The sequence below is a fragment of the Ranitomeya variabilis genome, chromosome 2 (assembly GCF_051348905.1).
Source record: "Ranitomeya variabilis isolate aRanVar5 chromosome 2, aRanVar5.hap1, whole genome shotgun sequence".
Taxonomy (NCBI): Eukaryota; Metazoa; Chordata; class Amphibia; order Anura; family Dendrobatidae; genus Ranitomeya; species Ranitomeya variabilis.
The window spans coordinates 343941810-344013898 of NC_135233.1; the positions used below are offsets into that span (position 1 = coordinate 343941810).

Here is a 72089-nt window from a genome sequence, read left to right on the forward strand (position 1 = left end):
GAAGGGCCTTCGATGACGTCGCGGCATCTGATTGGTCGCGTGCCGCTCATGTGACCGCTCACGCGACCAATCACAGTCCGCGACGTCATCGAAGGTCTTAAACTGCTCATTCTTAGGAACGGAGGCTGACGGTTACAATCGGTAAGGTCCAGGGGCCCCCGGACGGGTGAGTATATCCATATTTTTTATTTTAATTCTTTATTTTTTACATGAATATGGATCCCAGGGCCTGAAGGAGAGTTTCCTCTCCTTCAAACCCTGGGAACCATCCAGGATACCTTCCGATACTTGAGTCCCATTGACTTGTATTGGTATCGGGTATCGGTATCGGCGATATCCGATATTTTTCGGGTATCGGCCGATACTATCCGATACCGATACTTTCAAGTATCGGAAGGTATCGCTCAACACTATTCATCAGCTAACATAATCATCATCACCCTTCCCAAAAATGACATGATGAGAAATGCCAGATAGGTAAATGTCGAAAAAGATAGCCCTGCAAAGGGTGCTGTATTGTGATGGTGTGTAAAGATGTAATATTTGACTAGTAAAACAAGTATACAAAAAATTTTTTCATCACGCACACTTTGTGAGAAAGCAAATTGCAGTCAAATGACTTGAATTTTTGAGAATATTACTTTGTATTTAAAAAAAAAACAGTTATTCCCCATTCACAAAAAGGATTGCACAACAATTGAAGAAACTCAGTGCAGTGCAGTCATTGGTGACAAGCAAGCATACTGTCTCTGACACTGATTTCAGATTTTTTTAATGCAAAAACTATTGCACTGTCTTGCTTCTGCTTTTTAGTGCATTAAGTATTGTGTTCATGTCAGCCTTGTATGGGTGATGCAGTCTTCTGCAGATTTTATTTTGGTGATTAGCTGAAATCAAATTGCAAATAGTAAGAAATCAGGAGGTAAGGTTCTGGATATCAGGAAAAAGTGCACCAATAAAAATAGATTACTGAAATGGTTTTATTTTGACTGGACTTTGGGGCTAGGATTTAGGAGCGGATTTTAGGAGCCTGTGTGTGAAAGGTCACTCACATACTCCAGTCCAGGTCTTACAAGCCAATTAACAGGCAGTTGGGTTACCTCAGTAGATGGTGAGTGGTGATGACAACATAATCAGCGTAACCATCCCACTTCTGTGTCTACTCACATGCTCACAATTAAAGAGTAAGCTTTGCATGTGGACCAGGTGGAAGTGGAGGAAGAAAGTACACAGGGTGCTACTACCCAGCCTCATCTCATCTTCTCAGTGTGGATTACGTGATACGAGTAGGAGGATTACACCAGCTTCATCCTGTCTTTTCATCGTGGATGGGCTAAAAAGAATGAGGAGGAGGAGAGGGAGGAGGAAATGGAGTGTCATCCTCCTGGAGGGGACAGGGAAGTCATGCCTGTTCGGCGTTTGGCACACATGGCTGACTTTATGTCCCGCTGCCTTTCCTGTGACCCTAGCATTATGTGCATTTTGGCCAATACTGATTTCTGGATGTTCACCCTTCTCAACCGACACTACAAGAAGAACTTTACATCTCTCCTTTTTGTGGTGGAGAGAGCTAGTAAAATGGTGCTATAACAGAAGGCCCTATTGCCATATAACAGCGCTGGCGGCAGAGGTCATAGATCCTTGGACAACTAAGGAGCAGAGACGAGTGAGACACTCACCAGGTTCAACAGAGGCAGGGGAACACTATCAATGGTTGGGACAGTTTCATTAGACTCTCCCAGCGCCCAGGCCCTGATACGTGGGGTAGCCTGTCAAGGAGGGAAACGTTTTGAAAGATGGTGAAGGAGTACCTAGCCAACCATATCAGCATCTTCTGTGATTTCTCTGTGTCATACAACTATTGGGTATTCAAGCTGGACGCGTGGCATGAACCTTGGAGGTGCTGGCCTGCCCTGGCTCTAGAGTTTTGTCAGAGTGGGTTTCTGATGCTGCCGGGGACATAATAACTGATAGGTGCCTCCAACCATCAACTGAAAATGCTGACAGGCTTATCAAAATGAACAAGGCCGGGATTTGCCCAGACTTCTCCACTCCACCGGATAACAGCAGCAGAACATAAAGCTAATTCAAATGTTTGGGTTTTTTTCTGGTGTATTCTCATTAGTGATGAGCGAATATACTCGTTACTCAAGATTTCTCGAGCATGCTCGGGGGTCCTCCGAGTATTTTTTTAGTGCTTGGAGTTTTAGTTTTTCTTGCCACAGCTGAATGATTTACATTTGTTAGCCAGCTTAAGTACAGGTGGGGATTCCTTAGCAACCAGGCAACCCCCACATGTACTTATGCTGGCTATCAGATGTAAATCATTCAGCTGCAGCAAGAAAAACTAAAACTCTGAGCACTAATAAATACTCGGAGGACCCCTGAGCATGCTCGAGAAATCTCTAGTAACGAGTATATTCGCTCATCACTAATTCTCATGCACCCCATTACACCCAAAAAAGGTTATACAGTTCATTGTTTCTTCTTTTTCTTGGCTTCCATCACCTCCACTGTATTATCATACGGCCCTTGCTCAAAATTTTTATAGGGTCGTCATGCAGCCCTCGCTCAAAATGTTTACAGGGTCATCAGGTGTGACTCATTTATAATTTATAGAGGGTCATCAGTTGACACTTCATAATCTTTAAAGTGGTGTCACACAACACTCCCACCTAATTTTTCCAGGGTGTGTTAAGTTCTCGCCACTGCACAGGGGGAATCTTGAACCATGTGTGCTGTGGTCTCCCATTCTCCTCCAGCCGCAGTGGAACCTGCTCAGCAGAGACATCGATCCCAGCGTCTGGCTCAGCCTGATATTGCGCAAATGGTTAGTACTGCCATTCCAGGCTCTGCCTTTGTAGGCAGCACTGGTCAGCGGCGAGCAGGCTTTTCTGGGACTAAGTCCTGCTTTTCACGCACTGAGCATGCCCACAGGAGGACCTCTCATTGGAGGTCAGGGGTCACACGCTCAGGCCCTGTAGCAGCTCCTATTGGTCCACCAGGAAGGTCCTGAAGAGCTGCAACTATAAAAGGTTTGAATGGCCACACGGCCATGCGCTAGTATCAAATGTGTTTGGCTTATGCCGGTGGATACTATACCACTCTATACATATGTGGTGTGAGGCTGTAGCTTTGGGACGGTACACTCAGGCAGGCAGCTAGCGCCAGTGGGGGCTATTAGCCTTGGCTTAGCATCTGGTTCCTTCATGTGTGCGGTTAGCACAGAAGAGTTCCAGAGCAAGCACAACCCTAGTTAGGGTAATAGTTTTGTGTACAGTGCGAGTCTGTGAGGCAACAGAGATCGCTTCCAGTTCACACGGGGTGAAGCTTAACCCACGTGTGAGCTCAGAGTTTGTCCGCCGTTACTTTGTAGCAGATATCTCTGCACGGTGGACCCCGGGCTGCGAACGCACCTTGTACCTATCTATACTCGGTGCGTTCCGCTAGGCCTAACAGGGTGTATATGATGCCCTCCTTCAAAATTTTTACAGGATGAGTATGAGGCCCACTTCTTCAATTCTTATATACTATATATATATATATATATATATATATATATATATATATATATATATATATGTATATATATATATATATATATATATATATATATATATACTACCTAGGTGTAAATGTTTTTCATCTTACACCCTCCTCTACATGTCTTCCAGGGTATATTGCAGTCCTTCCTATGAATTTTTGGAAACCCTTGCACTTAATACATAGGCTTTATGAGTCTAGTAGTCCCAGTACCTAACAGTTTGAACAGAATGTGTATGAGGCACTTCTTTATGTCTAATACAGGGTGTATCGGAGTCCCTCTTCCTAATTTTTGGCAGTTCTTGCATGGTCCACATCGGCTTTGTGCATTTCAGAGTCCATCCTTCATAAATTAAACAGGATGTGTCTGACTATGTCACACACACCCCATGCCGAGATGAGTTAGAAAAAATGGTAAAATTACATTTACCTTTGACTGGCGGTGGGTGTAGTTTTGCTTCCCCCTCTATTATGTCATCTACTGTAGTCACAGGCGACAGGGAAATACGGTGAGAGATGGTCCGGCTATGAGTAATGATATACAGTGAAATACAGAGCAGTCATCAATTTCCTTTACTTGAAAGGCCGCACAGGAGACGTTAGATGAGATGAAAGAGTTTTATGGTGATGATTCCCCATCATATGATGTAGTCAATAACTGGCATCATCAATTCAAATGTGGTGGGACTTCGGTGTAAACAACTCAAATTCCAGGGCTACCCCACTCTCATTTTGGAAAAACGCTGGATAACCACTCGCCACCTATCCCAAAATGTAAAGATTAGTGTGAAGTCCATGGAAAAAATCATCCAAGACCATCTTCACATGCAAAGGTATCGGCTCGCTGGCTTCCCCGGCTGCTCACACCTTTCCAGAAGCAGGAACGAGTTGAATGTTCTCAGGCTCTATTGACGATGTGCCATGGAAACCAGGAGGACTTTTTCAACAGACTGATCACACAGGATGAAAGCTGGGTCCATCACTATGATCCTGAGACTAAAGTCCAGTAGATGCAATGGAAACATCATGACTCACTGCCTCCAAAAAAGGCACGTGCCCAACCCTTGGCACGAAAAGTCACACTCACAGTATTTTAGGACGCGCACGGAGTAGTATTGATGGATTTCCTCGCAAAGGGTACCATGATCACCGGGCATACTATGCTTCCCTGCTGCGGAAATTGCGGGAGGCCATCAAAACCAAGAGACGTGACATGCTCACCAAAGGTGTCCGCCTTCTGCGAGACAATGCACCAGTTCTCAACTCACATGTTGCTCAAATGGAAACATGCTCCTGTGGCTTTGGAATTCTACCACATCACCCTTATTCACCCCACCTCGCACCATCGGACTCCCCCCTCTTTCCAACAATGAAGTTATTTTTGAAGGGCAAGCATTTTCCAGATGATGAGACTCTGATTCTCAAAGTCACAATGTGGCTTTTGGAGCAACCTGTTGACTTCTCCAAGTGAGGTGTTTACAGCAGTTGCTTAAAGAGATGGGAGAAGTGTGTGTCCCTAGGTGGCACCTATGTAGAGAAGGACTAATAACTGTACCAAGTTTCATTGCTCGGATAAAACCCTATTGCTCTTATTGTTATTCTATCTTCTTTACATCACAAAGTCTAATTAGACATTCTTTCTGGTACATGATGTAAATATATGCATTGCCATAAAAATGCTCTTTGTCATTTTACACAAGGTAGAAGTTGGCATGAGCCAGAGAAGGCACAAATAATCTCAGGTGTGGAAGCACAGGCTTCCCCTAATGCAGCTATCACATCACCTATATAGCACAGCCAGACAAGAAGGACTATCATAGCCTGTATAAAAGCAGAGGCATGGAATGCAGCAGCCACTTAGAAATTAATCTGAGTACTGAGACACACCACACAGGTTAGTCATAGTGATAAGGTTATAGTGCTTTAAACACTAAACAAACATTCCAGAAAGTGTATGAAACAAGATAGCAGTTATAGGGAACCTGACAGTGGATACATCCTGCCCAATTTGTGGGCAGCATATATCAGGCACTGGCTGTATTATCTCAGCCAGGTATCTTTGACTTTTAAACACTGTGGTGTTTCAAAGAAAAGCATATTTTAAAAGTGCTGGAGATTAGACAGGCGGCTCACCTCTTTTAAAAAAATGCTCTAATGTTCTGCATGAAAAATGCCATAACATATAGACAAAAAAGCTTTCAATGACAGTTATAAATGCACGTAAGTAACATTCAGCATTCAGAATTACACAATTTGCTACCCAATTTTACATTGGAAGTCTTTTTAAATGGTTATATTTTTTATACCCTTTTTACAACTACATGACTATACGTGTGTTGGCTCAAAAAAAAGCTCCTAAAGTTGCAGGACATTACACATTTTTAATTTTCATTGGAAGAATCTATTTCAATTGTGTAAGCCATAAACTTGCAACCAGTACAGCAAGAAATCGCCCAACAATCGGTTCTGTCTACCTAAGAAAATGGATGAGCTTATTATATTCAAACAAGAACATTTAGTATACTTTATATCGACAAAGGTGAATTCATGGTATCCACTTTTATTAGGCCTTTCAAGCAGATCTGTCACCAGATTTCACAATGCAAACTGCTTACATAATTAGGAATATTAAATGATCTCTTAGACTGGGTGACTGGTGTGATTACCATGAAAGTTCATATCAGAATGGTTGTGTAATCCTAGTATTAACATGAGCTAAAGCTAGACTTATATTAGATATGTGAACTTAAAATAAAAAATATTATAGATCCACTTTGATACGGATTTTCAACGTATGTACACCAACCCCTTAAACCACCCACCCCAATCCCTCAAATTAAAGAATCTATTTAATAATGGTGACCATTTAGTAAATCTATGTGAGGTGCATGTTAAAGCAGGTCAACTGCAGTATCAGTATACCAACTAATCAAAAGGGATGCTGGGTGTCCGACCCCCACTAATCTAATGTATGTATGTCTAATGAGAGCCAGAAATCTTGCAAGTTTTTAGGTGACCAAATACTTATTTTCCACCATAATTTGCAAAATAAATCTTGCCTGATTTTCTGGATTTGTTTTCTCATTTTACTCTCATAGTTGTGGTCTACCTATGATGTCAATTACAGGCCTCTTTCATCTTTTTAAAGGGGGAGAACTTGCACAATTGGTGGCTGACTAAATACTTATATATACTGTAGGAATAGTATTCAACTGGGTGCGACGGGAGGAAAATAGGATAAACCCAGAAGCAAAAAAACAGAAAATAAACAGCCTTTAAATCAGGCAAAAGAAAGTACAGATGTCCATAGCAGGGCTCTGCTCCACCAGGCCTGTGAGCACACAGGCTGGAGTAATGTCCAGTACTCAGGCTTGGTCTGGAGTCACAAACACAGGAGACCTTCTTCCTCCCAACACACAGTCCATGTGCCAAACAACAGCCTCCATTATATAGGCTGTAACCACACCCAGAGGTGAGGTATATGGGTAGCCAGACCCACCCATCTCTCATAGCTACCTGCAACACGGGCCCAGGTGCAACAAACAAACCTCTTAGTGCTTTCATGCACTAGAGAAAATTCTCCGGGTTACATTACAGAGACAAGCCATCTCTGTGAAGCATACCTCCCATCGACTATGCGACCATTAGACACACTGCATACCTCCCCCTCTGCCTAAAGCTGTGGGGCTTGGCACTTTCCCCTACCAGACAAGAGATTCTCGAGAGGGCATTAGCATTGAAAAGAAAAGAAAAAAAGCCAGCTCACCGGTTCTCAGAAGCACGGAACTCCGTCTTGAAGAGTAATGAATCCATAGGAAAAAAGCAAATGTTCCAGCTTCATACGAATAAAATACAAATTTTAATAGAAAAAGTTTTTAAAAAGTGCATACTCCACGGATCTCACAATAGCCCTGGGAGGAAAGCTACACATTTCGACTGCTGCCGCAGTCTTTATCCAAGCTAATTAGCTTGGATAAAGACTGCGGCAGCAGTCGAAATGCGTAGCTTTCCTCCCGGGGCTATTGTGAGATCCTTGGAGTATGCACTTTTAAAAAAAATAAATAAATTTCTATTAAAATTTGTATTTTATTCGTATGAAGCTGGAACATTTGCTTTTTTCCTAGGGCATTAGCATTACCATGTAGCTTCCCTGCTCTATGCTCTACATGGAAGTTGAAATGTTGTAGGGCTAAAAACCAACAGGTGACCCTAGCATTTTTCCCCTTTGTTTCCCTCAACCATCTGAGTGGGGCATGGTCAGATACCAACCTAAACTTACGTCCTACCAGATAGTACCGTAATGTGTCCACCGCCCACTTTATCGCCAAACACTCCTCTATGACCAAGTAATTCTTCTCACATGAGGATAGCTTCCTACTCAGGTAGAGAACAGGGTGCTCCTTCCCATGTATCCCCTGGGAAAGGACTGCTCCTACCCCAACATCTGAGGCATCTGCTTGAAGAATAAACTCTTTGTTAAAGTCAGGGGCCACCATAACTGTTTGCTTACACAGAGCCCCTTTCATTCCTTTAAAGGTCATCTCTGCCTCTTCAGACTATTTGACCATTACTGATTTTGTCCCCTTAAGGAGGTCAGTCAGGGGTGTGGCCATCATGGCGAAGTTCAGGATGAACCTCCTGTAGTATCCCACGATCCCCAGGAAGGCTCTAATTTGCTTCTTGGATAACAGTCTCGGCCATGTTTGATTGGCCTTCACTTTTACTGATCTGCGTTTTTTATCTCGCCTCGACCCACTACATACCCCAGGTACTTGGCTTCCTCTTTCCCCTAGGCACACTTTTTCAGGTTTATTGAAAGCCCTGCCTTCCTTAGGGCATCAAACACCGCTTGGATCATTTCCAGATGACTCTCCCAATTTGGGCTAAAGATAACGATATCATCCAGGTATGCAGCGGTGTATTGCTTATAGGATGCCAGGATTTTATCCATAGCTCTCTGGAAGGTCGCTGGGGCCCCCTGCAGTTCAAATGGCATCCGGACATACTGGAAGCATCCGTTCGGGGTAGAAAATGCAGTCTTCTCCTTGGCTCCTGGTGCCATGGGAATCTGCCAAAAACCCTTTGTCAAATCCAAGGTAGTTATGTACCTTGCTGGCCCAAGTCTCTCGATAAGCTCATCGATGCATGGCATGGGATATGCACCGAACTTGAATACCTCATTTAGCTTTCAATAGTCATTGCAGAACCTCCGATGGCTTCGAGACCAGGACAATCGGGCTCGACCAACTGCTCTTGGACTCCTCAATGAACCCTGGGTTTTAACATACACTCCACCTCCTTAGAGATCACTTTTCAATAGGCCTCCGGAATCCAATAAGGCTATAAGTTAATGCGCACATGTGACTCCATCAGAACCCTGTGTTCTACGACCTTCGTGCACCCTGGCAATTCTGAGAACAGGTCTCAGTTCCTCTGGAGCAATTACTGGCACTGCTGTTTCTGGGCCTTCGACAGCGTCTCTGCTATGGCGACACCTCCAACCTCGCCGTCTGTCTTGCCCAGCAAGCAAAGAGTTTCAGTCGGCTCTCTGTCTTGCCATAGCTTGATGAGGTTGACAAGGTAGATCTGATATGGTTTCCGTCTTCCCGGCTGGGGAGTCTTATAGTTTACCTGACCAAGCTTCTCTACCACTTCATATGACCCTTGCCATTTGGCCAAGAACTTGCTCTCCACAGTAGGGATTAGCACAAGAACTCGGTCTCCTGAATGGAACTGCCTCACTCTGGCTGACCGGTTGTAGACCCTGGCCTGAGCTTCTTGTGTCTGTAGATATCCTTTTACGATGGGCATCACCTTTGCAATCCTCTGCTGCATCAGTGCCACGTGCTCAATGATGCTTCTGTGGGGCGTGACTTTGGCTTCCCAGGTTTCAAAAGTTCGAAGGGCGAGAACCCTGTAGACGTCTGGAGAACCTCACGGATGGAGAACAGCAGATAAGGTAAGAGACAGTTCCAGTCTCTACTGTCTTTCTCTATGGCTTTCCTCAGCGTGCTCTTCAGTGTTCAGTGACACTGATGTCCTCAACTGGGAGATTTGCAGGAACCTGCATAACTCCCTCATCACCTTACTCATAAAAGGTATTCCCTGGTCGGTAAGGATCTCTTTTGGTAAACCTGTCCAGAAAAATACCTGAACAAATTCATGGGCTATACTCTTCATGGAGGAGTTTCTCAGGGGAATTGCCTCAGGATAGCGGGTGGCATATAGACCAGGATGACCAATATATACTGATGCCCATGGGCTGATTTAACCAGGGGACCGACCAAGTCCATTGCAATTCTCTCGAACGGCACTTCAATAATGGGCAATGCATGAGGGGACTCCGAAAGTGAGAGGTGGGGGCAGTTAACTGACATTTGGGGCAGGACTTGCAATAGTTTAATATTTATTGGTGACACCCAGGCAAATAGAACCCCTGCACAATCCGTTCCTGCATTTTTTCCACTCCCAGATATCTCCCCAAGATGTGTGAATTGGCCATGTCCAACTCCTTCCGTCTATAGGGGCCCGGCACTATTATCTACTCCTCACTTATTTTCGTGACCTGGTACAACAATTGCCCACTCAGCATAAAATAGGGAAACCTTGTGTCAGCCCCTGGCTCCTGTGCAACCCCATTAATGACAGTGACATTGTTAAAGGCTTCTTTCAGAGTTGGGTCCCTATGTTGGGCAGTCCACAAATTCTCACTGATAACCCCTAGCTCGGAAATGTCAGACACAAGGGACACTTCTTCCTCATCCCCAAAAGGACACAAAAAGGAAACCTGTCAGCCTTTGGGTGTGGTGATACCTTATTAGGGATCACTGGCTCCCTATTCGTGCCAGTGAAGTCCCGGCCTATAATTATAGGGTGCAACAAGCCCCGAACTACGCTGACCTAATGGGACTCAGTACCTTGGGCCATTTCAATGTCCACTCTGGCCATAGGATAGTCCTGAGCATCACCATGAATGCACCGCATGCTGACCTTTTTCCCTAGAATCAGTTGAAGCAGAAGGGTGGCCCTCACAAGGGTCACTAGACTCCCGGAGTCTAGCAGTGCCATTACCTCCCAGACATTCACCTTCACGGGACACACTTGAGGCCCCTCGCTGGGTGGACAGTTCACACTGCAGGCCGGATATGCGTAATATGAACATCGGCGTTCTATGCTGCAGTCTATCTGCTCAGAGGTCAGGGGACAATGGATGGCTATATGGCCTGGGCCGGGGCACCTCCAGCAAACAATAGCACCCATAGGGACTTTGAGCACCACCTACCCCACCCCTTTGGACCTTGGGTGCCCCCCTCTTTTGGGCCTCTACCTCCTATTGGATGTAGGATATCTGCGGAGACACCATCACGTGTTTCTCAACGCAAGCAGTGAATAGCCAGGCCTTTCCCCGGGAAGGAACAACCATGGGAAGGGCAGCATCCAATAAAGGAAAACATCCAATATAGGAAAACCACCTATGCCAAGCATGGTATCCATCCACAGACAGCTGTTTCGGGGTGTTTGCCCCTCATCAGTGTGGAGTAGGAATCTGGCTATTAGGAGCAGTGCGTTTGTCTCCGCGGTGTTGGATGTTTTGGTCTCCCCGAGGCCAATCATCTGTGCCTTTATACCCTTTTGCTAGGCACTGCTCCTAATAGCCAGATTCCTACTCCACACTGATGAGGGGCAAACACCCCGAAACAGCTGTCTGTGGATGGATACCATGCTTGGCATAGGTGGTTTTCCTATATTGGATGCTTTCCTTTATTGGATGCTGCCCTTCCCGTGGTTGTTCCTTCCCGGGGAAAGGCCTGGCTATTCACTGCTTGCGTTGAGAAACACGTGATGGTGTCTCCGCAGATATCCTACATGCATTTGCATATTTCCCATAAGGGATGGGGGCAGTGTTCTGGATCACTGCATTTGAGAAACACGTGATGGTGTCTCCGCGGTGTTGGATGTTTTGGTCTCCCCGAGGCCAATCATCTGTGCCTTTTTTCTTCCTCCTATTGGGACCCCCAGTATGGAGTGGGCTGCTTTCCGAAGGAACCTTCCATCCCATGGTATCTCTCGACCAGTCCGACCAGTTTTGTCGGAATTCCGGGGATCACCCTGGGCAACACAAGTCTGTACAGGCCTCAGCAGAGAGTGCACGAACCGGCCCATCATCACCCGCTCTACCATCTGCGCAGGCATAGAGGACCCTGACTGCAGGCACTTCTGAACCAGGTGCAACAGCTCAAACATTTGAGAGTGTGGTGGTTTGTCCTGGTGATACGCCCAATGGTGAACCAGCTCTGCCTTGAGAGTCATTGTCACCTCTAAGCTTTGCAAGAATCTCCGTTTTTAGCTTGCCATACTCTTTGGCATTCTGCAAAGCTAAATCATAGTATGCTTTCTGAGGTTCCCCATTAAGTATGGTACCAGTACCTCTGCCCACTGCTCTGGCGGGAGTTTCTCCCTCTCGGCGACCCTTTCAAACACTGTCAGGAAGGCCTCAACATCATCCCCGGGAGTAATTTTCTGCTAAGCTCATCTTACCATCTTCCAGATGAGGGCGTTATCATCAGCTGGACCTGGGGCGCTTGTCCTGCGCAGGATGGCGGTTGCCAGAAGCTGCTGTTGTTGCTCCTGCTGACTCTGCTAGATCTGCTTTAACAACAGCCTGTTGGTCTCTTGCTGCTGCTTCGACTGGACCAGGTATTTTAACAGGCCCTCCATCTTGTCTGCCGATGCTTGCTGGCTTGCGACAGCCTTAACCCAGGACATGTAATCCTTCCTGTAGCCATCTCACGTCTCTGATGGGAATGCTGCCCGCAAGTCTAGCACCAATTGTATGGGTTGTACTCACTTGGGTGTGACGGAAGGAAAATAGGGGGCTTGTTCCTTTAAAAGTTCATGGGGGTTTATTGCTTCATAAACCCAGAAGCAAAAACAGAAGCCTTTAGATCAGGCAAAACAAAGTACAAATGTCCATAGCAGGGCTCTGCTCCACCAGGCCTGTGGGCACACAGGCTGGGGTAATGCCCAGCACTCAGGCTCGGTCTGGAGCCTACACAGAGGAGGCCTTCTCCCTCCCAACACACATTCCATGTGCCAAACAACAGCCTCCATTATATAGGCTGTAACCACACCCTGAGGTGAGGTTTGTGGGTAGCCAGACCTGCCCATCTCTCTTAGCTACCCGCAACACAGACCCAGGTGCAACAAACGAACCTCTTAGTGCTCTCATGCACTAGAGAAAATACTCCGGGAAACATCACAGAGACAAGCCATCTCTGTGACACATACCTCCCATTGACTATGCGACCATTAGCCACACTACAATACATATATATATATATATATATATATATATATATATTAGACTGAAATATTACCTCTCACAGGCCACAAGTGGCCATTTTTTGGTCTTATTTTATTCCAGGAGCTTCCCTGACTCTATTTTTTTTTAAACCGGAACAATAATTTCAGAGATGTGGCCTGTTTAATTAGTGGATCCAATATGCTATTTTTTACGATATTTCCAAGGAGAAGTATCTCACAGGGTAAGGATGCAGTGAGTTCTATTGTATAGACATGCCCCTGAGGTTCTGTGTACCACACCCTCTTCTGAAAGTTTATAAAACTACTAAAATGTGTTTCCGAAATCTAAATGCCAATATTCCTGGAGCCGTATGGCGGATTTAACAAGAAAATGATTGGAATACTCAGCAAGAATAGAGTAAGGTCAAAAACTGGCTACTTTTGATCTGGTGATAGGTACTCTGTAAGTCCCCCCCATACACATTAGATAGATGTTGACGCCCCTATACACAGGAACGAACAGCTCACCCAAATACTCCTGTGTTCTCTATGAGAATATCACTATTGCAAATCCAAAAGGCCAGATCCTTCTCTCCGTGGGGGATGAGTCAGGAGTCCCCCATACACGTTAAACTGACTTCAATCAATAAGGGGGGCTATATGATAACTAACTCGGAGCAAAAAAAAAAGAGAATAAAAGAAACAGAAAATAAAATATGCAAGTTTTTCAATTTATGAATTTTCTCATAAAAAAGTAAAAAGAAAGTCAAATAGTGTAGCAGGATGTGCTCATCAGGTGGGTAAGTGATTCATAAAGGCACTAAGGTCATTTTAAACTTTCGGTATCTGAAGGAGCATTTCCTTTTAGGCATAAGTAAAAAAATATATATATATAGCACATTGCAAAGGAATTTATTTTAGAATTAGTAGGTCCACAAGTAAAGTAAACAAAATTGCAAATAGGATAGTGGGTTTTTTAAATATAATAAGTTATTACATGAAAAGAATTGAAACAAAATGCTTAAAACTAATGGCATAAATGGGAATATTTGTAGGAAACAATTTTATTTCTGCAGAATAACAATAATAATAATAATAGTAGTAGTAATAATGCATTGTTGGTGTACTTTATTTATTCCTTGATTATTAATAGTATTATTATGTTGGATCTTGTTGAGTTACAGATACTGAAATGTGTTTTTTTCCACACCATTTTAAAATTCCTACATTGATTGCTGCACCTTACAGTTGCTTGTGTCATAAATCCCAAAAAAGAGGATTAAAACAAAGTAAAAAAAAAAAAAAGAAGAGGCAGATTTTCTAACTCTGTGCAGCTTTTAAACTATTTTTTTTTCAAATGCACCACATTTATAGAAGTAGCTCATGTTGTTACAGTGTACAGCCTCAGTTTCCACCACAAATTTTTGTCTTATTTTGAGCTAAATTTTAGCTAATATCATCACAGTTTAGACTTCACCTATTTTCTGACAACCCATCCTCCGTTAGGTTACCTCCTATTGAAAAGCGAGCCTCGATGTAGAGACAAGTAAATGTTTTGGAATTCAAACTCTCCAGCTTGTCTGCGTTTTTCCAAAATTTTAGATTTTTTTGCAAATTGACTTGCCACAAATTGAAAATACAGCAAAGGCTCTAATTTCTCTGAAAACACGTGTGCAATACCCTGAAGTGTCCTAGGACTGTATTAAACCCCTTTCAAGTTCTTTAATGCCCACACATCCTTACTACTTGTCACAGTGAGCTCAGCGCACTGTATATGGCTATGGGTAAACATATGGTAGTACTTTTTCACTACTGTCCTGTCACTATTTGTAATGTTCATTCAGTATTTTATGGCTTTCTGTTCCTATTTGTATTGCTAGGCTGTGAGATATGATGTCCTCTCACTATCCAGAGTAATCACGAATTGGAGGCTGCATTCCTTGCCTCAGCTTTTATACAGTCAGCCCTCATTATTTACTGTTCAATATCATGTGATGAGATGTGATAGCTGCAAGGTATTATGGGAAAGCCACATTTGTGGGTAATTTGCTTGAATTAGAAATTGTTAGAATTCTCTGGGTCCAGTGAACATTCGATTCAAATTGATTTTATTATCTCTACTCAGTAGAGAGCCAGTCATATAAGACAGTTCTTTGGTAGAAATGAAGCCTAGTAAATGTATTGTAATATCTGGATATGTGGCCACAGCAGCCATAGTGATAACACCAGTACTCTTAAAGGGAATGTATAATTAGAAAATGACCTACTGAGTTTTTATGCAATTTTTTTTAATATTTCATAATTGCCATAAAAAATTACATCTATATAAATAAAAAACTAAAATCTTGCAATTTTCATACTGCCAATTAGACCTTATACTAGACTGACACTTCCTGTTCTGTAAAAAAGACTTTTCAGCAGTCTCATTGTCATCACAGACATGATTAGTGTGAGATGCAACACCTCTATATACAGTAGATAACACAGGATCCATTCTTCACAGCTCACTTCCTTAGGCCACATTCAGACGTTGCATTTTTGCATATGAGCACTCGTATCCATGACTGTACGACCACTCATGGACCAAGCGGTCTTGGAAAATATAGGAGACATGTCTGATTTTGATCCGAGAGTCAGATAAAAAATCGTATAGCACTCGGATGACATACAAATGTTGTCTGATTTTCATGGACAGTCAGAATGGTGAAGGTTGGGAAATTTTTTTTTAATTTCTCCACGTACGAGAAAATTGGATGTCACTAAGACCACACTGTGAAGTCACTTAGACCACACTCTGATCAACCTTTGGTCAAACTCTGATCAAACTCTGGTCAAACTGACCAAACTCTGGTAAAACTCTGGCCAAACTCTGGCTAAACTCTGGTCAAACTCTGGTCAAACTCTGGCCAAACTCTGGCTAAACTCTGGCTAAACTCTGGTCAAACTCTGGTCAATCTCTGGTCAAACTTTGACCAAACTCTGGTCAAACTCTGATCAAACTATGGTCAAACTCTGATCAAACTCTGATCAGAATAAAAGGTCTGTTTTTTCTTGTACGTGAAATAAATGGACGTCTGAATGAGGCCTTACCTTCCTTTCTCAAAGATCCTTGCCCAGATTAGAGCATGCCTAGTTTAGTTTTATGCTACATTGAAATAAAAAATAAAAAGTAGATTAAAAATAAAACCTTTATTTAAATAGAAGATCATTTTCTGATGGCCCATTCCCTTTAGCCAGTTATTGGCTACTGGGATCACATGTCCAGACAACACTCTATTGCTACACTGACAGATTCATTTTCATATCTGAGGTGTTACAAGATCAATCCAAAATCTATAACAAGCCCCCAACAACCAAGTGGCCCAAATGTATCTGTTACCTCTGAAACCACTACGTCTGAGGATGGGATGGAAAACTCATTAACATTTTACTTTTAGGTATAAATGACAGTAAACTACTTGTTATATTACGTCTCTAACAGTTAAAATAAAAATGCTAAACAAAAAAAATGAAAAATGTGACATACTAAATGAGTAAATAAGGAACTAGACTTTAATTTGGGAAAATTCAGTAAGCGCCAATAAACCATGCATGACATCCTTGCCACTGTAATAATTCAATGTTAACATATACTATATATATATTATATATAATTTTATTCTCTCACAAAAGCAGAGAACAGAACATATATATGAGCTCTCCCCAGGAAACAAGATAAAAATGTTATAATATATTCCAAAATATTTATTTTCTACAAAAATGAACCACATCTTGTTACGGGTTGGTTGAGCTTACGTTATAACATTGCCTTCCCAGTAATTTTGTCATTTTTTTATTTATTTAATGTATATGGTATCTGTATCGCTTCTCCTTCATGCTTAACAAAATGATTACTTGGGTACCAGGCATGCAACCAAGACCTACTTTAACAAGGTCCAGTTATTCAATAAAGCATACACTGATTCTCATAAATAATTTTAATGCTAATATTTCATGTTTATAAAAAAAGATCAAAAATATATATTTTCTTAGACATTTTACATACATCTTTTCTTCTTACGAATTATTTGTTATATTGGAATCATTGAATGACCTTCGTGTGACTTTCTGTGGAAAGCCCCATGTATCTGATTTTTGCAGGTAGAGTAAATGCTCTTCCTTAAAGCTTACAAACATTGAGGCAAAAAAAAAGTTTTGTCACCTATCATGACAAAGCAGCCTTCCGGTCTAATCCTTTTATATGACCTCTGTATAGTATGCATGTTACAGACACAAGTTTTGGTCCACCCTGCAGTTTTACTGCATCAAAATTAAAGGAGTTTTCCACTGTTTTTGAAAGTTTTAAATGAACCAGATTTTCACCATATAAAGTACGGCCACTACCTTTATGCCCTCTTTTATAGCATTTAATATGCTGTATGTATGTCTCCAATCCCTTCTACATATTACAAAAACGACTTTTTATTATACCCACAGACGGCGCAGTCCGGTCCGATGAGAGTCTCTGGTCTTGATCCAGCGCCTCTTTTCTTCCTTCTTTCCTGCTTCATGTGGATGATGTGTCCTACGTCATCAGTGCAGTGTCCCTTCATCACGCTTCTGTGCAAGAGTATTTCTCTTGGACTTACCAAGAGCAGAGCACAGTACTGTAGCGCCCAAGAAAAGGCCAAAGAGCGCCAATGAACCATAGGTAAGGCCGACTCAGTGCTTTGCTCTGCCATCAGGGCAAGGAGAAGTACGCCTGCACAGGAGCACGATGGGGACACTATGTGGATGATGTTGGGCACGCCATCCCCATGAAAGAGGACAATGATCGTAAGAAGAGAGGAGAAGCTGAATCAAGACCAGAGACGCCCATATGACCAGACTGCACCATCTGTGAGTATAATAAAGTCTTTTTTGTTGCTTGAAGAAGGTTTGGGAACATATATACACCATACTAGAATGCTGTAACAGAGGGCTTAAAGGTGGTGCCAATACTTTATTTTCGGGAAAACCTGGTGAAAGGTTTCCTTTTAAAGAAGCCATCCTTACAAAAACAAAGCAATACTTATCACCAGGATCTGTTCCCCACTCCAAGACAGGAAGTAATGATGTCTCAACCGCCACTCATGTGACTCTCCAGCCAATCAGTGGCCTTAGCTTTCAGGTCACTTGTAGTCATGGGGTCATCACTTCCAATCCAGAGGAGATCGACAGCACAGGTACGAATAGCTGTATCTGGTGGGACTTTTTTTGTTTAACACTTTATAAGGAAGGTTTCATTCCATTAACTGAAATAATAGAGTGGAAAACCCCTTTAAATTACCAAGATATCCCATGGTGATCTATGTTTATTTCAATAGACTGCAGGTGGATCAAGAGAAAATCAATAATATCTATGATACCAATAATATCGATAATATCACGGATGCCTCCATTGTGTGTAGCAGCAGGTAAGATGAACTATGGGAAATAAGAGAAGTAGCAATCCATACTGGCCAAACAGATATCAACGTTAACCGATGTAGTATGGTCGGAGTAATGCTAACTTATCTGTTTGTTACTATGATTTTTTTTTTACTGGTACCATTTAACTGTATATTTCATAGAATCAGCCTGTTTGACCTTAGGGAGATGAGCACCATTAAAGTAGAAAACTAAATCTGAACCAAAACTGTACTCTTCAGCCGTTAATGGACGAACGCCAATGGGCTTGTGTAGGGTTATTTCATTTTCATTTTTCAGTGGGTGTGAGCTTATGAATTCCAATCCACTCAAGGCTGCTTGGGCAAAAAAAGAAGGTCTTCATGAGAATGATGAGATCATAATTGCGCTCCTTGAGACTATTTTCTAAAAGTCAGATGTATAGAAAAGATCTTCCAAAATGTAGGTGTCGTCGTTATACTTATGAATTTATTGGCTACCTAGCTCCTGACTCCCTGATTTTCCAATAGATATATATTTATATATTTCATTTAAACCTTGGTCACTTTGAGAAATTTGCATGTAACACTCCAAAATACATGGAACAATCAGTAGATATAAGCACCTTTATATGTATATATACTTTTTGTGTTTTTTTTTGCGGAATTTTTGCAAAAGTGCAATATACAGTGAATGAGGCTTCAGCATGAACAAGTTGGTATTCTGGTAATTAGTATGTCATTTGTACCTTTTAAAAGGGACCAGTATATCATTATTATTTTTTTAATTCCCAACTCTGTGGAAAGTGATGCAATATAATATCAATTTCCATCTAAAGTTGTCAAATGCAAATAAATCCACTGCTGAAGAAGACCTGCAAAACACTGCCAGTAAGGTTTCTATGCAATGGAGATTTCGATCTTAGCTTTAAATGCCACCTGAGAAGAAATGGCAACACATATGAACAACTATATCAATATAAGGAGTGGTGAAGAAACATAACCAATCCATGCAAAATATATCTCTTTGGTTTACATCATATTATCATATATGATAAAATGCATTTTGCCTAGTTGTTATGTTTGCTAAAAGCTTCCTTCTTGAATTGGTAAAAAAAAGCAAAAGAAAGCAAACAAAATAAAACAAAATGGAATTGTAGCTCTCTAGTTTGGATGGTAGGTGTTCTAAGTGTGGTTTATAACCAGGCATTAATTCTACTTCAACCAGATATCTTCTGAAGATTCATTTTGTTTTCCCTGTTTGTTTCATGTTGACAATTTATCCCTAATGTCTATACTGTTCTACAAATTACATTTCTTCTTGCAATTGCTATGTCTGCTATAATAAAGTGCACACATTTTCATGTTTATCACAGGCTTTCAAAGTCAACCTTGAGTTCCTAGTTGAGTTATTCGGCACTGCCAACAAGATCAAAGAACATATCACCATAGGCCCAATTAGTTCACTAAGCTGTCGATACTTTAGTCTGTTTGTAACAGTTTGTAAGTAGCAAATCTTCAATTCCCGCCAGGACAACCATGTTATATCTTATTATCTGATGAGGTGGCAGAGGTATCTCCAAAACTAGTTAATAGCATTTTAAGTTTTTTAGTTGCACAGTTCTTGTTCTTCTTTTTTTCTCTTTTAGGATTACATTCAGTTAAAACGTTTTTACATTCCTCGATTGCAAGTGGGGTCTCGGTAAGGCTTTCACTGACTCTGACACTAAGTGTTTCAGAGAAGAAGATCGCAGAAAGGATTCAGGGAAATAGTGTAGAAGGATTCATTCCACAATTATCCTCTTCAGGTCATACCGGTTTATCGAAAGGCCTTGGAAATGGTGTGCCACTAGATGAGGATATTTTTCTGCAGACAGTGTTGGTGTGATTTTCACAACGACAGCCTGGTCTTTTTACTTTATCATAGCCCTTCTGGCAGAGGGTCAGGCAGCCTTTCATAGGAGGATAGCAGCATAGACAGGGCATGAAGAAAGAAAGGAAGCTCATGACTGCCCAACGAGCACAACAGGAGCCTTGGTTGCAAGAACAGGGACTATCAGCACAATTGTCCTCTTCATCCTCATCGTTAGAGGAACAGTGGTAGAAGAGGCCTTTGATACAACAAAGGCACGTTCCATAATCTAATACATTTTCAGCAGAGCACAAGCAGCGCTGGTCACAAATCCAACAAGAGGGAAGTTTTCGAACTTGCGTACACTCGTCACATATGCAGCGCCCACATTCTTCACAGATAAAGAGGTGGCCCATATATCTGTCGGACTTTTCCATTAATCCTTTGATAAATTGATCTTGCTTTAAGTCTCCATCCTTGAGTTGTGTCCTCATAAGGGAATGCCTTGATTGAGATGGAGTTATCCCAGTTAGTAGTCTTTGATCTGAAGCTGTGGTGCTTCGAGACACTGAGCTTATTGTACTGGAATGGCTTAAATCATGGGTAAGATGTTGTGGTTGGTGTTGATGACTTTGGCTACGATGAAGATCTTGGTGGTTGTAAGATACCAGGTGATCATTAGGCCACTCTTGCTTTGCAGCATGTTGGGAAAGTGAAGGATTTGACCAGGTTTGCATGAATGAGACAGTAGGTCGCTCCACATAATCGTTGTTGGCCCTGATGGAACGGATTTGGTCTATGGAAAGGACCTGCTGGATGTCCCCTGTAGAACTCTCCATGATCTTTAAAAAAATCTCTTGTAGCTACGTATCAGAAGACCCTCTTTGGATGTTAATGGTTTTATGTTGTATTGCCCATCAAGGTACATCTGAAGATCCTGAAAAACAAGAAAATAAATACACTTATTTTTTTGCCTGGATTCATTCTAATTCAAACTACAGCTAAATAATGCAGTACACTATTACATATTCACCTTTGCAAACTCATAATTGCCTTAAAAAAACAAACAAATAAAATAATTAGTTATACTAATGTATGGCTTCTTGATACGTTAGAGGAGTTTTCCCATTCACAGGTTTAGCCATAAATGTACGTAGGTGGAGTCTAACTCCCAGGACCCTCATCTATTGGAAAAACACAAGTCCCTTGACCATTGGCTACCAGTTTCTGTAACTATCATTGAGATGGCTTGTTTTGCACTGTATTCAGTCTCAGGCAGGATTTGAATAAGCCTAGTTGATTGGCCACTAGTGTTGAGCATTCCGATACCGCAAGTATCGGGTATCGGCCGATATTTGCTGTATCGGAATTCCGATACCGAGTTCCGATATTTTTGTGATATCGGAAATCGGAATCGGAAGTTCCCAGTGTATGGTTCCCAGGAACTGGAGGAGAGGAGACTCTCCTTCAGGCCCTGGGATCCATATTCATGTAAAAAATAAAGAATAAAAATAAAAAATATGGATATACTCACCCCTTTGGCGGACCCTGGACCTTAGCGGTGTAACCGGGAGCCTCTGTTCCTAAGAATGCAGTGAGTGTAGGACCTGCGATGACGTCGCGGCTTGTGATTGGTCGCGTGAGTCAAAAATACAAGCCAAGGTCAGACAACAGGATACACAAAATCAGAAGTGAAAAAAAGGTTGCTTCCAGTTCCTGATAAAATACTTGTCTTTATTAGGAAATGTAAAATCTTACAAATGGATTCCAAAAATATCGCCATGTATAGCAGCTACGCATTTCGGACACACTCCAGCATCATTTATCGAAGCTCATATAAAGGACGCTGGCGTGCATCTGAAACGGGTAGCTACTATACGTGGCGATATATTTGAAACTAAGATTTAAAATTTCCTAATAAAGATAAGTATTTTATCGAGAGCTGGAAGCAATTCTTTTTTTTCACTTAGACATCCACGCTTTGGTTGGAACAGATTTCAATGCTCCTGGACTATGAGAACTGTATCGAGTGAGCTGGCTGCACATTTTTTTTCCTTTTACACAAAATCACATGGGAGCAAGATGTCAGAAACCAAGTCTAAATGAAACTAACTGATAACTGGCAACTAGAGACTGTCTTCTGGGGTCTATATAGAAGGAAGCTCTGCCTGTGGCTCCCAGCAGAGAGCTAATTACCTACCAGCTCACTGCAGAAAAACAGGTGTATACTATAGGAAAGGGAGAACTAGTCTCAGAAATCTAAAAGCTAAACACCCACAAGCTTCAGACGTCCAGCAGTAACAGTAGTGTTAGTGCAGCGCCTCTTATCTGCCAAAGCAGGGGTTGTAGCAGTGCTTAGTATAGATCTTAGGCCACACACACAAAAAGATCTCTTTCATTAGTTACTCCATTTTTATTGTGTGGTTTAAACACTTTCGGTCCAACAAGGAAGCGTGGCTTCACGAAAATGAGTTTTGTTTTTTTAAAAAGTGGTGAACAGCAATTCTGCAACTTTATGAAGTTTGCTTTTATTGTTATTATTGTGTTAACAGTGTACTATGAATGACATTTTAACTTTTTCTGTGGGTCAGTATGATTTGTATCTGTTTTCTGGTTGTTGTATTTTATTTATTTTTTTTACTATATACAGTTTACACAAACACCTTTAAAAGAAATATTGTTTTTGTGCTCCCAAGAACTTTTTCATTTAGCGGCTGATGGAGCTATGTGTGAATTTGTTATCTTTCTCAAGGTTCACTGTGTGAATAAATAATAATGTAGCAATGTTATAGCTTGGTTGATTATGGCTGTGGCACTATCAATTGTGTGGAGTTTTTTTAAAGATAAAAGCAGTTTTTCATAAGGAAAACATTTTTTTTCTCAATATGGAAATATTATCTTCGACTTTTTTTGCTTTTTTTTTAGTCCCACTATAGAATGTGAACTTTTTTGATTAATCATAAAATACACTACAATATTTCTGCATTGTAGTGTATGATGCCACTAAGTGAGACCGTTTTGCATCTGTATCATTTGGTCTGTGTTAGACCTCATTCACACATCAGTATTTGGTCAGTATTTTCCACCAGTGTTTGTATGTCAAAAACAGGTGTGGAACTTACAGAGAAAAACTTTATTTGAAATAGTGACACCCGTTCTGTGTTTTGGAGACATTCCTGGTTGTGGCATACAAATACCGAAGAAATACTGATTATAGTAATATTGATGTGTGGATGAGGCCTTCTGGTCAGAATTCCTGGCTCAACCAGGGTTCTCCTAGCCTGAACTAATAGCCTGACAAGCATCTATGATGATGTTAGATCAGGTGAGACCTGATGGGTCATGAAATTCGTTCATAATACAAACCATAAAATAAGGTCTCCATACAGTCATGTAAATAAACCCTTGTCTCCTCTCCAAATCACACCTTACAGTGTATGCACTTGACCCCATCCCACCTCCTTCCCAATCTCACCACCACACTTATCCCATTCCAAACCCATCTCTTCAACTTATCACTGACTCCTGGCACCTTCCCTTCTGCTTTAAAACATGCCACAATCATACTTATCCTCAAAAAGCCATCCATTGGCCCAACCGCTGCCCCCATTCACTTCCAAAATGACTTATTTACAGCCAAAGCTAACAGACAATTCGCTATACTCCTGTTTCTTGACCTGTCCTCTGCGTTCGACACAGTAGACCACTGATCCTTTATTCCTTTGGCGTCAAAGACCTTGCCCTATCCTGGATCTCATTATACCTTACCAACTGTGCATTTAGCATCTCCTACTCCAATTCTACCTCCTCATCCTGCCCTCCCTCAACGTTCTGTACTATGACCCCTACTCTTCTTGATCTTGGCCTGGGAAAACTCATAAAGTCCTATAGCTATCTGTACACTGATGACACTCAGATCTACCACTCTGTCCCAGACGTCACCTCTCTGCTGTTCAGAATCCCGGAGTGTCTGTTAGCCATATCCTCCTTCTTTTCGTTTTGCTTCCTCAAGCTCAATGTAGACAAATCTGAACCCATCTTTCCTTCATCTCACATATCTTCCCTACCTGATCTATCCATCATGACAGATGACATTACACTTTCCCCTGCACCAGAAATCCGCTGCTTTAGAGTAACCTTTGAATCTGCCCTGTCTTTTAAGCAGCACATCCAAGCTCTCGCCACCTCCTGTCGCCTCCAGCTCAAAAATATTTCCAGAATCTATCCTTTTCTCAACCCTCAATCTACTAAAATGCTTGTGCATGCTCTCACCATCTCCCACATTGACTACTGCAACATCCTCCTCTGTGGCCTACCTTCAAACACTCTTGCACCTCTCCAGTCCGTCTTTAAGTTTGCTGCCTGAGTAATTCATCTCTCTCCTCGCTACTCCCCTGCTTCTCCCCTTTTCAAATCCCTTCATTCGCTCCAAATTCCCAAGTGTATCCAGTTCAAACTACTAACAGTGATCTACAAACCGTCCATAACCTTTCTCCTCCATACATCTCGGAACTAATCTCCCAATATCTTCCCTCACATAATCTCCGGTTATCCCAAGACCACATTCTCTCCTCCACAATTATTCATTCCCCATCCAATCACATCCAAGACTCTCAAATATCCCCCATCCTCTGCAATTCTGTACCCCAACATGTCTGATTAGCCACCACATTTGATCCTTCAGATGAAACCTGAAAACCCATCTCTTCAATGAAGCTTAGAACATGCAATGACCACGATGCCACCTCAACAACACTGGAACCACTACAACCTACTGTCCTACTTCCCCATCATCCTGAATTCCACAAAGGAAGGGTCCTCTTCCCTCTGTACCAGCCTATCATTGAAACTGATATTTGTATTTTGTATGTAACCCCTTCTCATTTACAGAACCATGGACTCAATGGTGCTATATAAATAAATAATAATAATAATGATAGCTAGTATCCTAGACCTCTGGTAGGTGCACTGAGATGGCAGACCTAGGGGCCAATGTGAAGCTGACAGCTGCAATAGCAACCTATTGGCAGAGTTTGTATGTTCTCCCCGCGTTTGCGTGGGTTTCTTCTGGGCACCCCAGTTTCCTCCTACACTCCAAAGACATATTGATAGGGAATGTAGATTGGGAGCCCCACTGGAGACAGCGATGATAATGTATGTAAAGCATAGCGGAATATGATAGCGCTATATAAGAAAAGCATAATAAATAATACTGTGATTGTGACATGAGTGGTGGGTGATGTTTGATAGAGGGAAGGGACTCCCTCTGTAACCCATCATAAATAGCTGGAAACATTGGTTGGGAACCAGATAAAGAGAACCTATCAATAGTTTGTGACTAACAGATACATTTAAGAAAACAATGAGCAGCCACAAACTGGTTATTTTACTAAATACCAAATATTACCAAAAATGCTGCCAAAAGTAGTAAAGGCCCCTTGAAGGACAAGGATTTCTCCAAACTTCCAGGTTTTGGTAAATCGGCATGCAGAGTGGGATCCCACAACCCTCCAAGACTCCCCCCCTCCGTACTGTTATTGTGAGATCTCGCGATTTGAACTAAACCAACACTGCTATTTCCTTTACGACACATTCACCGATCACTAACCGTTCTATTGATGCTACCGATCGCTAATTGTTCAGTAAAGGATTCGGCAGCGTTGAGTTAGTTCAAGGCGCGAGATCTCATAATAATAATACAGAAGATCTTGTGCTTTCACCATGAAAGGTGACGCAGAATCCCGACATGCAGAGCAAAATTCAACAACCTGGATGTTCGGACTCAACTTTTGCTTGAAAGTCCCTTAGAGACACCAGGCCACATTTTTAGTAATAGGTGCTATTTAGTAAAATCATCAGTCTGTGGCTGTCCATTGTTTTCTTAAATAAAAAGGGCAATCACAGAATGGTGATAGGTCTCTTTTAAAGTGATTTTTCCTTAAAAAGTATTACAGACTTCATTTACATTGGTGGTCTGTGAACTTTGCCCTGAATGCAAAACTCTTAAGGGCATAAAATTGGAAAAGAGAAAAAAAGGAAAATAATAATGTCATCATTATTTGTACTGAAGATCCTTTTGGCAGTGCACATGCACTGGATATCAAGATGAGTACCTTGGATCTCTGGGAGAGAGCCACTTTGAACAGTGTCAGCAACAATATGGCACCAATATAGTTGGATACTGTCGTAGAGCAGAGAGCCTGTGGCCTAGAAGACAACAGCGTTCTAGCTCAGGGGACACATTGCTGCATTGCATCTGGACGCCCTGTGTGCAGGGAAAAAAAGGAATCAGTGACTTAGATTTGTTTGTTTTTTGGCTTTTTTGTGAAGGGTGATACAGAGGTGGCATTATTACTTTCGGAGGAAGCACAAGAGTAAAGATGAGTGGATAAATGCGCTGCACATTGACTGTAAGTCAAATTTTCTCAAATTTGCAGGTTTCCGCAAATTTAAACACTTTGCAATTCAATTCACAAGAAACAGACTGTTGACGCCAGGCGCACCAATGTGGTATTTCCCATAATTCCCTGCCGCTATTCCATGACATGATTTAGTTCAACCGATCAAGCAGGACTATCACAACCACTATAAATGATGAAAACAGTGACATTTTAGGATTTTATAGCCTAAGATAGGAAGTCAGAGCTCAGTCCACATTGGAATAGAAAAGGGCTTAAATCTGATTGATGTGTACTACTACAACATTTAAGTATAATGAAAATGGAAGTGGTAGTCCCAGTCCGTGAATAATAATTCATAGACTGAAGTAATATAGGGAGGTATTGGACCTGCAGAGTCAGTGTGACTGTGAATTGATTGATCTGTGATATACTGCAGTAGCAGCACCTTAACAACATTTGCTTCACTCTCCATGCACTGGAAACAAGAAGGGCATTTTGGCACCCCTCACTCTGACTTTTACTACTAAAGAAAAATCTTGAAGCCAAGGCTTGTATGCCACAGAAAGTGTTCTTCCTGGATTGTAAGTTAGGCAAGCCATCATCTTTTTTTAACACAAAAGAAAATGTTTCTTATCAACATCAATGTTATCAGAATTATTTAGTTCACAATGTGTGCTTGTTATAAAAATAAAAATAATGTATACTAAAACCATATTGTACATGCCACCCGAATACTGCTGTTCGTTGCCACCATTTTTCCCTTAGCCAGACAGGTTGAGGTCACTTGGATATTAATAAGGCTGTGTTTGTATTGAAGAGCTCATAATACAGTACAGTACGTGGAGACCTTTGTGTGTTATATGCTTTTCCAGGCAATTAGAGGCTTTTCCGGATTGAGATTTGCAGAAAACTTATTTGCGCGAATCAAATTTTTTGGGAAAAATTCAGCAAAGCTGCTTAATTCAAATTTAAAACAATCTGCTCATCTCTACTTAAGAGGTATTAAGTAGGCACTCAAGGGTCATTATTTTATAGGGACATTGTTTGATTTAAGGAAGCACTAAAGGGACGTTATTACCGGAACAAAACTTGCCTTTCCCCGGGTGCTTGCAACCTACACCACCGTGCTAAGCAGTGGTCCATATACCAATAGGATGACAAGTGCACAGAGTTTGTTAAAGAGTTATATTTCACTCATTTACACCAAAAAAATTAAAAATTATTCAAATTTAAAAAAAATTAATTTTGAAATCAAACTAGTAAGATATTTTGGATATCAAAGAATTAAAAATTATCTTTTACAGGCCGTTCATGGCGGCTGGTAAATATCAATAATATTTTCTTAATACAAACCCTGATTATAATGTGTATTAAAAATCACTCAGTGAAAGTTTTAACTTAAGTCCGATCACAGGGGAAATATATGACCTTATCTATACTGCAGTCTGCTTGGAGAAAACCACTTTATTCCTTATTACTGTGGCTCTAATTGCTTTTCCAGGCATTACTCCCCGGAGAGGCTTCCAGGAGACACAAGTGGAGTAAGTGATGTGTTGTACTGTACTGTATGCCATTTACACCACATCATCTAATGCATAAGTCAAATATTCTTGTCTTTCATTATAGAATATTTTAATGGCCGGTATATATTTCTCCACATTTTGAAAAGAAACCTTATATGGCACAAATGCACAATCAAGCAATTATTGATCACCTAAAATCACTATGGACAGATTTTTATGATACAACACTAGTATTCCTCAAATGAAGGCATATTTTTAAAGATGAAAAAAAAATATTATGGTTTGACTGTAAAAAATGTTTATATTGTTTGTACCGATTTACTACAATATTTATGTATTAAAGATGCTGTTTCATTCTAACAACCCCTTTATTGAAGCTGACCCACAAATCAACAGGTTCAGAACCCCCTTAGGTTATAAATGGGGGAATTTACAAAAGGCCATTAAAATATATAGCTAAATGGCCAAGAAAGAGCAAGGACTGCCAGATGGAGGACACTCTTTGTTAGCAACTCTTTGCTTAAGGCACTACAGATGATCCAATCTTTTAAAATTGAAATTCGGTGGCTTCTGCGAATGTTTCCCAAAAAATTGATTTACTTTGAATAAATTTGCTGCGAATCGCAGGCACTCCAGTTGCTTTGAAAAGTTGTGTGTCTGAGATCTCTTAGGACTGTATTGAACACCTATCAAGCTCTTTAACACAAATACATACTTAAAAATATCAAAATGACCAACAAACATATTGTTAGGGCTAGCGGAACGCACCAAATGAATATATAGATTTTATTATGATAGATGCGTTCGCAGCCCGGGGTCCACCGTGCAGGAGAACCTGCTGCTAGAAAAAAGCGGAACTAAATGGCGGTGTTAGCTAACTCTGTTACTTCACAGAGCAGCCGTGAACTCAAAGCACTGCGTCCTGTTAGACTCCACAGAGGCACAGGCTAACTGCCTAAACAAGAGCAGTCAGTGGTCATGCATGCATACGAAACTCCTCGCCGGAGGTGCCAGCTTTCTAGGGGCTTATTTCAGCCAGGTCCCTGAATACCCAAGCATACAAACTCCTCACCGGAGGTGCCAGCATTCTAGGGGCTTATTTCAGCCGGTCCCTGAACACACTCATACAAGACCACACTGGCGCAAAGTACATAAATAAAGAGCAATACTAGCGCATGGCCGTGCGGCCATGCGAGCCTTAAATAGTTGCAGCACGTACAGGACCTTCCAGGAAGGACCAATGAGAGGCTGCCACAGAGCGTGAGCACCTACAAGACCTTAGCTGCAGTGTCTGATCATGTGACCCTCGATCTCCACTGAGAGATCTTACTCTGGGCATGCTCAGAACGAGAAAAGCAGGACTTAGTCCCAGAAGCATCTGCTCGCCACTGCCCAGCACTGACTTCAATGGCTGAAGCAGGAAAAGCAGCAGTAACTCTCTGTACAGAGTCAGACTGAGCGAGATGCTGGGACTGACGTCTCCACTGAGCAGACTCCACTGCGGCAGGAGAAGAATGGGAGACTGCAGCGGAGATGGCCCGAGATTCCCCCTGTGCAGAGACGGGAACTCGAACCCTAACACATATAGCTATGGGTAAAGGGATGGTAACTGTTCTTCAAAGCTGTGCTGTCACACGTAGCATTGTATGTTTTTGTGTATTGCTAAGCTGTGAGCTGTGACTTCCTCAGAGTACACCTATTCACCCCAGAATGGTTGCTACTCTGCATTCCCTGCCTCGGCTTTTATACAGGCTATGATAAGCTGTGCTATGTAATGGGCTATACTATATGGTAGCTGCAAAGCATTTTAGGGAAGACTGCCCAGTCGAACCCAAGGTCATGTAAATTTCTCTGGCTGTATCAATTTTCTGACTTTTTGGCCATTTGCACAAATCAAATTGCTTTATTGTTCAAATTTGTGGATCCAGCAAATTTGCTAAAATTTTACTTTAAATTCGATTTGGATTGAATCAATTCGCTCATGTCTAGTAGTAGGCATCCCTCCTGATGCTGATTAACATCACAATGTCATCCTCATTACATGAGGATCTGGGACTTGTTGACTTTCCTATCCATTCCCTTCAGAACAAAATGGACCAGAGGCGCTAGGTCTGCTTTTCTTACCCTTATCTGCTAATGTGGAGAGGGAGTCCTGCGCAGGTTCACACTAATCATGGTAAAAATAGTACAACATGTTTTGAACTCCTTTCCTCCATGGACATTAAATCAATCTGTAAGGTAGGTATGCCATTGCTTACATACCTTACCACACAAGTCAAGTCTCTATGCCCAACAATATGGCTTTTTTTGTCCAATTTTAAGAACTAAAGCTATTTTCCATGTGGTAGGTAAAGGGTATATTTAAATAAATTCTAAGTCTTCCTCTTCTGCTGTCAATGTTGTCATATTCTGTCATTTTCACTATCCTCTCAGCAACCCCAAGGATATGAATGGAGCGCAGGTTGAGCATGCGCACTGCTGATCCATTGTAACAGGGAGAAAAGTGTCCTGCTCAATGTGGGTTCTAGCGATTGGACCACCATCGATCAACCAGTTATCACCTATCCTGTGGATAGATGATAACTTGTTTTCTCCGGACAACCCCTTTAAGTTGTGATTTATGGATAGAAAGGATAAGTTTGCTTGGCAGCGCTAATGTCATAAAATTCTCAACCTCAGTCTGCTGTACTCACAAGGTTTTTAAATTAATTGTAATGAGACCGCTGATGAAATCACGCAAGGATTGAGATATATGTGTAAATTTATTGCTCACACACATTGAATTTCTAGGGCCCCCCATTTCACCCCATATCTGGTTTCAGATGTCATATTATTGGCTCATGTTTTCTACACATTTTGGGCACTTGACAAATTGAACTTCATGGTCTCTCAAAGTATTTGGGTTTGTTTCCCTTGTTTTTGCATTTAGTGCTGTATTATTGACTGTTTATATGTCAGATCCTGTTGTGTTTTATTGGCTCTTTGACTCATACATAATGTTTTGTACTATTGTGTCCATCTGTTTTGTACCTTTTATATCTATACACAATTTATATTGACCCTTATTTTGAGCTTGGGTTGGGTTGTCCTTTCTATCCACCACCTTGTCTATGGACTCCTCATTAGACACGTTTTTGTGTTTTAGGTGTTCATAATTTGTGTTGTCTTACTTTCTTGTTAATATGTTTACAATACTATTTTTGTTTCATTTATTTGGATGTGCAACTCTGTGTTTATGTATATAATCTTTAGGTCATGTACTTTTATTTTTGTACATACTAGATTTGCAATCTAACACTTTATTAGGCTGTACCCACCCTTTACACAAAAAGAGAATGTCATAAAATACCCAACCTCTGCTGATTTTAGATTTTTAATTAGATTTTTAATTGAAATGAAAAACAACATTAAAGACTATCTTAACTTGTGTTTGTTTTTGTTTTTTTTGGTTTTTTTATAACAATTATGTCCTGCGTGGAAAGTTATGACACTTTGTAAATCACTTTGTTAGGGAATTTGCTTTCATTCCTAAAAAAATGCATGTAAGTAACTTCCAAACCCCCTTCTTTTCCCCATGATCATGAGTAAGACTTCATAGTTGAAACGCGTTGATCCTCCTCACTGGTGTGCCAGGTGTTTGCTATGTAAAGATTTTTCTTTTTGAAGAACGATTTATCGCTTTAGTTGTCTAATAAATCTCACAAAGTCTGAACCGCCTCCACCTCCAGCTGGATCATTTCTCTTTTTGTCCTAATGTTAAAGATAGGTACGCAGGCCGCATGTGGACATAGGCGGAGCTGAGTGGTGGAGGTGTGGCCGTGGGTGGGGCTTCACTGAGGAAGTCCGCAGCCCTCCGCAGCTCAGCAAAACGCTAGTGTGAAACTAGCCTAAGCCATGACAAGCAGAGAAATAAATCTTTCTCTTGCTCGCTAATTACATAGGAAGGACTCAAGCTGGAAAAAAAATCCTTTGTGTTCAGTTAGCAAGAAGATTTATTTATTTTCACGTCACAGCCCTTCTCCTTGGTTCTTGGAGATATGTGTGTTTACAATACTACTCTCGGGAGTTGTGTCTCTTCAGACTGCAACCTGTCTCGACATTTGACTAGGTTGAGCTGCAGTTTGAGTTATGTGATGGGGGCCATTTTATCATATTCTTGGAGAACCCTATTAAGAAAGAGTATAAAATTGTGGCATATAACAAAATATATTCATTGAAAAGATTTCATCTATCACAATTTTAGGCAGAGTTAAACCTGGATTATGTAGGCATATTAAAGGAAATAATACTGAAAGCTCATGCTCCAGAACCTGTGCATGTCCACTTTTAATTTTATCATAATGTTTGTTTTTGACAGTTGATCCTATTGATCGGCTCCAAAGTCAGTTCCAAATGGTTGTCTGCAATTGGACATTCGTGGGCCTTGTGTCAGAGCTTGAGCATCAGAACCCTAATACTCTGGTGTCCCAGTCTGATCCTGGTGTGATAACCTTGTAATTAACTACACCCACAGACTGTATCAGTCAATAAAAGGATTGGCCCTTTTAGGAAAACCAGAAAGCTCATTCTGCATCCTCCATTGAGCCAATTTCCTGAATGCAGTGTGGAGGATGAAGATTGACAATTCTGGTCACATGGTCATCCACCTACATCTATGATAGAGTATGGCCATCACAGCAAGGGGGCATTCTCCTAAAAACACCATCCCCTTTAATGTGTACATGTGCAAAATATTACTTAAATGTTACATAACAAAACAGGTCATGAACTAAATGCAGAATTTACCTATATATTTATTTTCATGGTGGTTTAAGATCCTATGAGTTTGCGCAATTTTGCAGATTGGCTTAATAGGATAAATACACTATTAGGCCTGTCCCACACGTCCAGATAATTCCGGTACCGGAAAAATCGGTACCGGAGTTATCCGTGTCCGTGTGTCCGTGTACTCTCGTGGCACATCAGTGTGGCACACGTGCAGCAGCCGTGTGCCGCCTGTGTGCCGACTGGGTACCACACGGACTGTGCAGGAGACAGTGCTAGAGATAAGCGCTGTCCCCTGCATCTGGTGCTGAAGCCGGAATTCATTCCTTCTTCCCAGCAGCGTTCGCTGGAGAGAAGGAATGAAAAATCATTGTTTTTTTTATTTTTTTTTGTGTTTAAAATAAAGATCCTTGTCTCCTCCCCCCTCCCACCTTATTTCCAGCGGGCATGCGCACAGGGGGTGGGAGGGGGTGGTGACAAGGATCTTTATTTTAAACACAAAAAAAATAAAAAAACAATGATTTTTCATTCCTTCTCTCCAGCGAACGCTGCTGGAGAGAAGAAATGAATGGCGGCTTCAGCACCACGCTGGGGGGACAGCGCTTACTGTAGCGCTGTCTCCTGCACGGCACACGGACTGCACACAGACAGCATCCGTGTGCGGTACGTGTTTTACACGGACCCATTGACTTTAATGGGTCCGTGTGATCCGTGCGCTCCCACGAACACTGACATGTCTCCGTGTTTTTTAAACGGACACACGGTCCGTGAAAACACGCTGACATGTGCAGAGACACATTGATTTTAATGTGTCTACGTGTGTCAGTGTCTCCGGTACGTGAGAAAACTGACACCACACATACCGGAGCCACTGACATGTTAAACCGGCCTTAGGGCTTGTTGCAAAAAATGCAGCTTTTTGCAGCATCAGCACAGTGAATGAGATTTCTGAAATCGCGTGCACACACTGCTTATTTTTTCCTTACAGATTTTAAACTTTAAAGCATTTATTCAAATCTGCAGCAGGTCCATTCTTTCAGTGTTTTTTCAGCGTTTTTCAGCCATTCAAATGAAAGGAAAAAAACGCATTTAAAACACATTAAAAGGCGTGCAAAAAAAGCTTAAAAAACCATGACTTTCCTGCTAACACTGTTTTTTTTTGCTGCAGAAAAATCTGCTGCAAATGCTCAACATGCACACTGAAAATTTTAATGCAGCAAAAAACTGTTGACTTTTGGCAGGAAAAACACTGTGTAAATTCTGTACGTTTTTTATGCGTTTCTACATGGGCATTTTTCTCATTCAATTGAATGAGTTAAAAATGGCACAAAGAAAAATCGACATGCTGTTGAAAAAAAACAAAAAACACTTTCATGGCTAAAATCTGCAAAGAAACAATAAACAGCACGTGCATAAGAGTTCAGAAATCTTCTTCACTTTGCTGCTACTGTAAAACACTGAGTTTTTTTTCTCGGCAAAAAATGCACGTAGAAATACACCAAAAACGCAGCAGGGGAACGTTAAGAAGGTCACAGATACTCATCTCCCTTCTATTGTTACTTCCTATTTCAACAGATTTGTCCAGATTTGAAGATGATATGTTGAGCCAAGAGCAAAGGTAGGGAAGTACACAAGTACATTGGATTGGATTCATTGAGATATAAGGGTATTTTTATTTTCCAATGACTGCTCTACGAGTTTCCTTTTGCCTAATTATTAATTAATCCAAAAACTCATCTGATCTTTCACCATTAAATCCAGCATCTCATGCACGAAGAGTAGCTTGAAGTGTTGAGTAATTGTGTGTTTGTGTATGCAGAATCCATTGCCTCACACAATTACAATGGCTTGCCCACACGATGGCTGGAAGGTTTGCATGACGTCACTGACCACGAGACAACTGGGTTTCACCATTGCACCATACATCTCGCGGGTCTATGCAATGCTGCATCTGGGAAGGCTTGACCTTCTTAGGAATACCTGATAAAAATGTCTCCATTCTGGGCATCCCGAATGCCTACTCTGTCTCTACTATAATGGTGATATCTTGCTGTTGCTGCCTCTAGAGGAAACATTCATCCGGTTCTAAGGAACCTCTTGAGGCTCCACAAAAATCCAAGTTCAGGTAGAATGGTCTAGCCAAGTAACATTAAAACATTAATGCTCTTGAACCCAAATTATGGCATTAAAGAGTTGTATGACATCATGAAAGACCCTTCATAAGCACAGCCTACATTGGGTACATTGTTTTGCAACAAAAAGAGATAAAGTTTCTCCTTGTGGGGAGTGGTGGCATACGGAGACTTAAGGTACCTTCACACTAAACGACTCTGCAACGATAACGATTGCGATCCGTGACGTTGCAGCGTCCTGGATAGCGATATCGTTGTGTTTGACACGCAGCAGCGATCTGGATCCCGCTGTGATATCACTGGTCATTGCTGAAAGTCCAGAACTTTATTTGGTCGTCAGATTGGTGTGTATCGTCGTGTTTGACAGCAAAAGCAACGATGCCAGCAATGTTTTACAATGGTAAGCAGGGTAAATATCGGGTTACTAAGCGCAGGGCCGCGCTTAGTAACCCGATATTTACCCTGGTTACCATTGTAAATGTAAAAAAACAAACCAGTACATACTCACCTTCTGATGTCCGTCAGGTCCCTGGCCGTCTGCTTCCCGCACTGACTGTGAGCGCCGGCCGGCCGTAAAGCAGAGCACAGCGGTGACGTCACCGCTGTGCTCTGCTTTTACTTTACGGCCGGCCAGAGCTCACAGTCAGTGCGGGAAGCAGACGGCCAGGGACCTGACGGACATCAGAAGGTGAGAATGTACTGGGGTTTTTTTACACTTACAATGGTAACCAGGGTAAACATCGGGTTACTAAGCGCGGCCCTGCGCTTAGTAACCCGATGTTTACCCTGGTTACCCGGGGACTTCGGCATCGTTGGTCGCTGGAGAGCTGTCTGTGTGACAGCTCTCCAGCGACCACACAGCGACGCTGCAGCGATCGGCATCGTTGTCGATATCGCTGTAGCGTCGCTTAATGTGACGGTACCTTTAGAAGCCATGAAATGCTCTTCTGATTTGCACTGATGGGGGACAAACCCTTTGAAACACGTCTGCAAATTAAATTTCTGATTTGGCCTCTTGTCCCTAAGTCACATGGCAAGGCCCTTAGATGCCAGTCTTAAGCCTCTCACCTAGCCAAATCAGATCTTATACTTTGCCCTGATGAGGGGCAATACCCCAAAACACTGTGTCTGCAAATTGAGATTCTGGTTTGGCTTTTATCCTGTGTCATATGACAAGGCCCTTAGATCCCAGTCTTAAGCGTCTCACCTAGCCAAATCAGATCTTATACTTTGCACTGACGAGGGGCAATAGTCTGAAACACTGTCTGCAAATTAAGATTCTGGTTTGGCTTTTATGCTACGTCATATGGCAAGGCTCTTAAAGGGGTCAATATTGACTTTTAGGGATGCTACCTCCAATAGGTGGCATTAGAGATCCTGTCCTCCTCATCTTTGAAGAGGTTTTTTTGCATATTTTAGTAAGACAGCACACTTTTGACACCACAATCATATCAGTGTAAAGTAGTTTCCATAATGTAATATGGCAACTAGTACTACAGACTTGCTAAAATGTCCCTGAATGAAGATATTCATTGGTTCAGTGTGTTGGAGAAACTTCAAGTTTGATATCCTCCTCCTCAATAAAGAAACAGATCAACACCAAGCACTCTATGACAATTATAGAAGACAGCAATGGTTGCACCATAATTAGGTATAGACCTTACCATGGAACAGTAGATATTCCATTAATATGCAATATCCCCAGTCCGGAAAACCAGCAATAGACTGGATTCCATCATCATGTGGAGAGTGTTGCCCTCCAGGAAAGGACAAGGGCTAAAGATTGATAACAAGCATTCATGGTCATGGGATAACACCGGATTAAATAGCCTATTCATGAAGAATATAATAGACCTATTGCTTTATATTCACATATTTATTTTGTAAGGATTGGAAGGTTACCATCTGCAATATTGGACTTTCGACATAGGATGTTATCTGCATTGTGACTTGATGATGATTAGTGACTTGGATATGATGTTATGATATGGATCTGTATCATAGAAAAATTCTAATAGACAGTGGTATTTACCCCATTGTGGGAAGGGCAACTCAATGATTTAGTCCATCGTTACTTCAAGAGTGGATATCCTAAATCCAGAACTAAAAATTGTCAACCTCCAATATCTATCGATAGCAATCCATTCTCCATCCAACTTTCCAATGGCATGTAACATCCTAATTCTGAAGGTATCGGAAGGTGAATATAGGGCTATCTGCAATGGTGGGCATGGATTTGTCAGCAAAAATTAATACAAAAATTAATAATGATTGGGCTCCAAATAAAAACAAATGACCACGTAAAAGAAAATCCAAATCCGATTATGTCTTGTCTGTCCCAGTACAATGATTAAAACTCAAAATATTTTGTAATTCATTCTCTAGAAAGAACACGACACAAGATATGTGGGGTAATTGTTAATTCCAGGCTCTACTCATATATTAGAAATGAATAGGAAGAAACAAGCTTGTGCTAACTCTAAGTTTTAAAATCGTAATAATCAATTTGTCTGTAGAGATGTAGACACAGAAACCTTGTATTAGTGATAGACTGCAAATGCTACATTTTATTATCTCTTCTAGGAGCAAATAATATGATGCCTTTGATTACCCCTCCCAAGGGTAGGTTCACCATCATAGGCCTAAGGCTTGTTCATAGGCTCTTAGACTCGAGACAGGTTCATGGGCCCAAGCCATCTGCATAGACATATTCAGGACACCTTCACGTAATGAAGCCAAGGTGTCGTCATAAGCCTTAAACCATTCGATTGTGAGTCTGTGACCCTTTTCTGAGATATATAAAAATATCTCTAAGAAACAAAAAATATTTTAAGAAATATAACATCAGAGACGATCGTCCTTGAGAAGATCTCTATGACCAACACCCAGCTACTGGCTAGATTATATTCCTAAAGATCAGAGCAAGGTCCACACTTTTCCATAAGAGGCACCGATTATTCAACATAAACAGGACATTTTATATTGTGAGTGACGTAAATGGTGAGAAACATGACTGTTTGCCATGATATATCTTTAGCCAAGGTTACTAGAACCTGGACATTTCTATAGAAGCACTTTCTTCTACTGCACTCCAGAATCTACTATTTTCACCTGACAACTCCCTTCTTATTCATTAGAGGTTTGAGGCTGGATCTAAATTAAAAAGATCTACCGTATTTTTAAAATTTAAAAATATTAATATTTATTAGAATACTCCCTCATCTGTAATCTTAGCGTTGTTAATTCTTCCATTCCATTGATTGTAATATACATTTTCTATTTGTATTTTACCTATGAATGTTATAGTGATCTGCAAGATGGCATTCTATATACATCGACATAACCCATCCTTTATGTTGCTTTTCATAGAATTGCAAAATGCCTCCATTCGGAAAACACACTGACTATCGGACCCTATACTATGTAGTTATATGGCAAATTAATATCTAATCTATAGATTAGATAAAAAAATTAGATAAAAAAATATCATTAATTATTTTTTATTGTATACTTACCTTATTTTTATTTATTTTCTTATTTATTTTCCTCTTTCGCCTGTTTTATCTGCTATGAAGATGATGATTGGGCATTTTTTTTCTCCCCTTCCCCCTCCCACATTAGAATGTAGACAGCGGCCAAGTAAAATGTTATCGAGTCTAAACAATTTGGAGAAAAATACTCTAAGTAGAACTGTTACATGTCTTCTCTTTTTATTTAACTTCAGTCCTAAAATCAATGAACAAAAATTCACCAACCTTCCTAACATTCACAATTTTTATTTTTTTGACATAAAGAAATAACAAATCTATACAATGCAGCATTTTTTCACCTATGCTCTTCACAATACTCAGACTGAATAATGTGTTTTTAAGACGTCCTTCTTCAGGAAAAAATTAATGTCTACTGCATTTCCTTAAATCAATATTTTTTTTTATTTCCTGAGATGGAGAATTCCACAATACAATTTTTTTTAATTAAATTTTTAAAAATGTATCCAATATTGAAAAGAAATAAATAGTATGTATTCTATCGTCAACTTACCTATGTGAGACTTTAGGTCCATGATGGTTTGAGTATATATAGTCCCCACCCAGATCCAGGTAGTTACTGATTCTCCGTCTTTCCCTTTGTATGCATCCTAGTTATTGGAAAAGTCTGAATGAATACTCCTCCTTGATCCTGGTCTATCGAAACGAAGGTGTGTCTCCAAAACGCAGCGCCAGCATTCGCACCGACATGCACATTTTATGCGGATGGCAACAGAAATGCTAGAGGCAAATGTTGGCAAAGCCTAGCAGTGCACACTTCAAGGATTGGAGCTGCATCAACGAGTCTTTCGCTTAAATCCTCAGCTATGGCTTTGGTTTGTAGGGTGTCTTCTGCAAACATCTGCACGTCAATACATATATAGGGTTTTTTACACGAGACAGCACTAGAGACGTCTTCTTGGCTCCCTCCTGGTGGACATCTCTGCTCAGCACTGGATGATTATATGAGGTGGTGCTGATCTGTGACACTCTGTTTTGTGAATGCGGATATTCTCAGTTATCTTGTGAATGAGTTAAGGGGGTGGAGAGAGGTGGAGTCTGCAGGGCTTTGTCAGTCTGCATTCTGGATGTGTGGAGTCTCTGTTTCTCCCTCTCATTGTACAATCCTATCTCCTTGTAGGAAATGTCCTGTTCTCTGCATCTGTCTTATAGAAAAATTAATGGCCAATTTCTCAACCAGCGTCTCTGGCTTTTCTCCCTCACCCACCCAAAAAAACAACACATAAAATCTTATGCAACCCATCTCCAAAAGATGGGATTATTGAATCTAACGGAAAAGATCACAGGATTATTATTCCTTCACCTCCTTCTGCTGGCTGTGTCAGGTTCTGTCTCACACGTTCTCTCCTCTCTCTCTACATTCCCTCTCTCTCTCTCCTTCCCTGTGCTGTAGTCCTAATGCTTAAGTGGCGTCATCCTTTGGAAATTGAATCGGTCCATTAGATCTCCCCATAGGCTTCTCTGTATCCGGTCCCATGGCTCTGACTGCAACAGAATTAAACAAGGAAAAATAATGCAAAAATTATTTTAAAGCAGCATTTCATCTGGCTGAAGCTCAAAATAGATTTTTCATATTCGAGTATTTCTGGATTTGTAATTTGTTTTGATACTAAACATATATATACTGTATATGTATGTATATATATATATATATATATATATATATATATATATATATATATATACAGTACAGACCAAAAGTTTGGACACACCTTCTCATTTAAAGATTTTTCTGTATTTTCATGACTATGAAAATTGTACATTCACACTGAAGGCATCAAAACTATGAATTAACACATGTGGAATTATATACTTAACAAGAAAGGGTGAAACGACTGAAATTATGTCTTATATTCTAGGTTCTTCAAAGTAGCTTTGCTTTGATGACTGTTTTGCAAACTCTTTGCATTCTCTTGACGAGCTTCAAGAGGTAGTCACTGGGAATAGTTTTCAATTCACAGGTATGCCCTGTCAGGTTTAATGAGTGGGATTTCTTGCCTTATAAATGGGGTAGGGACCATCAGTTGTGTTGTGCAGAAGTCTGGTGGATACGCAGCTGATAGTCCTACTGAATAGACTATTAGAAATTGTATTATGGCAAGAAAAAAGCAGCTAAGTAAAGAAAAATGAGTGGCCATCATTACTTTAAGAAATGAAGGTCAGTCAGTCCGAAAAATTGGGAAAACTTTGAAAGTGTCCTCAAGTGCAGTGACAAAAACCATCAAGCACTACAAAGAAACTGGCTCACATGAGGACCTCCCCAGGAAAGGAAGACCAAGAGTCACCTCTGCTTCTGAGGATAAGTTTATCCGAGTCACCAGCTTCAGAAATCGCAGGTTAACAGCTGCTCAGATTAGAGACCAGGTCAATGCCACACAGGGTTCTAGCAGCAGACACATCTCTACAACAACTGTTAAGTGGAGACTATGTGCAGCAGGCCTTCATGGTAAAATAGCTGCTAGGAAACCACTGCTAAGGACAGGCAACAAGCAGAAGAGACTTGTTTGGGCTAAAGAACACAAAGAATGGACATTAGGCCAGTGGAAATCTGTGCTTTGGTCTGATGAGTCTAAATTTGAGATCTTTGGTTCCAACCACCGTGTCTTTCTGTGACGCAGAAAAGGTGAACGGATGGACTCTACATGCCTGGTTCCCATCGTGAAGCATGGAGGAGGAGGTGTGATGGTGTGGGGGTGCTTTGCTGGTGACACTGTTGGGGATTTATTCAAAATTGAAGGCATACTGAACCAGCATGGCTACCACAACATCTTGAAGCGGCATGCTATTCAATCCGGTTTGCGTTTAGTTGGACCATCATTTATTTTTCAACAGGATAATGACCCCAAACACACCTCCAGGCTGTGTAAGGGCTATTTGACCAGGAAGGAGAGTGATGAGGTGTTACGCCAGATGACCTGACCTCCACAGTCACCAGATCTGAACCCAATCGAGATGGTTTGGGGTGAGCTGGACAGCAGAGTGAAGGCAAAAGGGCCAACAAGTGCTAAGCATCTCTGGGAACTCCTTCAAGATTGTTGGAAGACCATTCCCGGTGACTACCTCTTGAAGCTCATCAAGAGAATGCCAAGAGTGTGCAAAGAAGTCATCAAAGCAAAAGGTGGCTACTTTGAAGAACCTAGAATATAAGACATAATTTCAGTTGTTTCACACTTTTTTGTTAAGTATTTAATTTCACATGTGTTAATTCATAGTTTTGATGCCTTCAGTGTGAATGTACAATTTTCATAGTCATGAAAATACAGAAAAATCTTTAAATGAGAAGGTGTGTCCAAACTTTTGGTCTGTACTGTATATATATACAGTATATTTTTAAACAGAGGCAACAGACACTTACTGTGTTTTTTTACATTCAGACCAACCTTTACTGAGATGTTTCACATTATGACAGATTTTTACGTTAGATTAGGCCTATCCTGGGATTTTTCTCATTAGGACAGACCTTTTCTGGGATTTTTCACATTAGGACAGACCTTTATTGGGATTTTTTCACATTAGGACAGAACTTTGCTGGGATTTTTGACATTAGATAGACCTTTACTTGGGATTTTTAACATTAAGATAGATCTTTACTTTGTGCACATGATTACATACCATTTCATCACGATAAAACTTTACCCACAAAGAACAACCTTGTACGCCCTCAGAGTCCTCCTAGGTGGAGAAAGAAAAATGTGGTGAAGAAGAAACGGAGAGTTGTTGTCATGGGGGATTCCCTGTTGCGAGGAACAGAGGCTGCTATCTGCAGACCGGATATAACCTCAAGAAAAATGTGCTGTCTTCCAGGTGCAAAAATTAAAGATGTGTCTAACAGGATATCAGGACCTTTCAGACCTACAGACGACGACCCATTCCTGCTAATACATATGGGGACATATGACACTGCAAGAAACGACCTGGAAACCATCTGCAGTGACTTTGAAAACTTAGGTAAGAAAGTGAAAGAACTGGGAGCACAGGTGGCCTTCTCTTCCATCCTCCCAGTGGATGGCCATGGAACAAGGAGGTGGAATAAAATTCTGCCGGTGAGCAACTGGCTACGTTGATGGTGCCATCAGCAAGGATTTGGATTTCTGGATCATGGAATGAATTACCTATAAAATGGACTGCTTGCTAGAGATGGGGTGCACCTTACAAAGACTGTAAAACATGTATTTGGAAGTCGCCTTGCTACACTCATCAGGAGAGCTTTAAACTAGAACAATGTGGGAAGGGAAGCAAAAGGCCAGAAAAAGCCATACACATGACAAATACTATTGAGAACTCTGCTATTAGAAGTGGAAGGGAAAAACAAAGACAAAAAAATCTAAATAATAAAAATGTTGGAGAAAGAGAAACCAATCACAAACTAAAATGTTTCTACACGAATGCACAAAGCATAGGCATCAAACAAGGAGAATTGGAACTACTAACAGAGGAGAAGAAATATGATGTCATTGGAATCACTGAAACTTGGTGGGACGATACACATGATTGGAATACAAGGCTAGAAGGCTACAACTTATTTGCAAGAAACAGTCTTGATAAATGAGGAGGAGGTGTCGCATTGTATGTTAGAAAAGCATATATCTGCACAGAGATTGAAGCTTCAGAGACGGGGAGTTCTGTGGAAACTGTTTGGGTAAGAATGCAAGGAGAGAACAACGGAAAGGACACTATTGTAGGCATTTACTACAGGCCGCCTGTGCAAGCTGAAGATATGGATGAACTCTTTATGCATCAAATGGCCAAGTTCTCCAAAAAATATGACATAGTGGTCATGGGCTATCCAGACATTTGTTGGGAATCTCTCTCAGGCAAAACTAACAGGTCAAGCAAATTCTTATCCTCTCTTGCTGACAACTTTATCTTCCAAAAGGTAGGGGAGAAAACAAGGGGATCTGCCACCTTGGATCTAATCCTTATAAACAGGGAGGAAATGGTTGAGGAGGTCAGAGTGGCTGGGACCCTAGGAGGTAGCGACTATGCTATTTTAGAATTTTGGATAACTAGAGGAGGAGGACCTGTGAAGACTCAGACTTCAAGGTTAGATTTCAGAAAAGGTACCTTCACACGAAGCGACGCTGCAGCGATAGCGACAACGATGTCGATCGCTGCAGCGTCGCTGTTTGGTCGCTGGAGAGCTGTCACACAGACCGCTCTCCAGCGATCAACTATGCCGAGGTCCCCTGGTAACCAGGGTAAACATCGGGTAACTAAGCGCAGGGCCGCGCTTAGTAACCCAATGTTTACCCTGGTTACCAGCGTAAAATCTAAAAAAAACAAACAGCACATACTTACATTCACGTCCCCCTGCGTCCACTTCCTGACTGACTGAGCGCCGTACAGTGAGAGCAGAGCGGTGACGTCACCGCTGTGCTGCTTTCACTTTCACTTTGCGGCGCTGAGTCAGAGGAGGAAGCAGACTGCAGGGGACGCAATGTGAGTATGTGCTGTTTGTTTTTTTTACATTTTACGCTAGTAACCAGGGTAAACATCGGGTAACTAAGCGCGGCCCTGCGCTTAGTAACCCGATGTTTACCCTGGTTACCAGTGTAAAATATCGCTGGTATCGTTGCTTTTGCTTTCAAACACAACGATACACAGCGATCGGACGACCAAATAAAGTTCTGGACTTTATTCAGCGACCACCGACATCACAGCAGGATCCTGATCGCTGCTGCGTGTCAAACGAAACGATATCGCTAGCGAGGACGCTGCAACGTCACGGATTGCTAGCGATATCGTTATAATGTCGTTTCGTGTGAAGGTACCTTAAGGCAGATTTTAAGGGACTCAGAAAGAGAATTGGAGGGATCCAATGGCTGGATATCCTCAAGGACAAAAATGTCCAGGAAGGTTTGGAAATCTTGAAAAATTAGATTCTCAAAGCACAATCGTTAACAATTCCAAAAAGATGTAAGAATTCAAACCATTTAAGGAAACCAGGATGGATGAACACAGAACTTAAACACATGTTAAAAAGAAAGAAAGAAATGTTTATCAAATGAAAAGAGGAAGGCATATCTAAAGAAGAATATAATGCTGTCTGCAGAACCTGCAGGGCACTAATCAGATTAACTAAAGCTGACAATAAATTAAGGCTTGCAAAAGATGTTAAAAGCAATAAAAAAGGATTTTGGGGATATGTAAAAAGTAAAAGAAAAGTCAAAGATGCTATAGGATTTTTACAACATGAAAATGATGAAATGGTAAGAAAGGATGTTGAGAAGGCTGAACTTTTAAATTCCTATTTTGCATCTGTTTTCTCTCAGACAGGAAATCTAACATCAACTGATCTTCTCTGTCCTATTAAAGGAATAGAAGAATCCAGGATATCTATAAACAGAAAGATAGTGAGGAAACACTTAGCTAACATAAATGAATTCAAGTCTCCAAGTCCAGATGAACTACACCCCAGAGTACTGAAGGAGATAGCTGAAGAAATTTTTTAACCACTCTCTATAATCTTTGAAAATTCTTGGAGAACAGGAGAAGTCCCAGAAGACTGGAGAAAACCAAATGTTGTTCCTATCTTCAAAAAGGGGAAGAAGGTGGACCCAGGGAACTATAGGCCGGTGAGCCTTACTTCCATACCAGGAAAGATCTTTGAACAAATTATTAAACAACATTTATGTAAGTACCTGGATAAGAATGAAGTGATTAACCAGAGTCAGCATGCATTTGTAACTAATAAGTCATGTCAGACTAACTTAATTTCCTTCTATGACAGAATCACTGACTGGGTGGATCAGGGAAATGCTGTAGATATAGTATATCTTGACTTCAGCAAAGCATTTGACAAAGTATCTCACACAATCCTTACTGAAAAAATGACTAAATATGGAATGGACAAGGCAACTGTTAGGTGGATTCATAACTGGCTTAGTAATCGAACCCAAAGAGTGGTCGTAAATGGCTGCACATCCAGTTGGAAGAATGTCTCAAGAGGGGTACGACAGGGTTCTGTCCTGGGCCCTGCATTGTTCAACATCTTTTTCAATTATTTAGATGAAGGAATTGAGGGTACACTGATTAAATTTGCTGATGACACAAAGCTAAGAGGGATAGCTAATACTAGAGAAGAGAGAGAGAGGATTCAAAAAGATATAAATAAACTAGAGCAGTGGGCAGCAACTAACAGAATGGTTTTTAACAAGGAAAAATGCAAAGTAATACAGTACATCTTGGCAATAAAAATGAAAAAGCATATACAGAATGGGAGGAGTAGGGCTAAGCAACAGCACATGTGAAAAAGACTTACATATACTAATAGATCATAAACTGAACAACAGTGTGATGCCGCAGCAAAAAAGGCAAATGCAATTCTGGGATGTATTAACAGAAGCATACAGTCTAGATCTCGCAAAGTCATTATTGCCCTCTACTCTTTGGTCAGACCTCATCTGGAATACTGTGTCCAGTTTTGGGCACCACATTTTAAAAAAGACACCAACAACCTGGAGCAACTTCAGAGAAGAGCGTCCAGAATGGTGACCGGTCTGCAAACCATGTCCTATGAGGAACAGTTACAGGATTTGGTAATGTTTAGCTTGCAAAAAAGAAGACTGAGAGGAGGCTTAATAGCTGTCTACAAATATCTCAAGGGCTGTCACATTGTAGAAGGATCATCTTTATTCTCATTTGCACAAGGAAAGACTAGAAACAATGGGATGAAACTGAATGGGAGGAGACACAGATTTGATATTAGAAAAAACTTTTTGACAGTTAGGGTGATCAATGAGTGGAACAGGCTGCCACGAGAGGTTGTGAATTCTCCTTCCATGGACGTTTTCAATCAAAGGCTGGACAGACATCTGTCTGGGATGATTTAGTGAATCCTGCTTTGAGCAGGGGGTTGGACCAGATGACCCAGGAGGTCCCTTCCAACTCTACCATTCTATGATTCTATGATTCTATGATTTCTGACATTTTTCACTTTAGTATAGACTTTTACTGATATTTTTCACATTAGAGTAGATCTTTACAGATATTTTTCACAGTGGGGAGGACATACAGTATACTACTTATTTTAAAATTAAAACTACAACTAATTAGATATTGCAGCAGAAAATATTTCAGTTTGTTTGGGTCTGACTGCTGAGACCCTCATAAACCCTACTCATATGACCGAAGTGAGGAGTTTGTATCAATTAGTAAGAGAGCATGGGCACTGCTGCTTCTTACAACTCAATAGCTGGGCAGAATGTGGGGTCTATTATCTTATCCAGTGCATACATGAAAAATATTTTCTAGCAGAATACCCCTTTATTATATCTTTATCTCTTATCATAGCAAAATTACCTGGAAATATGAGACCACAGGCATGTATGAGCACATCCAGGACTTGAACCTGCGATTAGAACTCACTCCAGTTGCTGTTCTCATAGGATGGTGCCAGCTATGCAGCACAGATGGCATCTCCCTGGTATGGTGCTCCATACACAAAGCCATGTCATGTGATATACTACAGGTGCAAAATTAGAATATCATCAAAAAAGTTAATTTATTTCAGTTCTTCAATATAAAAAGTGAAACTCATATATTATATAGAGTCATTACAAACAGAGTGATCTATTTCAAGTGTTTATTTCTGTTAATGTTGATGACTATGGCTAACAGCAAATGAAAACCCAAAAGTCAGTATCTCAGAAAATTACCGTAGATTACTTTACAACACCAGCTTGAAAAATGGTTTTAAAATCTGAAATGTTGGCCTACTGAAATGTATGTTCAGTAAATGCACTCAATACTTGGTCGGGGCTCCTTTTGCATCAATTACTGCATCAATGCGGCGTGGCATGGAGGCGATCAGCCTGTGGCACTGCTGAGGTGTTATAGAAGCCCAGGTGGCTTTGATAGCAGCCTTCAGCTCGTCTGCACTGGTCAGGCGAATTTGCTGGCCAATCATGCACAGTGATACTGTTGTTTTTAAACCAGGTATTGGTACTTTTGGCAGTGTGGACAGGTGCCAAGTTTTGCTGGAGAATGAAACTTCAATCTCCAAAAAGCTTGTCGGCAGAGGGAAGCATGAAGTGCTCTAAAATTTCCTGGTAGAGGGCTACGCTGACTTTGGTCTTGATAAAGGAGCTTCCCGCAATTCCCAATCTTGCCATGGCTTGAGCAAGTTCACATGATACACTTGGTCCTTTGACTGGGCTGGTGTACCTTGTAATTCACCTCACCCAGTTTTTCCACCACCTCATATGAGCCTTGCCACTTGGCTAGGTACTTTCTCTCCATTGTGGGGAAAAGCTCTAGCAGCCCGGGGACTGGAACTGCCTCAGCCTTGCTGATAGGTTATATACTTTGCCTGTGCCTCCTGTGCCTGGAGAAGATGCTTCTTCATGATAGGCATTATTTTCATCATTCTCTCCTGCAACTGGGCGACATGCTCTATGGCGCTCTGATGTGCTGTGACCTAGGCTTCCCAGGTTTCCTTGGCAATGTCCAGGAGCCCTCGCAGATGTCGACCACACAGGAGATTGAACAGTGAGAAGCCAGTGGAGGCTTGATGATCTTCTCTGATGGAAAAGAGCAGAAAAAGAAGCAGATAGTCCCAGTCTCGACCATCCTTCTCAATAACCTTCTTGAGCCTGGCCTTTAATTTCTTATTGAAGTGCTCTACCACTCCATTGGTCTGCAGGGGGTAAACTGAGGATCACAGCTGGGCAACATGGAGGACTCTACACAGCTCCCCATCACTTTGCTCATGAAGGGGGTTCCCTGGTCTGCAAAATCTCCTTTGGCAGGTCCATCCTAGCAAATATGGAAAAGCTCCCAGGTGATACTCTTGAGTTTTTTAATGGCACCGCTTCAGGGTACAAGGTATCATAAATATACAGTAAATAAATAAATATGAGACAAAGCCTCAGCCAGCTCACCGATTCGCTTTACAGGTGCACGGAACCCGTCCTGACCCAACATGTCTTCAATCCAATGTGTGAAAAAAGTTAGTAGTTCCAGCTTCTTTTAAAATTTCCAATTCTTTATTTTTCCATTAAAAATGCAAAGTCCTTGTGCAAAGTGGATGTAGTTACATTGGATACAGAAAAACAAGCAACGCGTTTCGATCTAATATGATCTTTTTCACAGCTATCATAGTCTATGACCACTAGGATGTACTGATGATCCCATGCAGACTTAACTAGGGGACCTACTAGATCCATGGCAGTCCTCTCAAAAGGGACCTCTATCACAGGTAACAGGACTAAGGGACTTTGGAACTGAGAAGAGGGAGCGGTTATCTGGCAGGTGGGGCAGTACCTACAATTATTTAGGATCTCCTGGTAACAACCAGGCCAATAGAACCTCTGCATTACTCTCTCCCGAGTTTTGTCTACCCCCAGATATCCCCCCAAAACATATGAATGGGCCATGTCTAAAACCCTTCACCAATAGGATCCTGGAATCAACAGCTGCTCCACTATCTCACCTCCCCTCAGTTTGGTCACCTCATACAATAAATTGCCTTTGACTGCAAAGTGTGGGAACCTGCTGTCAGCCCCCGGCTCTTGAGCAGCCCCATTACATACGGTAACATTATCAAATGCCTGCTTTAAAGTAAGGTTCCTAACTTGAGTAGTCCCAAAGTTCTCTTCAGGCACTTCTAACTCTGGGAAGTTAGGCTCCTCTTTCACAATCTCGTTCCCCTCTCCAGTCATGACACACAGAGGAAACTCCTCCATCTTTGATTTTGATGGAGTTTCTTCCCGATCTGGTTTCTGCAGAGACACACTGTACTGCCCCCTTTTGCCGCAAATTTCAAAATAAGCAAAAATCTCACCCCAATATGACAGGATGTATTAAGTCTTTTACCACCCCAACCTCATGAGACTTAGTAACACAGTCTGTTCCCATGGTTACTCTGGCCACAGGGTAGTCCTTGGAGTCTCTGTGTATGCAGCGGACGCCCACAAACTTATCATCAGAGATCAACTGGTGTGGCAGTGTAGCACTGATTAGGGTCACTAGACTTCCAGAGTCCAAAAACCAAAGGACCAGTACCCCATTGACGGACCTCGCCAGGCTGACAGTCCAGAGGACTTATGACACTGGACTGTCACATGTCCAGGATTGTGACATCGCCAACAGACCACATCCTTAATAAAAGCTTTAGGGGACCCCTCAGTGGGATTGGGACACCCCCATTTGTGGGTCTAGACACCCTCTGTAGTGAGCCCACCCCACTTTGGGTATCCCAGTTCGGGGAAGTGGCGATATCTGGTTTTCCGAGGGATTTCTCATGAACTTCGTATCTCTCCACCAGGCTAACCAGGTTGTCTGCATTTCGTGGGTCACCCTGGGCAACCCAGGTCTGTATTGGCCTGGGAATAGAGTGGATGAACCTGCCCATCAACACATGCTTGACCATCTGGGCAGGAGTGAAAGTCTCTGGCTGCAACTACTTTTGGACTAGGTGTAACAAATCAAACATCTGCAAGCGAGGAGATCTGTCACCAGCATATGCCCAGCGGTGGACTCACTGAGCTCTAACATACATATTTACTCCCAAGTGTGCCAAGATTCCGGTCTTTAATTTGGCACATTCTTTGGCATCCTGTAGTGCTAAGTCATAATATGCCTTTTGGCTATTGCCTGTCAAATATGGCGCCTCAGCCCACTGCTCTGGTGGAAGTTTCTCCCATTCATCTACCCACTCAAAAACAGTCAGAAAAGCTTCCACATCATCCCCCGGGGTCATCTTTTGCATGGCTCATCTTACCGATTTCTGGACGTACAAGTCATCACCGGAGTTGGGGAGGAGACTGCCAGCCTCCCACAAACCACCTCTGAGAGGAGTTCCATCTGCCGTGTTAGTGCCTTCTGTTGCCGTCGCTGCTGCTGCTTTTGGAGCCAGTGGTGTATCTGGGGGGGCAGCCGGGCAGCCTAATGCGGCGTTCCACAGTGTCTCCCCAGCAGCTGCATTCTGCCACCCCCCGGACTTGGAGTCAGCTGTTCTCTGTGCTGACTTTAAAGCTGACAGCCGGCACAGAGAAGCTGCAGCACACTGGCTCTCAGTATTCAATTGTACTCGTATCTTACAGACACGAGTACAATCAAAGATCTGACTGCAGTGACTAGAACGGAGGTGATTTCAGGAGGTAATGATGTCACCAGAAAGGGTGGGGCCTCCTTCAGTCCAGTGAAGACACCATAGCAGGAAGCTGCTGAGGCTGCTGGAGAAAATAAGTGGGAAATGAGGGGTTTCACCTGCACCATGGAGCCGTGTGAGGAGAGGACTGAGGGTCTGCAGCATGGAGCCGTGTGAGGAGATTACTGAGGTGTGTGAGGAATGGGGAGATGATGATGAGTGGCTGTGTAGTGGATGATGAGAGGCTGTGTGGGGAAAGGGGGGATGATGATGAGGGGCTGTGTAGTGGATGATAAGAGACTGTGTTGGGAATGGGGGATGAGGGGCTGTGTGGGGAATAGGGGGATGATGAGGGGCTGTGTGGAAGAAGGGGGGATGGTGAGGGGCTGTGTGGGAGAAGGGGTGATGATGACGGGCTTTGGTAAGAAGGAGGGTGATAAGGAGCTGTATGGGGGTGATGGGGGCTGTGTGGGGAATGGGGGGATGAGAGGCTGTGTGGGTGATGATGAGGGCCTGTGGGGAATAGGGGGGATGATGAGGGGCTCTGTGGAGAAGCGGGGTGATGAGGGCCTTTGTGGGGAATGGGGGGATGATGAGGGTCTGCATGGAGGATGATGAGGGCCTGTGGGGAATGGGGGGCTGTATGGGGAATGGGGGGATGATGGGGGCCTGTGTGGGGAATGGGGGAGTGATGAGGGGCTGTGTGGGGTATGGGGGGATGATGAGGGGCTGTGTGGGGGTGATGAGGGGCTGAGGGGGAGATGGGGTTGATGAGGGGCTGTGGGGGGGATGAGGAGATGAGGGTGATGAGGGGCTGTGTGGGGAATGGGGGGATTTATTGTGAGGGGAAAATTGGAGTTGGGATGGGGGATTTAATGTGTGTGGGGAGATTTGGAGTGGAGATGGGGGGATTTAATGAACATTGAGAGCATTAGGGAGAGGAGCTCGTGGATACATGGCAAAGTGTGCAAATCGCATATGTCCTGGGGGGGCGTAGTACATGCCTGCACAAGGCAATCTTGCCTTACGCAGGCGTGTACTATGGAGGACAGATAATGAACTTCAATACAATATTGCAGCCAGCATGCAGCCAGCGGGTAAGGAAAGGGTGAATCAAACACCTGAAAACCCCGCCTCTATGGCTGAAAATTGTTCCCTCCAAATTCAGGTGACAGAGTCCCTTTAAGAAAGAAAAATTAAAAATATTTTGGCCAAAGTAGTCTACAACTTTTTCTTTAGGCTAAGTGCACGCGTTGCAGAATTGCCGCGGAAATTTCTGCGGCAATTCTGCAACTCCTGCCGCGGGTATATCGCATGCGGAATTGGCATGCATATTCCTGCAGAAAACTAGCGTTTTGCAAGCATAATTAGCATTATCTGTAGCATCGCTTGGAAAACTGATTGACAGGTTGGTCGCATTTTTCAAACATAGTGTTTGACAAGTGTGACCAACTTTTTACTATCGATGCAGCCTATGCCACATCAATAGTAAAAGATAGGATGTTAAAAATAATTTAAAAAATGGTTATACTCACCTTCCGCAAACAGCCAATCTCCTCAGCGGCTTCCGTTCCTATAGATGGTGTGTGTGTGCAGGTCTTGTGACCGCGACATCATCGCAGGTCCTTCACACACACCATCTATAGGAACGGAAGCGGCCACGTGCACCGCTGAGATGCAGGAGGACTTCGGGGCAATCAGAGGGTGAGTATATCACGATTTTTTATTTTAATTATTTTTTTTTTTAACAATTATATGGTGCCCAGTCCGTGGAGGAGAGTCTCCTCTCCTCCACCCTGGGTACCAACCGCACATGATCTGCTTACTTCCCGCATGGTGGGCATAGCCCCATGCGGGAAGTAAGCAGATAAATGCATTCCTAGGTGTGCGGAATCCCCGTGATTCCGCAAATTTAATGAACATGCTGCGTTTTTTTCTGGAATGCAATTCCGCTCAGGAAAAAAATGCAGCATGTGCACAAAAAATGCGGATTGCATTCTATTAAATAGGATGCTTAATGTGAGCGTTTTTTTGCGGTTTTATAGCGTTTTTATAGCGAAAAATGAGAGAAAAACCCGAAAAATCTGCTACGTGTGCACACAGCCTTAAGGTGGAAGCCTTGACTACTATTTTAGAAACTTACTAGATCTGAACTTCACCCATCTCCCTTGACTTCCTTTCGGTATACTCATGGTCGTGAATTTGAACAACTAACAACTTAATACCTGCTCTATCTGCCATGATCTCTCTGAATTGCCCTGATGTAACCAGTTGCTTTGACCATAGGAAAAATGACTCAATTGTGTACAAACTCAACCCTACAAAGACGCATTCCATTCAAAAGGAGGTCCGCAGTCTCGTTCTTCTTCACTACGAATTCATGTTGAGATATTACAAACTTGCCCTTCTCCTTGCAAAACAGACCTTGTTCACTTTTTAACCTCTATTTCTCTCCCTCAAACAATCCCAAATCTGTTCATGGTATAAGAGTACAGACACCTGCCACTAAATTCTGTAAGCACAACCATGTCTGCTATTCCATCATGAGATTCTATCACATTCTCCAAACAGTCGTTAGGCATCCCACAGTCCATACATGTTCTCTCTTGCATTTTCTCTATGTTTGAAGTGTAACACAGGATGAAGTGTCACTCCTCTGTCCTCTAACCACCTGTCCTCTTGATCTCTTTTCCGTATATATAATTTGCAGTATTATCAGCTGTCATTCCGTATTGACTACAAATTTCCATCTTCCCTTTTCTCTTGATATGTTTCCTTTTCCTTTCAGCATGTAGGTGCCATCAATTATAGAAATGACCAATTTGTACTTATTTTACCCCGCTATCACCCTATTACTAACCATCCAGCTTATGAGCTGTCTGTATTCAGTCGTAATGGACATACAATTGTTTCTTGTGTTTATTCTGCTGACTCTTCACCACCTCTTTCTTTTGGGGTTTCCTTAGCTCAATGACAGCTTCCCTTCTGGTTAATTTTAAAAATAGTTGGGCACACCATTGGCAGATCTAGTTTCCAATATCATGTTTATGCTTGTACGCAACTATACCCATTGCCCTAAGAAGCTTCTCTTATAGTCTTCCACCAGTGTCTCTGCGCTGATGTTTCTATATGTATCGGTAATGCTTCCATCATTTCTAGACACCAGACCAAAATCTCACTTATATGAGTATTTGAGAAAAGAAGAGCATCATAGGCTGAACTATATGGAACCAGGCTAACAACAGGCGCAAGCTTAAGACCCATTTACATGAGTAAATCATTTGGAACGAAGGATAGAAATTCATGTGCTGATTATTGACTTGCCTGTACATGAAAGCTTGTGTAGTCAATCAGCGATGATCTAACGGCCACGGTCATCAAGTGTCAATGGGTCACTCATTTGGATGAATTGTACAATAAGGCACAACACTAATAGTAGCAGTGGTCAGATGTCATTTCTGAGGTCTGCTGCTATGGATCCTATCCGGTACGCTTAAATCGGTCAAAATATCAACTACGTATGAAGCAATGAAGTGATGCATTTTGTTTTCGCAACTGAATTCAAACATGTACAAAAAAGTAATTTTTTAATGTTTCAGCAAAAGAGGCTTTTTGTGTTATAAAAATACAACAGAACAAATTACATTACAAAGACCCACGCATGCTTCCTGTAATCAACGGCGACATGTCTGCTGCTAGAGATGGATTAAATGGGAACTTGTCACATTGGAAAATGCTATTTCCCTATAGATATAGGGTTAATATGCAGATAAATAGAATTACAATGCTGCCCAGTCGTCTTACTGAAAGTGTGGCTGCCGGGGGAAAATGAATATATTTCCCCCACAAACTGCTGGCCTTCAGTCATTGTGTGCTGTACCTAATCAAGTGACCTAAAGGAAGGGCTTCTTTGATATAAAATCCCTGCCAACCAAACCACAGGCAGATTTGGTGTCAGACAAAAGAGCGGAGCAGACACGCTCCAGGGATGTCACTGAGGCCAACATAACAGGCTTCTGCAGAAAGTCTATGCCATCAAGGTGTCGGTCATCGCCAGACAAGGCCCGGAGTCAACTCGCGAGTTCCACCTGTTCTAGTTGGGACTAGGATTCGTGCCCTATGTCAGTAGAGCTCAAGAAATCAGATGTTGCCCATCAAGAGTGAAGGCCTAGTCCACTCAATTGCAATCCTAAGAGACTTCTATTGACGGTCAAGCTAAGAAGATCCGTGTGGAGACTATAGCACACCTGCAACTGCGGAGAGACAGTGCAAGTGAGCTGGGCCGTCACTTCCAGCTATCCTCCATGCTTCCGGGGTCTGCTAGGATCTTGTTTACAGACTGGGAGGGGGCCGGTTGGTACATGGGAGGCTTAATGGGCTCTGATAGACTAGGTAAGAGACAGACTTGTCACCTAGTGGGAAAATCCGGTGACCCCAGCTAGAGCCAGATTTGCAGACAGAGAACGTATGTGGTGGCTCCCATGACTGGGCGCACCACCTTTGTGCAAAGAACATTAGCATTAGATATAGAAAAAAGTATTTCTTTGTTTTTTTTCCAAGTTTATTGTAATCTTTGTTGAATGTGGATCTGCCTAGTTACTAACACTAATTGTTTAGGGTTACTTTAACCCCTTTACCACCCCAAGGGTGGTTTGCATGCTAATGACCAGGCCAGTTTTTACAATTCTGACCACTATCCTTTTATGAGGTTATAACTCTGGAATGCTTCAATGGATCCCGGAGATTCTGACACTGTTTTCTCGTGACTAGGGTTGAGCGAAACGGGTCGTGCATTTTCATAAGTCGCCGACTTTTGGCAAAGTCGGCGTCTCATGAAACCCGACCCGATCCCTGTGCGTGGTCGGCCATGCGGTACGCGATCTTGGCGCTAAAGTCGCGTTTCGTATGACGCGGTTAGCGCCATTTTTTCAGCCAATGAATGAGCGTGGGCAGAGTGATGACATAGGTCTTAGGGGAGTGAACGCCTATCGTCATGTTATCGCTTGTGCGCAGTAGGGATTTGGAATGTGCAATACGAAATTTTCTGTGCTGGGACAGAGGGGAGAGAGAGAGAGAGAGAGAGAGAGAAATAAAAATAAATAAATAAATAAATTCCTTCATTGGGTTTCGTGTTTCGGCCGAAACCCGACTTTTCACGGTGGTCGGCCGATTTCACTCGACTCGACTTTTAAGACAGTCGGGTTTCACAAAACCCGACTCAACCCTAAAAAACTAAAGGTCGCTCAACCCTACTCGTGACATATTGTACTTCATGATAGTCGTAAAATTTATTTGATATGACTTGTGTTTATTTGTGAAAAAATTGGAAATTTGGCAAAAATTTAGAAAATGTTGCAATTTTCCAACTTTGAATTTTTATTCCCTTAAATCACAGATATGTCACACAAGATACTTAATAAGTAACATTTCCCACATGTCTACTTTACATCAGCACAATTTTGGAACCATTCTCAAAACTGCACCCCTCAAGGTGCTCAAAACTACATTTAAGAAGTTTATTAACAATTCAGGTGCTTCACATGAATTTTTGGAATGTTTACAAAAAATGAACATTTTACTTTTTTTCACACAAAATTTACTTCAGATCCAATTTGTTTTATTTTACCAAGGTTAATAGGAGAAATTGGACCCCAAAAGTTGTTGTGTAATTTGTCCTGAGTATGCTGATACCCCATACAGTACAGACCAAAAGTTTGGACACACCTTCTCATTCAAAGATTTTTCTGTATTTTGACTAAGAAAACTGTACATTCACACTGAAGGCATCTAAACTATGAATTAACACATGTGGAATTATATACTTAACAAAAAAGTGTGAAAGAACTGAAAATGTCTTATATTCTAGGTTCTTCAAAGTAGCCACCTTTTGCTTTGATTACTGCTTTGCACACTCTTGGCATTCTCTTGATGAGCTTCAAGAGGTAGTCACCGGAAATGGTCTTCCAACAGTCTTGAAGGAGTTCCCAGAGATGCTTAGCACTTGTTGGCCCTTTTGCCTTCACTCGGTGGTCCAGCTCTCCCCAAGCCATCTCGATTGGGTTCAGGTCTGGTGACTGTGGAGGCCAGGTCATCTGGCGTAGCACCCCATCACTCTCCTTCTTGGTCAAATAGCCCTTACACAGCCTGGAGGTGTTTGGGGTCATTGTCCTGTTGAAAAATAAATGATGGTCCAACTAAGCGCAAACCGGATGGAATAGCATGCCGCTGCAAGATGCTGTAGTAGCCATGCTGGTTCAGTATGCATTCAATTTTGAATAAATCCCCAGCAGTGTCACCAGCAAAGCACCCCCACACCATCACACCTCCTCCTCCATGCTTCACGGTGGGAACCAGGCATGTAGAGTTCATCCGTTCACCTTTTCTGCATCGCACAAAGACACGGTCATTGGAACCAAAGATCTCAAATTTGGACTCATCAGACCAAGCACAGATTTCCACTGGTCTAATGTCCATTCCTTGTGTTCTTTAGCCCAAACAAGTCTCTTCTGCTCGTTGCCTGTCCTTAGCAGTGGTTTACTAGCAGCTATTTTACCATGAAGGCCTGCTGCACAAAGTCTCCGCTTAACAGTTGTTGTAGAGATGTGTCTGCTGCTAGAACTCTGTGTGGCATTTGTCTCTAATCTGAGCTGCTGTTAACCTGTGATTTCTGAGACTGGTGACTCGGATAAACTTATCCTCAGAAGCTGAGGTGACTCTTCGTCTTCCTTTCCTGGGGAGGTCTGTTATGATCCTAGTGGCAAGGATCGCAAGTTTGACTAGCTAAGTAACTAAACCGACGACCAGCTCTGGGGAAGTGGTATCTGGATTGACCGCAAACCTGAACCTATCCGCAAACAACTATAGGCAGCCGTGGAACGTTACCTGAAAATCCTAGACGTCTCTTCACGGCCAGAGAAACTACCTATTCCTAGAGGGAAAGTAAAGTCCTTACTTGCCTCAGAGAAATGACCCCAAAGATATAGAAAAGCCCCCCACAAATATTAACGGTGAGTGCCCTGAGGAAGAGAGCAAGAACGCTCTCGAAACGCGTAGGCTCAAATAAACTATCTATAATATATTCCGTGAGCGCGGTCTTCATTTTGCCTAAGACTACAGAAAACAACTCCGGAATAGGTATTCTAGGCTCTGACATAGGACTGTGAACAACAAAATCCTGAATACTTTGTACCCTTGCAGCAAGATGATCTACACTGGAGGCCAAACTCTGGATATCCATGTCAGCAGCTGAACTCAGAGCCACACCAAGATTAAGAGGAGGAGAGAAGCTGGACACACAGCAGCTAGACACACGGCAGCAAAAAAATAAAAAAAAGTCCTCAAGGCTTCTCTTCTCCTGCTTCTGCCATGCAATTAACACTTTATGGGCCGGCTGTACTGTTATGATCCTAGTGGCAAGGATCGCTAGTTTGACTAGCTAAGTAACTAAACCGACGACCAGCTCTGGGGAAGTGGTATCTGGATTGACCGCAAACCTGAACCTATCCGCAAACAACTATAGGCAGCCGTGGAACGTTACCTGAAAATCCTAGACGTCTCTTCACGGCCTGAGAAACTACCTATTCCTAGAGGGAAAGTAAAGTCCTTACTTGCCTCAGAGAAATGACCCCAAAGATATAGAAAAGCCCCCCACAAATATTAACGGTGAGTTAAGGGGAAAGCACAAACGCAGAGATGAAATAGATTTAGCAAATGAGGCCGCTAACACTAGATAGCAGAAAATAGGAAGGGAGCTGTGCGGTCAATAGAAAACCCTAAGCAAAATATCCGCGCAGAGATTGCTTGAGCCCCCGCACCAACTAACGGTGCGGGGGAAGCAACTCCGTACCCCAGAGCTTACCAGCAGCAAGAACTCACATATTAGCTAGCTGGACTAAACTCATCATACACTGAAATCATATTGCAGACTGATGAGCAAAAAATAATCAAACAGAAACTTAGCTTCTCCAGAAGAGACTGAAAACGAAGATAATCAGGGGAGACCAGAATAGCACTGAATACATCGACAGCCGGCAACAAGTGGAGGTGAAGCAGAGCTAAATAGGAAACTCCCTAGTGCATAACGAGGCAGCTGATTCGGCCACAGATCCGCAGGATAACAAACAAAGCCACCAGGGGGAGCCCAAAAACAAAACTCACACAATACCACCTGTGACCACAAGAGGGAGCCCGAAAACAGAGTTCACAACAGAGGTCCTCATGTGAGCCAGTTTCTTTGTAGCACTTGATGGTTTTTGCAACTGCAATTGGGTACACTTTCAAAGTTTTCCCAATTTTTCGGACTGACTGACCTTCATTTCTTAAAGTAATGATGGCCATTCGTGTTTCTTTACTTAGATGCTTTTTACTTGCCATAATAAAAAATCCTAACAGTCTATTCAGTAGGACTATCAGCTGTGTATCCACAAGACTTCTGCACAACACAACTGATGGTCCCAACCCCATTTATAAGGCAAGAAATCACACTTATTAAACCTGACAGGGCAGACCTGTGAAGTGAAAACCATTTCCGGTGACTACCTCTTGAAGCTCATCAAGAGAATGTCAAAAGTGTACAAAGCAGTAATCAAAGCAAAAGGTGGCTACTTTGAAGAGCCTAGAATATAAGACATTTTCAGTTGTTTCACACTCTTTTTTGTTAAGTATATAATTCTACATGTGTTATTTCATAGTTTTGATTCCTTCAGTGTGAATGTACAATTTTCATAGACATGAAAATACAGAAAAATCTTTTAATGAGAAGGTGTGTCCAAACTTTTGTTCTGTACTGTATGTGGGGGTAAACCACTGTTTTGGCGCATGGCAGAGCTCAGAAGGGAAAGAGCACTGTTTGACTTTTCAATGCAAAATTAGCTGAAATTGAGATCGGAAGCCATGTCGCGTTTGGACAGCCTCGATATGCCTAAACAGTGTAAACCCCCTACAAGTGACACCATTTTGAAAAGTAGACCCTGTAAGGAACTTATTTAGATGTGTGGTGAGGACTTTGAACCCCCAAGTGCTTCACATAAGTTTATAATGTAGAGACGTAAAAATAAAAAATCATATTTTTCTCACAAAAATGATCTTTTTGCCCACATTTTTAATTTTTTTCAAAGGGTAACAAGAGAAATTGGACCCCAAAAGTTGTTTTGCAATTTGTCCTGAGTACGCTGATACCCCATACGTGGGGGTAAACCACTGATTGGGCGCATGGCAGAGCTCGGAAGGGAAGGAGCACCTTTTGACTTTTCAATGCAAAATTGGCTGGAATTGAGATTGGATGCCATGTCGCGTTTGGAGAGCTTTCGATGTGCCTAATCAGTGGAAACCCCCAACAAGTAACACCATTTTGGAAAGCAGACCCCCTAAGAAACTTATCTAGATATGTGGTGAGCACTTTGAACTCCCAAGTGCTTCGCAGAAGTATATAATGTAGAGCTGTAAAAATAAAAAATCATATTTTTTTGACCAAAAATGAGCTTTTTGCCCCAATTTTTAATTTTCCCAAGGGTAATAGGAGTAATTGGACCACAAAATGTGTTGTGCAATTTGCCCTGAGTATGCTCATACCTCATATGTGGGAGTAAACTACTGTTTGGGAGCATAGCAGAGCTCAGAAGTGAAGGAGCACCGTTTGACTTTTTCAATGCAGGATAGGCAGGAATTGAGATCAGACGTCATGTCACGCTTGGAGAGCCCCTAATGTGTCTAAACAGTGGAAACCCCCCAGAAGTGACCCCATTTTGGAAACTAGACCACCAAAGGAATGTATCTAGATGTGTGGTGAGCACTTTGAAACCCCAATTGTTTCAAAGAAGTATATAATGTAAAGCTGTGAAAATAAAAAAAAACATTTTTTTTCTACAAAAATTATCTGTTAGCCAGCATTTTTTAATTTTTATAAGGGTATCTGGAGAAATTGGACCCTGAAAGTTGTTGTGCAGTTTGTCCTGAGTACGCTGATACCCCATATGTGGAGGGAACCATCGTTTGACCCATGGCAGAGCTCAGAAGGGAAGCAGCGCCGTTTTGGAAGGCAGACTTTGATTGAATGGTCTGCGGGCGGCACATTGTGTTTGCAGAGCCCCTGATCAGGGGCAGATTATCAGAGGATCAATCTGTGCGGTAGCCCAGGGCCCAGTGGTGTGGGGGGGCCCTGGGCTACCGCACAGATTGACCCTCTGATAATCCACCTGAGTACTGTGAAAGCCCGCCGGCGCCGGCATTTATGTGCCCCCGGACACAGTGGGCAGAGAGAGGGGGCCCGCATCGGGCCCCTTCTCATCTGCTCACCGGCCCCCTTCCGGCTCTGCGGCGGTTTCCTATTGACATGCGGGCGCTCGCCCGCACGTCAATAGTTAACAACAGCCGCCAGCCAATTGGAGGCTGGCAGCTGAAGTCGGCCGCCCGCAGCGCACACGTCGCCGGCGTCTGACGTCATTGTCAGTCGCCGGCGAGTGTGCGCTGCTGGAGGGAGCTCGCCGCCTGGATCGCTGGTCAGGTGAGGAGATGTTTGTTTTTTGGTTTTTTTTATAAGCTAACGGTGGACACTGTTGTGAACTATACTTTTTGGCTCCCTCTTGTGGTCACTAGTGATTTGGCACTTGGATTGTCTTTTACCAGGTTGGTGCTCACCTGCTTCGTTATGCCTGGGGTGTTGCTATTTATACTTCTTGGATTCTCAGTCCAGTGCCTGGCATCGTTGTAATCAGTTCACTACTGTTTGCTCCTGTCTTCAGGTCCTGGTTCTTTGCAAGATAAGCTAAGTCCTGCTTTCGTACTCTTGATCATTTACATTGTTCATATTTTTTGTCCAGCTTGTACAATATGTGATTCCTGTTATTGCTGGAAGCTCTAGGGGGGCTGATATTCTCCCCCCACACCATCAGTCGGTTTGGGGGTTCTTGGATATTAAGCGTGGATATTTTGCAGGGTTTTTTGCTGACCATATAAGTCTTCTTACTATATTCTGCTATTAGTCAGTGGGCCTCTCTTTGCTAAATCTAGTTCATTCTTACGTTTGTCTTTTCTTCTTACCTCACCGTTATTATTTGTTGGGGGCTTGTGTTACTTTGAGGTCTTTTCTCTGGAGGCAAGAGAGGTCTTATTTTCCCTGATAGGGGTAGTTAGTTCTCCGGCTGGCGCGAGACGTCTAGAACCAACGTAGGCATGTTCCCCGGCTGCTGTTAGTGTTTGCGCTAGGATCAGGTATATGGTCAGCCTAGTTACCACTTCCCTATGAGCTGGTATTTATGTTTTGCAGACTTTGCTGTAATCTTTGAGGTTCCCTGCCATTGGAACCATAACAGTATGCCAGGCCTATAAATAGTTAATGCATTGCTGAAGTGGGATTAAAAGAAAAGAAGTTCTGAGTTTTTTTTTTTTTTTTTTTTTTCTTCCTCCCCTTTATCTCTGAGTGGCTTGAAGCTTTGCTGCAGACATGAATGTTCAGACCTTGATTACTAGTGTGGATCAGCTTGCTGCACGTGTGCAGGGCATTCAGGATTTTGTTGTTAGCAGTCCTATGTCAGAGCCTAAGATACCTATTCCTGAGCTGTTCTCTGGAGATCGATTTAAATTTAGGAATTTTAGGAATAATTGTAAATTGTTTCTATCTTTGAAACCTCGTTCGTCTGGAGATTCAGCTCAGCAAGTCAAAATTATTATCTCCTTCTTGCGTGGCGACCCTCAGGATTGGGCCTTCTCGTTAGCGCCAGGAGATCCTGCATTGGCGGATGTTGATGCGTTTTTTCTGGCGCTCGGATTGCTTTATGAGGAGCCTAATCTTGAAATTCAGGCAGAAAAAGTGCTACTGGCCATCTCTCAGGGCCAGGATGAAGCTGAGGTGTACTGCCAAAAATTTCGGAAATGGTCCGTGCTTACTCGATGGAATGAATGTGCTCCTGCCGCAAATTTCAGAAATGGCCTTTCTGAAGCTATTAAGAATGTGATGGTGGGTTTTACAGTTCCTACAAGTCTGAATGATTCTATGGCGCTGGCTATTCAGATTGATCGGCGTTTGCGGGAGCGCAAATCCGCTAAACCTCTGGCGGTGTTGTCTGAACAGACACCTGTCTCAATGCAATGCGATAGAATCCTGACTAGAACCGAACGACAAAATCATAGACGTCAGAATGGGCTGTGTTTTTACTGTGGTGATCCTACACATGTTATATCAGCATGCTCTGAACGACTAACCAAGGTTGTCAGTCCTGTCACCATTGGTAATTTGCAGCCTAAATTTATTTTGTCTGTGACTTTAATTTGTTCATTGTCTTCCTACCCTGTTATGGCATTTGTGGATTCAGGTGCTGCCCTGAGTCTTATGGACTTGTCGTTTGCCAAGCGCTGCGGTTTTGTCCTGGAGCCTTTAAAGGTTCCGATTCCTCTCAGAGGAATTGATGCTACGCCACTGGCGGAAAATAAACCGCAGTATTGGACACAAGTGACCATGTGCATGACTCCTGAACATCGGGAGGTGATTCGTTTTCTTGTTCTGCATAAAATGAATGATTTGGTCGTTTTAGGTCTGCCATGGTTACAGACCCATAATCCTGTTTTGGATTGGAAGGCTATGTCTGTCTCAAGTTGGGGTTGTCAGGGAATTCATTGCGATTCTCCGCCGGTGTCTATTGCTACTTCTACTCCTTCAGAAGTTCCTGAGTATTTGTGTGACTATCAGGATGTATTCAGTGAGTCCAGGTCCAGTGCTCTTCCTCCTCATAGGGACTGTGACTGCGCTATAGATTTGATTCCTGGCAGTAAATTTCCTAAGGGACGATTATTTAATTTGTCTGTACCCGAGCATGCCGCGATGCGTTCTTATGTCAAGGAGTCTTTGGAGAAGGGGCATATTCGTCCATCCTCTTCCCCTCTCGGGGCGGGATTCTTTTTTGTGGCCAAGAAAGATGGGTCTTTGAGACCTTGTATAGACTATCGGCTTCTGAATAAAATCACTGTTAAGTTTCAGTATCCGTTGCCGCTATTGTCAGACTTGTTTGCTCGGATTAAGGGCGCCAAGTGGTTCACCAAGATAGATCTTCGTGGTGCGTACAACCTTGTGCGCATTAGGCAGGGAGATGAATGGAAAACTGCATTCAATACGCCCGAAGGTCATTTTGAATACTTGGTGATGCCCTTTGGGCTCTCTAATGCCCCTTCAGTGTTTCAGTCCTTTATGCATGATATCTTCCGGAAGTATCTGGATAAATTTTTGATTGTGTATCTTGATGATATTCTAGTTTTCTCGGATGATTGGGATTCTCATGTAAAGCAGGTCAGGATGGTGTTTCAGGTTTTGCGTGATAACGCTTTGTTTGTGAAGGGCTCAAAGTGTCTCTTTGGAGTGCAGAAGGTTTCCTTTTTGGGTTTTATTTTCTCCCCTTCTGCCGTGGAGATGGACCCAGTCAAGGTCCGAGCTATTCATGATTGGACTCAGCCCACGTCTGTTAAGAGTCTTCAGAAGTTCTTGGGGTTCGCTAATTTCTACCGTCGCTTTATCGCTAATTTTTCTAGCATTGTTAAACCTTTGACGGATATGACCAAGAAAGGTTCTGATGTGGCTAATTGGGCTCCTGCAGCCGTGGAGGCCTTCCAGGAGCTGAAGCGCCGGTTTACTTCGGCGCCTGTTTTGTGCCAGCCTGATGTTTCACTTCCCTTTCAGGTTGAAGTAGATGCTTCTGAGATCGGTGCTGGGGCTGTTTTGTCGCAAAGAGGCTCTGGTTGTTCTGTGATGAGACCATGTGCCTTTTTCTCTAGGAAGTTTTCGCCTGCTGAGTGGAACTATGATGTTGGTAATCGGGAGTTGTTGGCCATGAAGTGGGCATTTGAGGAGTGGCGTCATTGGCTCGAGGGTGCTAAGCATCGTGTGGTGGTCTTGACTGATCACAAAAATCTGATGTATCTCGAGTCTGCTAAGCGCCTGAATCCTAGACAGGCTCGTTGGTCATTGTTTTTCTCTCGTTTTGACTTTGTGGTCTCATACCTGCCTGGTTCGAAGAATGTTAAGGCTGATGCTCTCTCTAGGAGCTTTGTGCCTGACTCTCCTGGAGTCTCGGAGCCAGCTGGTATTCTTAAAGAGGGAGTGATCGTGTCGGCCATATCTCCGGATTTGCGACGTGTGTTGCAGAGATTTCAGGCTGGTAGACCTGACTCGTGTCCACCCGACAGACTGTTTGTTCCTGATAAATGGACCAGCAGAGTCATTTCCGAGGTTCATTCCTCGGTGTTGGCAGGGCATCCGGGAATTTTTGGTACCCGAGATTTGGTGGCTAGGTCCTTTTGGTGGCCTTCCTTGTCACGGGATGTGCGGTCATTTGTGCAGTCCTGTGGGACTTGTGCTCGGGCTAAGCCTTGTTGTTCTCGTGCTAGCGGGTTGCTTTTGCCCTTGCCCATCCCGAAGAGGCCTTGGACGCACATTTCCATGGATTTCATTTCTGATCTTCCAGTGTCTCGGGGAATGTCTGTCATCTGGGTGGTGTGTGATCGTTTTTCCAAGATGGTCCATTTGGTACCCTTGCCTAAGTTGCCTTCCTCTTCCGATCTGGTTCCTTTGTTTTTTGAGAATGTGGTTCGTTTACATGGCATTCCGGAGAATATCGTGTCCGACAGAGGATCCCAGTTTGTGTCCAGATTCTGGCAATCTTTTTGTGCTAAGATGGGCATTGATTTGTCGTTTTCATCTGCCTTCCATCCTCAGACTAATGGTCAAACGGAGCGAACTAATCAGACACTGGAGGCTTATTTGAGATGTTTTGTTTCTGCGGACCAGGATGATTGGGTGACCTTCTTGCCTTTGGCGGAGTTTGCCCTTAATAATCGGGCTAGTTCTGCTACTTTGGTTTCGCCATTCTTCTGCAACTCTGGTTTTCATCCTCGTTTCTCCTCGGGTCATGTTGAGTCTTCTGACTGTCCTGGGGTGGATTCCGTGGTGGATAGGTTGCAGCGGATTTGGAATCATGTGGTGGACAACTTGAAGTTGTCACAGGAGAAGGCTCAGCGTTTTGCCAACCGCCGCCGCGGTGTGGGCCCCCGACTTCGTGTTGGGGATTTGGTTTGGTTGTCTTCTCGGTATGTCCCTCTGAAGGTTGGTCCTTATAAAATGTTGGAAGTTCTTAACCCGGTTTCTTTTCGTTTGGATCTTCCGGTGTCGTTTGCCATTCACAACGTGTTCCATAGGTCTTTGTTACGGCGGTACGTTGTGCCTGTGGTTCCTGCTGTTGAGCCTCCTGCTCCGGTGTTGGTTGAGGGCGAGTTGGAGTACGTGGTGGAGAAGATCTTGGATTCTCGTCTCTCTAGATGGAGGCTCCAGTATTTGGTCAAATGGAAGGGCTATGGTCAGGAGGATAATTCCTGGGTGGCCGCCTCTGATGTTCATGCGGCCGATTTGGTTTGTGCCTTCCACGCTGCTCATCCTGGTCGCCCTGGTGGTCTTGGTGAGGGTTCGGTGACCCCTCCTTAAAGGGGGGGTACTGTTGTGAACTATACTTTTTGGCTCCCTCTTGTGGTCACTAGTGATTTGGCACTTGGATTGTCTTTTACCAGGTTGGTGCTCACCTGCTTCGTTAGGCCTGGGGTGTTGCTATTTAAACTTCTTGGATTCTCAGTCCAGTGCCTGGCATCGTTGTAATCAGTTCACTTCTGTTTGCTCCTGTCTTCAGGTCCTGGTTCTTTGCAAGATAAGCTAAGTCCTGCTTTCGTACTCTTGATCATTTACATTGTTCATATTTTTTGTCCAGCTTGTACAATATGTGATTCCTGTTATTGCTGGAAGCTCTAGGGGGGCTGATATTCTCCCCCCACACCGTCAGTCGGTTTGGGGGTTCTTGGATATTCAGCGTGGATATTTTGCAGGGTTTTTTGCTGACCATATAAGTCTTCTTACTATATTCTGCTATTAGTCAGTGGGCCTCTCTTTGCTAAATCTAGTTCATTCTTACGTTTGTCTTTTCTTCTTACCTCACCGTTATTATTTGTTGGGGGCTTGTATTACTTTGGGGTCTTTTCTCTGGAGGCAAGAGAGGTCTTATTTTCCCTGATAGGGGTAGTTAGTTCTCCGGCTGGCGCGAGACGTCTAGAACCAACGTAGGCACGTTCCCCGGCTGCTGTTAGTGTTTGCGCTAGGATCAGGTATATGGTCAGCCTAGTTACCACTTCCCTATGAGCTGGTATTTATGTTTTGCAGACTTTGCTGTAATCTTTGAGGTTCCCTGCCATTGGAACCATAACAGGACACACTGGGGGCAATGCTGGAGACACTGGGGCAGATTGCTGGAGACACTGGGGCAAATTGCTGGAGACACTGGGGCAATGCTGGACACACTGGGGGCAATGCTGGAGACACTGGGGCAGATTGCTGGAGACACTGGGGCAATGCTGGAGACACTGGGGCATATTGCTGGAGACACTGGGGGCAATGCTGGAGACACTGGGGCAGATTGCTGGACACACTGGGGGCAATGCTGGAGACACTGGGGCAGATTGCTGGAGACACTGGGACAATGCTGGAGACACTGGGGCAGATTGCTGGAGACACTGGGGCAGATTGCTGGACACACTGGGGCAATGCTGGAGTACACACTGGGGTAGATTGCTGGAGACACTGGGGCAATGCTGGAGACACTGGGGCAGATTGCTGGAGACACTGGGGCAGATTGCTGGAGACACTGGGGCAGATTGCTGGACACACTGGGGCAATGCTGGAGGACACACTGGGGCAGATTGCTGGAGACACTGGGGCAATGCTGGAGGACACACTGGGGCAGATTGCTGGAGACACTGGGGCAATGCTGGAGGTCACACTGGGGCAATGCTGGAGGACACACTGGGACAGATTGCTGGAGACACTGGGGCAATGCTGGAGGTCACACTGGGGCAATGCTGGGGCAATGCTGGAGGACACACTGGGGCAATGCTGGAGGACACACTGGGGCAGATTGCTGGAGACACTGGGGCAATGTTGGAGACACTGGGGCAGATTGCTGGACAGACTGACGGCAATGCTGGACATACTGGGGCTGATTGCTGGACACACTGGGTGTAATATGCTGGAGACACTGGGGCAGATTGCTGGACACACTGGGGGCAATGCTGGATACTCTGGGGCAATATGCTGGACATACTGGGGCAGATTGTTGAACACACTGGGGGCAATGCTGGAGACACTGGGGCAATGCTGGAGACACTGGGGCAATGCTGGACACACTGGGGCAATGCTGGACACACTGGGGCAATGCTGGACACACTGTGGGCAATGCTGTACAATTGGATATACTGGGGCAGATTGCTGGACACACTGGTGGTAATATGCTGGACACACTGGGGCAATGCTGGACATACTGGGGCAGATTGCTGGACACACTGGTGGTAATATGCTGGACACACTGGGGCAGATTGCTGGACACACTGTCTGGGGGCAATGCTGGACACACTGGGGGCAATATGCTGGAGTCAGACACTGGGACAGATTGCTGGAGACACTGTCTGGGGGCAATGCTGGACACTGGGGCAGATTGCTGGACATACTGGGGCAATATGCTGGACATAATGGGGCAGATTGCTGGACACACTGGGGGTAATATGCTGGACACACTGGGGGTAATATGCTGGACACACTGGGGCAGATTGCTGGACACACTGGGGGCAGGACTGGAGGCATGGGCAGAATGTAGACACAGGGCATGATTGGAGACACGGGGCAGAATGAAAGACATGGGGCAGGATTGGATCATGGGGCAGGATGGATACAATGGAGACAGATGGGGCAGGATGGGGAGATCACATGGGGTAGAATGGATACTCATGAGTGCAGGATGGGAGAACATATGGCTGGAGCCAGGAATGAGACACACGGGGCCATGGTGTGGGAATATTATTACCATAGGGGCTAATTAAGGGATATTATTACTGCAGTGATGTATTTATTTTATTTTTTGAGTATACTGTTTTAAATGGGGGGGCGGTCCTGTTACTGTGCAGAGTGACACTATATCACCTTTTTTTCTCCATGTGGTGTAATGTAGAAGTTGTGAAAAATTAAGTAATGTGTTCTGCAAGCAGAGCTCGAGATAACTGTGTTATTTCCTGCAGAAACGAGTCCTGGCTGGAAGAAATGATGGCGGTCTGTGCTGGATGAAAGATGAAGGACTTCACCTAGAGATGTCACTGGTGAGTCAGTGTTACCTATACACTGACACTATACACTGTATACTATATACAGAGGTCCTGTGTACAATGTCACCAGTGATCACTGTATTACCTATACATTATATACAGAGCTCCTGTGTATAATACCACCAGTGATCGCTGCATTACCTCTACACAGACACTGCATACTAAGTACAGATCTCCTGTTAATACTGGCACTTATGGTGATAGTATTGTGTTTTTGTTTTGTTTTTTTAATTACTGATTAGTATTGTAGTATTCAGTCACTATGTGGTGGTAACATGTGGTCTGGAAATGGTGTTGTGGTATTTGTCCCTTGAATGTGCTATTTGGTCACCAAGTGGTGGTAATATGTGGTCTTGACATGGTGCAGTGGTATTTGTTCCTTGTATGTGATATTATTCGATCACTGTGGTTGTAAATTGTGATCTGGTCATGGCGCGGTGGTATTTGTTCCTTGTATGTGATATTATTGGTCAAAATATACCTAAATTGTATTGCAGATTTTAACAAATATTTAATAGGTTACAGTAGAGTAGGGCCCGGCCATTTTTCTGGAATAATCTGGTTTGGGTATAACATGACCCCCGTCACATGACCCCCGTCAAATGACCCCGTCACATGACCGGGGGGGCCCACAGTGTCTGAACAGCCCAGGGCCCTCGCTACCCTTAATCCACCCCTGCCCCTGATGTACCTAAACAGTAGAAACCCCCTACAAGTGACCCAATATTGGAAAATAACCCCCCCAAGGAACTTATCTAGATGTGTTGTGAGAACTTTGAACCCCCAAGTGTTTCACTAAAGTTTATAACGCAGAGCCGTGAAAGTCAAAATCAATTTTTTTTTCCACAAAAATGAATTTTTATCCCCAATTTAGTATTTTAACAAGGGTAACAGGAGAAATTGGACCCCAAAAGTTGTTGTGCAATTTGTCCTGAGTACGCTGATACCCCATATGTGGGGGTATACCACTGTTTGGGCGCACAGCAGAGCTCAGAAGGGAAGGAGCACTGTTTGACTTTTCAATGCAAAATTGTCTGGAATTCAGATCGGACACCATGTCGCGTTTGGAGAGCCCCTGATGTGCCTAAACAGTGGAAACCCCCCAATTCTAACTCCAACCCTAACCCCAACACACCCCTAACCCTAATCGCAACCCTAGCCATGACCCTAACCACACCCCTAACCCAAACACACCCCTAACCAACCCTAACCACAACCTTAAGCCCCACACACCCCTAACCCCAACACACCCCTTCCCCTAATCCCAATCCTAACCATAACTCTAACCACACCCTTAACCCTGACACACTCCTAACCCTAATCCCAACCCTAACCTAATCCCAACCGTAGACGTAATCCCATCCCTAACCTTGATCCAAACCCTAACCCTAACTTTAGCTCCAACCCTAACCCTAACTTTAGCCCCAACCCTAAACCTAACCCTAATGGGAAAATAGAAATAAATACATGTTTTTATTTTATTATTTTTCCCTAACTAGAGAGGTGATAAAAGGGGTTTGAGTTACTACTTATAGCGGGTTTTTATGTTTGGCAGCTGTCACATGCTAAAAGACACTTTTTATTGCAAAAAATAGCTTTTGCATCACCACATTTTGAGAGCTGTAATTTTTCCATATTTTGGCCCACAGAGTCATGTGAGGTCTTGTTTTTTGCAGTACGAGTTGACATTTTTATTGGTACCATTTTCGGCCACATTACCTTTTTTGATCACTTTTTATTACGATTTTTGGGAGGCAGAATGAACAAAAATCAGCAATTCATAAATTTCTTTTGGGTGGGGCGTTTATACCGTTCCACTTGTAGTAAAATTGATAAGGCAGTTTAATTCTTCGGGTCAGTACGATAACAGTGATATCCCATTTATATAATTTTTTATGTTTTGGAGCTTTTATAACATAAAAACTATTTTATATAAAAAAAAATTGTTTTGCATCACTTTATTTTGAGAGCTATCACTTTTTTATTTTTCCACTGATGATGCAACATGGCAGTTTTTTTTTTGCGGGACAAGATGACGTTTTCAGCGGTACCATGATTATTTATATAAGTGTTTTTGTTCGTGTGTTATTCCACTTTTTGTTCGGCGGTATGATGATAAAGCATTGTTTTTTGCCTGGGTTTTTACTTTTTTTACGGTGTTCACCGAAGGGGTTAACTCGTGGGACAGTTTTATAGGTCAGGTCATTACGGACGCGGCAATACTAAATATCTGTACTTTTATTGTTTTTCTTATTTACATAAAGAAATGTATTTATTGGAACAATATTTCGTTCTTTCTTTATTTAGGAATTTAAAAAAATATATTTTTACACAGTATAATATATATTTTTTTAACTTTTTTACATTGTCCCAGGGTGGGACATCATTGTATAAAGTCAGATCTAGTGTTGAGCATTCCGATACCGCAAGTACCGAGATCCGATACTTTTGTTGTATCGGGAATCGGTATCGGGATTAATATCAATGTGTAAAAGAAAGAATTAAAATAAAAAATAGGGATATACTCACCTCTCCGGCGCAGCCTGGACTTTACCGCCGTAACCGGGAGCCGTTGTACCTAAGAATGCGCACTTGAAGGGCCTTAGATGAGGTCACTGCGCTCTGATTGGTCCGTAGCGGTCACATGGGCTGTCGCGACCAATCACAAAGCCATGACGTCATCTTAAGGTCCTTCACTCGCTGATTCTTTGGAAGGAAGGCTGCCGGAAAGAAGCCGAGGGTGAGTATATGCCTAATAGGAATATACTCACCCTCAGACGCGACCTGCTTCTTTCCGGCAGCCTTCCTTCCTAAGAATCAGCGCGTGAAGGACCTTACGATGACGTCACGGCTTTGTGATTGGTCGCGACGGCCCATGTGACCGCCACGCGACCAATCACAAAGCCGTAACGTCACCTAAGGTCTTTCAAGCGCTTGAAATACCTTAGGTGACGTCACGGCTTTGTGATTGGTCGCGTAGCGGTCACGCGACCGCTACGCGACCAATCAGAAGCTGCGGACGTCTTCTAATGTATTTCAAGCGCTTGAAAGACCTTAGGTGACGTCACGGCTTTGTGATTGGTCGCGTAGCGGTCACGCGACCGCTACGGACCAATCAGAGCGCAGTGACCTCATCTAAGGCCCATCAAGCGTGCATTCTTAGGTACAACGGCTCCCGGTTACGGCGGTAAAGTCCAGGGCGCGTCAGAGAGTTGAGTATATCCCTATTTTTTATTTTAATTCTTTCTTTTACACATTGATATGGATCCCAGGGCCTGAAGGAGAGTTTCCTCTCCTTCAGACCCTGGGAACCATCAGGGATACTGTCCGATACTTGAGTCCCATTGACTTGTATT

At 42.8% G+C, this 72089-nt stretch overlaps 1 protein-coding gene across 1 annotated transcript; it reads right to left on the reverse strand.

Annotated features, from left to right (window-relative positions):
- Positions 1 to 19920: 19920 nt before the first annotated feature.
- SPRY3 (sprouty RTK signaling antagonist 3) lies at positions 19921 to 39102 on the reverse strand. Its single transcript, XM_077285438.1, has 2 exons — positions 38965 to 39102; positions 19921 to 21040 (listed from the first exon to the last, which is right to left on the reverse strand). The coding sequence occupies exon 2, from the start codon at positions 20940 to 20942 to the stop codon at positions 20061 to 20063; it is 882 nt and encodes a 293-aa protein (XP_077141553.1). The 5' UTR covers positions 20943 to 21040; positions 38965 to 39102; the 3' UTR covers positions 19921 to 20060.
- Positions 39103 to 72089: the final 32987 nt, after the last annotated feature.

Coding starts and splice junctions, on each gene's coding strand:
- SPRY3 (XM_077285438.1), bottom strand. CDS start 20,942: ATGGAGAGTTCTACAGGGGACATCCAGCAGGTCCTTTCCATAGACCAA.